The 71,812-nt window shown below is 44.6% G+C and overlaps 1 protein-coding gene across 1 annotated transcript; it reads right to left on the bottom strand.

The window, feature by feature from the left end:
- Positions 1-15,144: 15,144 nt before the first annotated feature.
- LOC118237741 (A-kinase anchor protein 12-like) lies at positions 15,145-57,837 on the bottom strand. Its single transcript, XM_035438767.1, has 3 exons — positions 57,502-57,837; positions 17,194-17,305; positions 15,145-15,182 (listed from the first exon to the last, which is right to left on the bottom strand). The coding sequence occupies exons 1-3, from the start codon at positions 57,649-57,651 to the stop codon at positions 15,145-15,147; spliced, it is 300 nt and encodes a 99-aa protein (XP_035294658.1). The 5' UTR covers positions 57,652-57,837.
- Between the last annotated feature and the right edge of the window lie 13,975 nt (positions 57,838-71,812).

Below are 71,812 nucleotides of genomic sequence, written 5' to 3'. Positions count from 1 at the left end.
CAGCAAGTCCTCTGGGTCTGGCAGGAGAAATGCAGAAGGAAAGGTCCAACAGGAGGTCACAGTAAATGCAAGCCACTTTCCTTTGCCACCGCTTCCAAGCCACCTATCACCATTCAAAGTAAAAAGAAGAGGATAATATACACCCATCATTTGGTGGGTGGTGGGTGGTGTGTGTGTGTGTGTGTGTGTGCGCGCGCGCGCTCTCTCCACTTTTGTGGGGGGGAACCCCCTGGGGACCAATCAGATACTGTCTCTCAAGCCTCAGGGCTCTCACAGTTGTGCATGGCAGCCACACCCAGGAAAGAGAATTTAGCTTGCTCTGGGAGGTATCATTTGAGCTGGCCTACGGAAAGATGGGGACTCCCCAGAATGCAGCACAAAGAGGCAACATTGTGGCTCAATGCCTGGGACTCATGGGTGTGTTCCTTACTCCCAGCACTGGAGAGGCAGAGGCAGAGGCAGATGAATCTCCATGAGTTCAAGGCCAGCCTGGTCTACAGAGTGAGTTCCAGGACAGCCAAGGCTACACAGAAAAACCCTATCTCAGAGAGAGAGAGAGGAGAGAGACACAGAGAGAGAGAGAGCCAGAGACAGAGAGAGACAGAGAGAGAGAGAACACTTTGTGACAACAGTCTTAGAAAGAAATGGAGTAGCCAAGTGTAGTGTACATGTTTGTGGTTCCATCACTGTGGACAGAAGCAGAAGATCAGTAAGTAGTTCAGGGCTAACCTCAACCACATAATTAATGAGGACAGCCTGGGCTACATGAGAACCTGTCTCAAAAACAAAAATTAAAAAAAATGAAGTACTGGGGCAAATAATCTGAGTACAACAGATATTTAGTTAAAGATACACAGAACATACATGGGGATGGCAGCACATACATGTAATGTAAGCACTTAGATGGTCCAGGTGGAAAGCTCAGGAGTTCAAGACTACCCTCAGCTACAAAGTGAGTCAGAGATGAGCCAAGCTATTAGACCATGTCTCAAAGGAGCAAACACACAAAGATACAAACAAGAGATACAAATGTGAGGTTAGACAGACAGTTTAGCCATTAAAAGAGCATTACTACTCTTGCAGAGGACCCAAGTTGGAAGTTGAGCTTCCAGCACCCATTTTGGGTGGCTTACAACCACCTGTAACTCAAACTCTAGGGGATCTGGACACACACACACTCAGAAAAACAGGAGGCTGTTGACATGTCAATGCAGAACATGGCTGTTCTTCAAGAGTTACACAGTTCAATTCCTGAATCTACATTGTAGCTCACAAACATCTGTAACTCCAGACCAAGGGGATCAGACACCATCTTTGGACCTCCTTGGGTACTGCAAACATGTGATGCACAGATATATTTATTTTTTTCCTTTTCTCTCTTTTTTTCTTCAAGACAGGGGCTCTCTGTGTAGCCTCAGCTATAGACCAGCTGTCCTCAAACTCACAGAGATCCTTCTGCCTCTGCTTCTCAAGTTCTGGGATTAAAGGTGGTATTATACATACCACCATCACTCTGCTTGCACAAACATACATTAAGGCAAACTCATATAAATAAAATAAAAGTAAAGAAAAATCTCAACAGAAAAGTTGTTTTGAATTAAAAAATAAAGAAATGAAAAGATGTTCAATATCATCATCCGTTAGAAATATGCAAATTAAAGCCACTTTACACCCACCCACCAGGATGCTAATAACCAAATGACAACAATAACAGGGAATAGAAAAAAAAAAAAAAAAAAAAAAGAACCTGCTGCTTATAGCAAGGAAAACATCGAAGCTGATTTGGAAAATGCCTGGGACTTCTCCAAAGTCTAACACAGTTGCCAGATGACCCAGCTACAGGTATACGCCCAAGAGAAATGACAACACACATCCATAGGAAAACCTGGACAGTTAGTTCATTGTGACATCGTGAACAAAGTGACAGCAGCTTTAGTGTCCATCTACTAAAACAGGGTAAACAAGTTTAGTACATAAGGAAATAGCAGTGGTTAACACGAATGAAGTATGGGGGGTTGGAGGAGTGGCTCAGAGTTTAAGAACACTGGGTTCAGTTCTCAGGCCCCATGAGGCAGCTCACAACTGTCTATAACTCCAGTTCCAGAGGATCTGGTGTCTCCCGGCCTCTGTACACACAAATACAGTGTAGATATAGATGTGTATGTAGGCCAACCACCTACACACATATAATAAAAATTAAAAAGTGGTTAAGGTAGTTACCTATAATCCCAGAATCCAGATGGCTGAGGCAGGAGGATTGCCATCTTTGAGCTTAGATGACATATCAAAAACTAGCCTAGTCAGGGCTACTTGGCAAGACTGTATCTTGGTGGTGCACACCTTTAGTCCCAGCACTCAGCAGGCAGAGGCAGGCGGATCTCTGTGAGTTTGAGACCAGCCAGGTCTACAAGAGCTAGTTCCAGGTCAGCCTCCAAAGGCACAGAGAAACCCTGTCTCGAAAAACCAAAAGACTGTATCTTAGCCCCAACCCACCATCACACACAAATTAAGAGAATAAAACTTAGATATACTTTGTCACATGAGGAAAAACTGTAGACATACATAAGACACAGCTAAAGAAAACCACAGTGAGGAGGAAGGGGGGGATCACAAATGGAAAAGGGAAATGTTTCCCATATGCCTTTGTCTTGCTGAGAAGTCTTGCTCAGAAGGCGGGCATCAATTGTGGACCTTGTTGTCCAGGGCACACCCTTCCCTGGACTGATGTTTGGAAGCACAGAAAAGTTCCCAAGATTCTTTAGGGCATAGGTATATTGTCTGGTGACTTAGCACATTTGGCCTCATTGAATGAATTGCTGTCTTGAAGATCATACAGGACAGCGCATGCCACAAGGGGCCACTGCCAGCTACACAACACAGGCTGACTTGTCCACTTTTTTTTGGTGTGTGTGTGGGGGGAGTTGTTTGTCTGTTCTGTCTTATGTAGCCCAGGCTACCCTTGAATTCTTTATCTTCCTATCTCTCTCTCCTAAGCGCTGGAAAACAAGCATCACTGCTTACACCTGGCTTTTTGGATGTTTTGGTTTGTTTCCTTTTGAGGCAGGGTCTTACTGTATATATAGACTAGGTTAGCCTCAAGTTTCAACTTTCCTGCCTTGGCTTTCCCCATGCTGGGTTTTCAGATGTGGACCTCAATAGTACACTTCAAGTCACTTCTGGAGTACTGATAAACCTAACAGAATGCAAATCCTGGGTGGCAGTGGCCATGCTGTATTGCTTAGTGATAACAGTGTGTGGGGGGGATATATGTATCATGCTATATTGATGGCTGATAATGGGGGGTGGCGTACCTCTGTACATGTTCAGCGATCATGCTAGCATGTGCATGCAGATTGTCTGAACCCAGTCTAGTTGACTCCACAGTTGGCTGATTAGATGTAGAATCTGCAGTTCCAGAGGATACACTACATATACTGAATATTAGATGGGGTTTCTCTGTGTAGCCCTGTCTGTCCTGGAACTCACTCTATAGACTGGCCTGGCCTGGAACTCAGGCTGGCCTGGAACTCAGGGATCTGCCTGTCTCTGTCTCTCCAGTGCTAGGATTAAAGGCTATTAAAGGCTACCCTGACTATTTGTAAGGATACTGACAAGTTAGTGACAGGATAGCTGGTTCTACAGGGCTCTGAGCATTCAGGTCTCTGCCCTGTGCAGCAACAGCACTAGCTAATTGAATTTTATGGTCCAGATGCATTGGACACGTTCACATAGAATGGTTATTTAAATTTGAAAAATCCAAATAAATCATCCGGAGAGCATGGAAACTTAAACCGCTTAAAAAGAATGGAGGAAAATAAGCATTAAAAATTCAATTTGAAGGAGGGGTGGAGAGATGGACCAGCAGTTGAGAGTGTATGCTGCTCCAACTCCCACATCAGGCAGCTCACAAACACTGTGACTTGCCTCTGCCTCCTGAATGCTAGGATTAAAGGTGTAAGTAAACCAAAGCCACATCTATTTATTTAGAGTAAAACCAGATGGTATATTCGGTGTAGTCCCAAATGCTATATGTGTGGCATTGTGTCTTTAAAAATTATTTGCTAGTGTGATTGTGTGTGCTCTGTGTGTTCATGTATGTGCGTGCACGCACCTGTGTGTGAGCACACCCATGTGTATGTAGAGGCCAGAGGTCAATATCTGATGTCTTCCGACATTGTTCTCCATCTTATTTTTGAGACAAGGATCTAGGAACTTTTTGTTTCAGCAAGACTAGCTGAAGTCAGCAAGTCTGGCTAGCAAGACTTCAGGATCTCTCTGTCTCTTCCTTCTCAGTGCTAGGGATCTGGTCCTCATGCTTGCATGGATAGCAAGCACATCGCTCACTGAGCTCCTCCCCATTTTTCCTCAAGTCTTAATCAAAACGAGTGGGAAGGAGGCACAATCTGAAGCTATAGACTCAGAAGAAATAATGGCGATTATATACATGACACCCATTGATTCTCTATTGCAGCAGTATCTACCTCAACAATAATGGCAGCCTTAAACCTTCTAGTAGTCACATAGGAAAGTACACACACACACACACATACACACACACACACACACACACACACACACACACACACACACACAGTCATCAGGAGTGGCACTACTTGGGAAGGATTAAGGGGTGTGGCCTTGTTGGAGCAAGTGTGATACCAGGGTTGGGATTAGAGGTTTCAAAAGAGCACACCTGGTCCAGTCTCTCTCTCTCTCTCTCTCTCTCTCTCTCTCTCTCTTTCTCTCTCTCTCTCTCTCTGGGTCAGGACATAACTCTAAGCTATTAATTCAGCACCATGTGTATTACTATGCTCCATCCTTGTCCCTTGTCATGATGCTAATAGACTAACCCTCTAAAACTGTAAGCAAGTCCCCAGTTAATTGCTTTCTTCCATAAGAGTTGCCTTGTGGGGCTGGAGAGATGGCTCAGGAGTTAAGAGCACTGGCTGCTCTCTTCCAGAGGTCCTGAGTTCAATTCCCATTAATCATATGGTGGCTCACAACCATCCACAATGGTTGCAGGCATACATGCAGGCAGAACACTACCTACATAATAAATAAATAAATCTTAGAGAGACAGACAGACAGACAGAGAGAGAGAGAGAGAGAGAGAGAGAGAGAGAGAGAGAGAGAGAGAGAGAGAGTTGCCTTGGTCACGCTGTCTCTCCACAGCAACAGAACAATGACTAAAACAGGAGGGAAATGGACTTCCCCCAGTGAGATGCCTGGATTTCTAGCTGACAGCTTATTGAATGGGAATGTATCATAGAGATTCCTTTTCCATGAACTTCAGGAGGCTGAAGTCTCCAGGAACCACATAAGGGATTAGGTCTGGATGTCGGCAGGTTAGACAGAAATGAATCCATCATGCTGACCGTGATGGAATCCTAATGTGTCTGAACACACTGAGCGGAAATTAACTTGGCGAGGGAAACACTTGTGTCGAAGATTTGACAATCATGATGAAAGTAATGCACTTCTTTAAAAGTTCATTAGCTGACTCTCTTGTTGTCTTGGACAGTGACATAAAGGACTGTAAACCCAGTACACAGGTCCCAGACAACGAGTGGCCAGTTCTCACTATTCTGATCTAGAAGTCTGGGATCAGCATGTGGTTCTGCTAAGGGTCTGGTGAGGGTCTTCTCCAGAAGGCTCTTGATTGACGTTCCCGGCATTTTGTTTGTTTATATTTGTTGTCCTGGGAATTGAATTTAGGACTACATGCATGCTGAAAAGACACTTTTAGGGTTTGGTGAGATGGCTCAGAGAGTAAAGGCACTCAATGCCAGGTTTGATGGCTTTAGTTAGATCCCTGTGACCCACTTGGTGGAAGAAGAAACCCAAGTGCTGGAAGTTACCCTCAGACCACCACATGAACACTGTGACATGCAACACACACACACACACACACACACACACACACACACACACACACACACACACACACTGTAATAGCAATCACAGTTTCTTTTTTTTTAATTGCTATATATGGGGCTGGAAAGATGGCTCAGCAGTTAAGAGCGCTAGCTGTTCTTGTAGAGGACCTGAACATGGATCCCAGCACTCACGTCGTATAGACATACATGCAGGCAAAATATCCATCATACACATGAAACATTAAAAGTAACTTTTTGAAAAGTTAAAAGGGCAGGGTGTCTCCCTGGCCTAGAACTAGAACACACCAAGTAAAGTAGACTGGCTGGCTGGCCAGAAAGTTGCAGGGGCCTTAGCCTCCTCAGCATTGGGATTATAAGCATGTTCCATGCCACATGTGGCTTTTTAAATGTAGGTTCTGGGGGGCTGTGCTTAAGTCCACAAACATGTTTCCCAACTGAACTATCTACCCAGTCCCCCCCCCCCGCTTTTTTTTTTTGAATAAGGTCTATATATCCCAGGTTAGCCTTGAACTTAAGATATAGCTGAAGGGGACCTTGAACTGTTCCTCCCGCTGTGACCTCCCAAGTCCTGGGATTCTGGGCATGAAGTGCCATGCCCAGCTTTATTCTTCTGTTTTAAAGAGATTGAGTGAGAAATAAATGTAGAAAGGAGAACTAGTAAGTAATAGTGAGATCTAGATCATTTTGGCAGGGTTCCATCCAACACATCCCTGTTGGAAATATATGTAAGTCCTGGCGTTGATCTTTTAATGCAGGGCAGCTTCTTCTCTCTGGAGATGTTAGGAGAGATGAAAGAGAAGACATGATTGATGCTTGCAAATGGTGCTGCCTGTGGAAAGGAGGTGAGGTGCTCTGCCCTGGAACTGGAAGGGTAGTGGGAGGGAGACAGACTTTCAGGCATCCTTTTATGGAGAAAGCTCCTAGAGGAGGAGGCTACAGTGGGCAGGGATCTGACACCCCATTCTCACAACTGTCTTCCTAAGGCTTCTTCTTGCTCCCAAGTTTGACTTTCTGATCTAAGAACTACAGGGATGGTGTGATAGGCTAACTGCCCCCTTTTACCTCCTGGGTACCTCATTTGGATAGAGCCCCCCCTACCCCGCTTTTTTTTTCTTCTTCTTTTCTTTTTTAGAGACAAGATCTCACACAGCCTAAATTGGCCTTGGAAAGGGCTAATGTGGCTGAGGGTAACCTTGAACTTCTGACCCCTTTATGTTATCTCCTGAGTGCTTCATTACTGGCAGGTGCCACCACATCCCAATTTAATGTGGTTCTGGGGATCGAACCCAGGGCTTTGTGCGTGCTGGATGAACATGCCAACTGAATCACATCCCTAGGTCCTGAGGAGAGAGGGCCTTTAAAAAGGCAGCTAAGTCAAGAATGGTGTCTCTAATCTAGAGAATTCAAGACTAGTCTGGGCTATAAAACAAGTTCAGGGCAAGCACAAGGAGAACATTTTTTTTGCTGCTGTTGTTTTAAGATAGGGTTTCTCTGTGAATCCTTGGCTGTCCTGGAACTCACTTTACAGAGCAGGCTGGCCTCGAACTCAGAGATACATCTGCCTCTGCCTCCCAGAGTGCTAGGATTAGAGGCGTGTGCCACCACACCCAGCTTTGAGTCTTTAAAAAAAAATGAAAAATTTAAACAGTTTAAAAATTAGGGGTGGGCTCTAACCCAAACTATCTGGTGTTGTATCCTCTTCATGAAATGAAATTTGGACTCTTAGAGACACCCAGGAATGTAGAAAGGAGGGACATGAGGGCAAGCAGAAAAGCAGTCACCTGCAGGCCAAGGAGAGGCCTCAGGAGACATCGAAACTATTCATCAGACTCCGAGAATGAGAAATGTTTATCCCTATGTCATCTGGCCTAGACCCCAGCAGTCTCTTACAGTGAAGTAATGGCCACAAGGCCCCTTTCTAAACACGACACACCCATGTTAGATACATTAAAGCAGGGGGCTGGAGAGATGGCTCACTCAAAAAACAAAACAAAACAAAACAAAAAAAAACAAAAACCGAAAACCAAAACCAACCAACCAACCAACCAACCAAACAAACAAACAAAAACAACCAAAAGCCACTTGGTGTCAAGCCTGGTGACCTGAGTTCAATCCCTGTACTCACATGGTAAGAAGAGAATACTCCGGTGAGCTCTGTATGAACACATGAAAGCACACGCGCGCGCGCGCACGCACACACACACACACACACACACACACACACACACACACACACACACACACAGAGGTAAAGATAAATTAAAACAGTCATGCATTGTGGTACACATCTTTAATCCCATCACAGTGGCAGACAGTCAGCTAACACACTCATTGTACCCCCTACAACCCTGGCAAAGAACACAACTCTAAACAGAGCAGTGGGCAGAACTGCACAAAACTATAGCAATCTATGGGAGACACTTCTAGAGTTAGCTGACTGTTATGGCTTTTGCCAACAACCTTTTCATGCATTCTTCCTTTTCAGGCCCAACCTTTCAGGAGCTCGGCAGAACACACTAGAGGTCGATGTAACACCCGGCGGCTACACTCATTTATAAAGCCCTTACCCTCATTCTCACATAGGATGACTCTGAAGCAAGCTATTATTGAATAAAGTGTCCCCTCCCAACCTTTTGTCAGTTTAAAATTAAACTTCAAATCCAGAGTATAACTTTTAGTATCAGATTATGAAAAAACCAAAGAAATAATTTTCTAGATAGTCATAATAGCATTTTAAGCACCTGCCCACGGATGCTCAGGTGTCTCCATTAGCTGATCCTCTGTGGTTTCCAGCCCAAAGGAGTAATGCAGATACCAGTCAGGCTTCAGAGATAGATGCTCACTTTACAGATGCTCATTTACAGGCTCCACAGATATAAAGGGATGCAGTCAAATGAAGGTCATATAGGTGTGTGTGTGTGTGTGTGTGTGTGTGTGTGTGTGTGTGTGTATGAGAGAGAGACAGAGAGAGACAGAGAGAGAGACAGAGACAGAGCATCAGAGAGACAGAGAGACACACAGAGAGAAATATTAAGCACGCTCATTTGAATTTGAATTTTGAGTTTTACCCCTCTGATATCAAATAATTTAGAAAGAGGATGAAGAAACAGCACAGTGGCTTGTTCCTATAATCCCAGCACTTGGGATGCTGAGACAGGAGGATTGCCTGGGCTCTTCCAACACCAACAAGGAGCAGGGAATGAGAGTTTCCAGGATTGCACACCAAAGGACTTTCATCTGAGTTCAAGGCTTACCTTGTGTTAGTGCTCTATAGTTTTCAAAACATTAACAGGGCAGAGCTTGAGAAAACACCATGCAACGTTATTGGATCTGAAACACAAAGCTTGTGGTATGGGAAGGAAGCATCCTTTTGCCTACAAAGTATCTCTAGAAACCCTTGTTCACTCATGGACAATCTGGATGGTGTTGCATGCTTCCGGGCAATATCAGATGCCAGCCATCAGAGCGCCTGAGGGCCCAGCTGGGAGCTCTGAAAGGGTTCTAGCTTTGTTACTGCATCAGAAGGGAGCATGGCCAAGACCCACAAAGCCGAGGCAATGGTAGGCATGGTGTGTGCGCCTATAGTGCCAGCACTGGCCAGGCAGAGGCAGGAAAACTATCATGAGTTTGAAGCCATCATAGGCCAGATAGAGACTCTAACAAAAACAAAGCAAAACAGATTGCAACATTTAACCACAGGAAAGGAGTTCCTTCACCACCTCCCCATCTCTGACCCTACTCTCCATCAGGGAGGAGGTGAGAGAGATATCAGATGCCAGATGTTAACAACTGGCACCAAGAGAAACTGAGGCAGAATGGAGGATAATGGGGGGTGGGGTGGCGGGCAGGCCTTCCTAAAAATATAAACAAGATTATGTCACAAGCTGAAATAGAAAAGGAATCAAAAATCAGAAAATATTTCTGAGTAGCCGCCTTTAGCCGAAAAGCAAGTGTGGGGTCATTGTTACAGGGACCAAGGGCAGGGCTTAGCTCTCCTATGCTCCAGATAAAGTTATTAAAGAAGGAAGTTACTTTGGATTCTAGAGTGATCATCTGTAAGGTAACAGGCTCACAGGGAAGACAATAATTATTCAGTGGCCACCTTTGGTCTTTCTACATCCCAAAGGCATTCGGCACCAGGAATAGGAAAGCTCAAATTCAATAAAACAAGTGACAACATAAGCACCATTATAAAAATGAATTCTCCACAATGCTGCAAATTCAGCCATTAAATACTTGAGTCATGAGTCCTCCACTTACGCCTGTAATTGAGGGATAACGTGGAAATGTAGAAAAGTGGGTAACTGTGAAATGAAGACTAGACTCTCTAGAGACCTCGGCTCTAACCAATGCCCTTGTGGGTACGGGAGGGGCGAGCTGCAGGCTCAGCAAAGTGTAATAGAAATACTACCCTGTGTGCAGCTCCTCCACCATTCTCTGATGAACAGGCCACAAACTGGTTCACCTGACTAATGCAAAGCAGATGAGCTCCAAAGTGACAAATGCCACTGCCACTGGTGTAAACGCCCTCAGCTCTGGGTGTGCAAACAGGGCAGTACTTATGTGAAAAGAAGTGTCTGAAAACAAGGACGGATCAACACTGCTGTTTTACTCACACACATGTGACCAGGAAAATGGAGAAGTGTCATTTCTGCTACATAGACTCTGCAGAGTGTAGCCCCCAGGCAAGGCACCTGCCTAGCAGGAATGGATCCCTGGGCTTCATGCTAGCACCACAGAAACACCCAGAAATTCCTGCCTTGTGAAGGATACATAGAAATATATTCAGGCCTGGGAAAGCGCTGGATCACTTGTATGAGGTCTGGGGTACTTTAGACATTTTTGTTCAGCAATTAGTTAGAGTAGCATCAACAGAAACAGGATGTTACATTTTCCTTATCTGGGCCAGGAGTGCTGGCACACACTTTTAATACAAGCACCCGGGTGTTGTAGAGTATTATTTTAAGGTGTGTTACTTCTGTTTATGCTCTGGAGCATTTGTCTAATGATTCAAAGATGTGTTTGATTAAACAAAATTCACCTGTGGTCAGGAGGCTGGGGCAGCAACTAACTGACAGAAAGTTGTAGGGAGAAGCCAGATGGAGAAAGGTTTATAAGGAGGGGCGAGAGAAAGTACGAGGACTTCTTGGGAGACAGGAAGAGGTGAGCTGGGTGAGCTGCTTGCTATTCAGCCTCACTGGGAAGCAGGATTCCATCTCAACCTTTGGATCTTGAATTCCTTAGGGGGACAGAGATTTATTTATTTATTTATTTACTTATTTATTTTTGGTTTCTTTTGAGACAGGGTTTCTCTGTGTAGCTTTGGAGCCTATCCTGGCACTAGCTCTGAAAACCAGGCTGGCCTCGAACCAGGCTGGCCATCTGCCTCTGTCTCCCTAGTGCTGGGTTTAAAGGCGTGTGCCACCAACAGCCGGCAGGGGACAAAGATTTAAATAAGTTTCCTTAGTAGCTTTGAAAGAGTCGGTGCCTAAGGGAACAGAATTCCCTCAGGCTTCATCTCTTTCCCTGATGCAGATAGAGGCAGAGTTGCAGTTGCTGAATAGGAAAGCCATGGCTTAAAAGGCAGAAACAATTCAAAAGACAAAACAAAACAAAAAACTTGGAGGCAGAGGCAGGTGGATCTCTGTGAGTTAGAGGTTAGCCTGGTCTACAGAACAAGTTCCAGGACAGCCAGGGCTACACAGGGAAACCCTGTCTCAAAAAAACAAAATAAATTTTAAAAAGGAAGGAAGGAAGGAAGGAAGGAAGGAAGGAAGGAAGGAAGGAAGGAAGGAAGGAAGAGAAAATTTCTAAGCTGGAAGGGATGAAGGGAAGAGGCAGTGAGGGAGGGCAGGCAGAAATCTTACAAGGAAAATAATGTGTAATATTCCTGAATTATCAGTATTTCTTGTTTTTGTTTTTATTTGTCTTTTTTGTTTGTATTTTGGACCTTTTTAAAAAAATTTTTATTAATTTATTTTTTACATTCAATCCAAGTTCCCCCTCCCTCCTTTCCTCCCACTCCCTTCATTCCTCCCTCCTCCCATCTGCTCCACAGAGAGGCCAAGGCCTCCCCTAGGAAGTCTACTAAGTCTGTCCCATCATCTAGTTGAGCCAGGACCAAGGCACCTCTCCACCCCACACCCCTGTGTCTAGGCTGGGCAAGGTGTCTCTCCATATAGAATGGGCTCCACTAAGTCAGTTTGTGCATTAGTGTTAGAGCTTGGACCCACTGCCAGTGCCCTCATATATTGTCCTAGTCGAACCATTGTCACCGATATTAAGGGAGTCTAGTTTGGTCTTACTCAGATTCCCCATTTGTCAGACTCACTAGCTCGGGTCAGCTGATTCTGTGGGTTTCCCCATCATGGTCTTGACTCCTTTGTTCATATTATCTCTCCTCCCTCACTTAGATTGTACTCCAGGAGCTTGGTCCATTGCTTAGTTGTGGATTTCTGCATCTGCTTCCATCTGTTTCTAGAAGGGGTTGTGGATTGTAGGCTGGGTTTCGTTTGCTTTATGTCTGGTATCCACTTATGAGTGAGTACATCCTATATTTGTCTTTCTGATTTTGGGTTATCTCACTCTCAAGACCTTGAAATACCACTGTTGGGCATTACTCAAAGGAGGCACATTCACACCACAAGGACATTTGCTCAACTATGTTCATAGCATCATTATTTGTAATACTCAGATCTTGGAAACAACCTTGATGCCCCTCAACTGAAGAGTGGATAAAGTAAATGTGGTATAACAATGGCATCCTAAACTTCACGGGCAAATGGACAGAACTGGAATTACCAGAAGAATTTCTGAATTTCAGAAAAGGCAAGCAAGTTGTGATGGGAAGCGTTTCACATTTGTCTGTCTAGAAATGTTGTTGGCCACTTCTTGAATGGTGATGGTTAATGTTAATTGACAAGTCCACAGGATCTAGAACTACCTAGGTCCCCAGGCACACCTTGGAGATGTTTTCTAAACTGGGTTAGCCTCTGTTCTGGCTTGTGAAGACTGTCTTCATTAGGCTAAGGGAGGTGCAAGAACCACTGCAGACAGCATTCCCTGGGCTTGTGCTCTCTGCTTCCTGGCTACATACAGATGCCATGTGACCAGCCTCAAGCTCTGGCTGACAACCTCTCTGCCATGGGACTGTACCTTGAACTGTGAGCCAGCATAAACCCTGTTTTAATCGCTTTTGCCAGAGTATTTTATCACAACACTGAAGTAAAATACAGAAAATTGGATTCAGAAGTGTTCTGGGACCCACTGTGTAGCCCAGGCTGGCTTTGAACCATGAAGCAATCCTTTTGCCTCAGTCTCCCAAATTCTGGGATTATAGGCAGGCATCAATTACCACACTCAGATGACATTTTTCTTTTTCTTTTTGGTGGTGCTACAAATCAAACCCAGAGCCCCAAATATGCTACCCAGGTATTATACCACTGAGCTACACCCACAACGTCATAAATATCACCTATCACTTTAGAGTAACCCTTCTTCAGTAGGAATGTCTCTTGGTGGTAACTGACTCATCAGTTTAGCTGATCCAATGCTAAATGCCACCTTTGGCCAATTCTCCCAAGGGTCAACATGGGTCCAAACTTGTTTTTATTATTAAGTGGACCATGGTAGAAAGCAAAGTCCTCCAAATCCTACAATCAAGTGTTTGCATACTCAAACTATGTTTCTGTTTACACAATTGTCATCTTTCAAGTAGATTCTGATTTCCAGAAATAACCACAAAACCCTAACCACAGGGGTCTGGAGAGACAGATCAGGGTGTAAGAGCACTTGGTGTGCAAGCAAGAGGATCTGAGTCTGAATCCCCAGGACCCGTGTGAAAACCAGGCAGGGCTGTGAGGTGCTATAACACCAGTACTGGGGGTAGAGACAGAAGATCCAGGAAGCTGGCTAGTGAAACCATGAGCTTGTGGTGTGGTGAGGGATCCAGTTACTCCAAACAAGGCAGAAAGGAAGGTTGATGCTCTCTTCTAGTCTCTGAATGCATGCATGCACATACATGAACACATGCATACACTTTTTCCTTATAGCATCTAACAGACAGTAATAGAGCTGGGGTAAAGTGCCTTGTTATCAAGCCTGGCAACCCATGTTTAATTCCTAGAAATCCCAAAGAAAGCTAAGAACCAATTCCCACAAGCTCACACACACACACACACACACACACACACACACACACACAAATAACTATATACACAAAAAAAATTAAGCACCTAACCACAGGCTTAACACTGATATCCAAAAAGAAAAGCATGAAAAAATGCTGTTGAAGAACTTAGAGCACATCTGGAGGAAAGGGAGAGAGCAAACAGTAAGTATCTAGGAAACCTGTCACAGACTCTGAGGGACACCTCGGTCTCAGGATCTAATGGGCAGTGTGTATAACTCCATCCCATAGATACAGCCTATATAACAGCTAGGCCCCATCAGAAGCCTACTCATGGACTAGCACTATTGCACAATGAATAAAGGTGCTTGCAACCAAGCCTGACAACTTAAATTCCACCAATGGATTTCACACACATGGAAGGTGAGGAATCCCTCTGGGTTCCACATATGCACTGTGGCGTATACACACACACACACACACACACACACACACACACACACACTTCCACAGGTGCACTGTGGCGTACACACACATGAACACTCACATGTATGATGGATGGAAGGATGGATGCATGGATGGATGAACATTGAGGTATGTTTGTCAAGATGGCTTAGTCCTGGTACCTCTCATCAAGCCTGACAACCTGAATTCTTTTTTTTCTTTTTCTTTTCTTTTTGGTTTTTTGAGACAGGGTTTCTCTGTGGCTTTGGAGGCTGTCCTGGAACTAGCTCTTGTAGACCAGGTTGGCCTTGAACTCAGAGAGATCTGCCTGCCTGCCTCTGCCTTCCAAGACCTGGTGTAACCTGAATTCTATCCTCGGGAGGACAAAGTCATATTTCAGTGATTCAGCTGTCCATAAAATATTCCAAACCACACTGATTATCCCTCTTATCTAATCCCTGTTTTCCTTTCTGGGCTTTCACTCAGGCCTGTCCATAGTTTTGACACTACAACACAATTTTGTCATATACAAAGTTACACTCAAGAAACACACAATCAAATCAAATTAATACTTTTTTAAAAAAAATATCATATTTTCTGTAAGCTTGTAATCTAGTTCTGGTGACATTCACAGCTATCCTAGGCCACATGTAACCGGTGGCCAGCAGATGAGGCTCATGGGAAATTTCCTCCATGCAGCTTCCATATGTACCCTGCATGGGGACAGTATAAGGGTTAATTGTCAGTTCAGGACTCTAACACGTTGGTTCAAGTCCCAGGAATATTGCCTAGCTCACGACATTGTCATGACTACTACTGATGATGATACAGCTAGATAGGCAGATGGTGACATGCTTAGAATACACAAGGCCATGAATTCTAACACTAACGTAATGTAGGAGGTGGCCACATCAAGTGTTGACACTCGCTGTTCTCAGTTATGCTAATAAACATCTCATTTCTTGCAGTGCTGTGCATCAAACCTGGGCTTTATACACTATAAACAAGTGCTCCAAATACTGAACTTCAGCCCCAGCCCTGATGCTGATATATCTGAATCCAACTTCTCTTTTGTCCCTGGGTGTTATGTCACCTTTAATCTCAGAGTGCTGCTCCACCTGAACTCTGAGCATCTCTCAACTGATTGCCTTCCTGTGTAGAATACCCATTCTTGGTGATAAAACGTTCCAGAAGCACCCGAGCCACAATGACTTCAGTGAAGTTTTTTCAAAGTCACTGGACAGCTGTAGAGTTGGCTCAGTCCGTAAAGTTCCCAGAGTTGGATACCCAGAATCCACTAAGACAGCCAGGCCACTGTGGCATGAACATGTAATCTCAGTGCTATAGAGGCAGATCCCAAGGGACTACTGGTCAACCAGCCGAGCCCATTCAAAAAGCTTCAGGCCAGTGAGAGATCCTGTCTGAAAAAACAAAGTGGCTGGCTCCTGAGCTTGTCCTCTGGCCTCCACACATACAAACATACAGCTGTACACACACAACCTTACACAGACAGACACACCAGCCACTATTTGTTTAATTGAAAATGAACCTGGAAAGGACAAAGGATTGGCCTTGGGAATTTGATTTGGGTCCACTCCAGCTGTCTGGTGAGTATTACTTGAAACTCTCACACTGGGTCAGGGAAGTACTCCATCTGTGAGACTCTGTGAGACTGTGTGTGCATTTCTAACTTTATATGGTGTCTGTGGTAATATATAAAGATCAGTGTTCCCACCAACTTCAAAGCAGCTCCCGGCTTGACGCAACGCTGTGGGGGCATAGGAGAGGAGAAACGGGTTCCATGTGTTCAAAGAATCTTATCCTGAGAGGCAATGCCCAGCTCTTTCATCTGTCTCTTATTTATATTGCACAGAGGAGTCAAGTTAGCAAATGTCAAACCCTCATTGAATATATCTTTTTAAAATTATGTTTATTTATTTATTTACATACCTCGAGTGTGCATGAGTGCTTGCAGTGTATGTCAGAGGACCACTTTCAGGAGTCAGTTCACTCCTTGTATCATGTGGGTCCCGGGCATTGAACTAAGATCGGCAGACTTGGTGGCAATCACCTTTACCTGCTGAGTAGCTCAATGAATGGAACGTGACCCCAACGCTCCTGCCCCATGGAAGCAGCACTTTGGCTAAAGATGCACCGGCCCATAGACACTTCCCCACTGCCACACTCAAGAGCTGGAAGCTATGAAGCACATCACAGTCCAGGCAAAGAGATGCCTGCACCTGTCAGGAAATCTGTGTGAACAACATAGACTTACTTCTCTAGACTGATGCTGAATTGCTACTTTAACTTTTAGTTCGGGGAGATGGTGATCCAGCAAGCATGACTCTAGTATTTCCAATGAGAATTCACATCTGACATCATACATGGATAAGGGACAATGATTTAAACAAACAAACAAACAAGCAAACAAAGAAACCAAAAAAAAAAAAAAAACCCCAAAATAAAACATTAAGTTCTAGGTAAGAATACTGAAGAAAGAGTGTGATATCAACCCTTGAGCACAGGGGCTACCCAAACGGTCAGTCAAATATCTTCTTTTGAGACCAGAAGACTATATTGTTGGCATCATCCATCACAAGGTAATACTATAATGTTTTCTGTTGGTAGCATGTGACAATTCAGTTCTGGTACACTATAAATACAATCTGCCCTCCAGCTCCTAGTGCCCTGCCAAAGCCAGCCTGGCCTGCAAGGACAGCTTACCATCTTCAATGACTTCTTCCTCCTGCCCATCCTGGTTTTCCTCTTGGACGTGGACATCTCCTTGTTCAGCTACGCCATTGACAGCAGACAGCTGGCCATTCTTCTGTAGGAGCTGTGAGGGAAGACAAAGCCATGTAAACATGAATTAAGTCCACTTATCCAAGTAAAAAGCAATGCTTCGACTTCCAGAGTATAAACTGTGAAATGGAGGAATGCAGAGAAATGGAGGCACCATGATGAAGAAGAAGAAGAAGAAGAAGAAGAAGATGTAAGTTCTATATCCATCTTCACCAACTGTATAGAATACATGATGTCCTAACACCAAAAGATTGACCCTGGTATGTGAAGTGTGCAGAAGTCTACACATTCATTCTTTTGTCCATTCGCTGGTCAAAATCCTGTTTCAAAAACTACAATGAAGAACTCAGGTGAGTCTTGTCACTCTAAGCTTACAGACTAGCATGGAAGCCAAATTTTTCTTATCCCTTTCTTTTTATTCTTCCTTGTAATGGTGGGGATCCAGGGCTCTGGTATGCTAGGGAAGAAATCCACCATCTCTGGTCATAAAAATATTATTTTCCCTCCAGGCGTTGGTGGTACCTGCCTTTAATCCCAGCACTCCGGAGGCAGAGGCAGGCAGAACTCTGTGAGTTCGAGGCCAGCTTGGTCTACAGAGTGAGTTCCAGGACAGGCTCCAGAGCTACACAGAGAAATCCTGTCTCAAAAAACAAAACAAAAAATATATATATTTCCCCTATAAAATAGTATCTCCATGACTCTGGTTTCAAAAGTCCACACCCACGCTCTTGGATGTGCTCTATTCTTCCCCTGAGCATCTCTTTCTACTAATGCCTATTCCTAAATCTGTTAAAATACCTTTTAATAAAGCCCAGCTCTTGAGCCAGAAAGATGGCTCTGTGGATAATGGCACTCACTTCCTGACATGTATGTTCACCCAAGTTTGATTTCTGGTAGAAGAAGAGAACCAACCCCCACAAGTTGTCCTTTGACCTCTACATGCCACAGCATTCATGCACACATATGTATGTTCACCAGCACACATAAATGTTAAAACTTAAAAGGAGGGATGGCACTGGAGAGATGGCTTAGGGTTAAGAATACTGACTGCTCTTACAGGGGACTGATGGGAGATGTCATTCTGTGAATATGTTTCTCTTATTGTTTAATGAATAAAGCACTGCTGGCCAATAGGGCAGCAAGATGGGGGGGGGGGACTAGGATATGAGGAGGATTCTGGGAAGTGTAGGCAGAGAGGAGTTGTCATGTGATCCCAGGAAGTGACTTGGCTGGGCAGAAACTGCCACTAGCTAACTACAGAAGTCTGTACAGAGAGGCAGGAAGTGATGTAGCTGGGCAGAATCAGAATATAAGCAGGGACAAACAGGAAATCGCTCTCTTCTCTTCTCTGCAGATATGCTGAGTCAGTCACCATGTAAGACACCAGGAGTAACAGGTCCCTGGACTTTTCTCCAGTAAGAGAAGACCATGTGGGGAATACTTAGATTAATGGAAAATGTGTTAATAATTAAGACAGAGATAGCCAATAAGAAACCCTAGCCAATGGACAAAAGTTTCATAATTATTATAGCATCCATGTGTTTCTTTGGGATAGAGAAGGGCGGTGGAACCTAGCCAGACCAAGAAAACATTCACGTTACAGGGGACCCATGTTTGCTTCCCAGCACCCACATGGGGACTCACAACCCATCTAGAACTCCAGTTGCAGGGGATCTGATGCCTTCTTCTGGCCTCCAAGGGGACAAGGCACACATGGGACACATAAATATATGCAGGCAAACATTCAAACACATAAAATAAGTACATCTATTTTTAAAATTGTAAGATCCAACTCTGCTTTTTGAAAACATTTAAAACTTAACAGATAAAACCATGTTTCTATGTGACTAGATACAGGTTAAGAAGAATACCTGAACTTTACAAATAGTAAGGCCTCCTCAGATTAGAACTGATGATTAAATTTTAGTTATTTGTATGTGTACGGGTGTTTTGCCTGCATGTTTATACAACATAAACATGCAGTGCCTGGAGACAGATGAGGACACCAGAACCTCTGGAACTGGAGATGCAGATGATTGTGACCCTCCATGTGGGTGCTGGGAATCAAGCCTGGGTCCTGTAGAAGAGCAGCCAGTGCTCTTAACTGCTGAGTCAGCTCTCCATTCTTCAAAATTGATAACTGAACACCTCATTCCTAGCGGCAGTTATACGAAGAGACACGAAGCAATCATTTGCAATGTCAAATGACAGCCACAGGAGGATCCCAGGCCACGCCGGGAGTGGGGGATTAATCAGAGAACAAGGTTCTCCTGGCAAGGGCTGTGTGAGAACTGGGGGTACAGAGAAGGGGGTGAGAGAGAGGGCTTCAAGGGGTGACAGCTGTTGTTCCCACAGCCCAGAAGACATCTGTTCTTTTTCTTTAAAAATATTGCTATGGAGCTGGAGAGATGGCTCAGAGGTTAAGAGCATTGGCTGCTCTTCTAGAGGACCCTGGTTCAATTCCTAGCACCCACATGACAGTTCACAGCTGTTTGTAACTCCAGATCCAGGGGGAATCCAGCATCCATCCTCACCGCTATATATGCAGGCAAAACACCAATGCACATAGAATAAAAAATAATTTTTTTTACATATTGCTAAATGTGGGCTGGGAAGATAGCTCCCTCTATGCTACAGAGTGTAAGCATGATGACCCAAATTTGGTCCTAATAACTCGTAAAAGGCCAGCCATCACCTGGAGTAGTCGTTCAGTCAGTAAGGTGCTTGCCTTCCCATTTAAGACCTGAGTTTGTTTGGATCCTCAGACAGTATGATAAAAAGCAGGTGTGGTGACATACGTCTGTAACCCCAGAGATGGCAAACGGGAAATGGGCACCGGTAGGTCTTTGGTGCTAATAGGCCAGCTATGCTCAAATATTTGGTGAACAACGAGAGACCCAGTCTCAAACAGAAGATGAAAAGTGACCAACATCTGGTACAGGAGGCTGTCTTCTGACCTCCACATATGTGCTATGCACACCCACACCCTGAAAGAAAGAGGAAAAGACCACGCATAGAACTCAGTGCTCCCCTTGCTGTCACTGTTCACGGGTCAATGGATGGCACAGGACAAACTGATCGTTCTCAAAGGTTCTGTGGCCTCAGGATCTGGAAGACTGGAGGTGTGCGGAACTGATTCCACCGTGCTATTATTTCCTAATGCCAGCAAAGGCCTTCACCCTCTTGCACTTTCCCCTGAAATAACATCACGTACTGACACTGAAGTCGGCTTCACAATGCCCATGCTGAGTCTGGTTATTACACGCGCTACTCAGATTACAGTTCTACTTCAAGGCTTCGATTACCAAAATATGAAAGATGGGAATTTTAAATGAAAGCTAAAGAGATAAAGGAGGGGTGCTGTCTCCACGAGGTCCATCAGCAAAAAACGCCAGCACATTTTAACTGGACAGTACTAGAACCAGGCACAGGTTGGATTGAATTGAACTAGCAATATGAAGGGTGGGGTATGGGGTCAGAATCACATGTTTAGGGGGCTACATGGCAACTCGATGAATCTTAGGCTCTATCTTGATGTGTTAGGTGTGGTGGTACAAACCTGCAATATTAGGCAGGAGGATTAGGGGTTCAAAACCACCTGGGCAACATGAGACACTGCCAAAATCAAGAGTTGACATTGAGATCACCTTAATAAATCCACTTTTAAGGCTAAAAACACTAGGTTAATTGTACACTGTAGATAAGGCTAATTGTTCTTTCTTCTTCCTCTTCCTTTAGTTGGTTGAATTTGAAAGAGGGTCTCACTGGATATTCTAGGCTGGCCTCAAACAAAAGTGATCCACCTGCCTCTGCTTCCCAAGAGCTAGGATTAAAGAGGTGAGCCATCATGCCTGCCCCTGCCTCATCACATTTACCAGCATGTACCTCAATCTTTTTAAAATCATGTGTGTGCATTTATGGGTACAGACACATAAGTGTGCGTGCCCTAAGGTCGCAGGCCCTGAATCTGGAGGTTTGGGTGATTGTGAGCAGTCCCTCCATGGGTGCTGGGAGCCAAACTCGGGTCCTTTGCAAAAGCAGTACATTCTCTTAATGAGCCTTTGAGTCACCTCTCCCAACCCAGCCTTGTTTCTCTTCACACACTGGAGAGTCCACACTGGAGGCACACACTGGAGAAGCATTTCTTCACTAAACCTGTTATCTTTCATCCATCCTATCTGTGACTCACAGGGCCACAGAAGACAGGATTTACCTCAGCTCATGCCAGGACAGGAAGGGGCAGACCCAGATGAGGTTCGGCGGTCTCCAGAGTTCAGGGAGGAAGGTAATTTTGTAAGTCAAGGTTTCCAATCAAGAAAGAAGGGAAATCTGTACCCCATTTTTCTCTCTGAGTCTTCCCTCCTTAGCTTTATCCACACATCTTGGATTTAGTATTAGACATACATTTGTTTCTTTGGAGACAAAAATTGGAATAGAAAAGACACAGCCCTCACCCCGTAAGCACGATGAGTCCCAGAAACCCAATCTGCCCACGGGATTGCGCTTCAAAAGCAAAGACGCCTCCTCTGACCAAAATCAAAACCCTAAGTGTTTTCAAGCTCATATCCTCTGGGGGGGTCAGCCAGAGGTTATCCCGGCAAAGTGTTACCACATTACAATAGAGCAACACTGGAACAGTCGAAACTCTCTAATGCTTCCAGCAACAGCCTCGCCTTCCTCTAGGAACATCCGAGAACATCCAAGATAGTTTGTAAGATGTCTGAGAGTGACTATCACGCATCTCTCTCTCCTTCCCTGTCCACAGCTTGCCCTGAGTTCTCTGTGCAGTATCAAGCCCTTTAATGAATTGCTTAAATAATGAACAAAATCCAGGAGGTCCTGCCAGCTGTCAGGAAAATGGGGCCAGAGGCAAGACTGCTGAAGGAACAACAGGAGCCATGTTCCTATCTTACATTCCCTCTGCATGGCCCACAAAGGTGGGAATAGCCCAGCATTTGTCACATCTGTAGATGAAGCAGCTTCAACTCGCCCTACCTATGACAGCAGAAATCATGTGCACAAATGACCAAATTAAAAAAACAAAAAAAAGGATGATCTATGTGTGGTGCAAGGATAGAAACATTGAGCACAGTGGACAAGTGTTTACTGAATGAAAAAAAAAAGGGAAATAAAAAGGAAGGACACAAGCTCCTAGGTATTGTTTAAAAAGCTTATTATAGATAAAAGGGAAAACATGGCCAGAGGCAGAGACATCTGGGAGAGTTCAGAGTGGACAAACGCCCCTGAGCCATGTGAGGAGATGGAGGAGGGGAAGGAGAAGAGAGAAAGTGGGGAACTGATGTGCAGCAGCCAAGAAGGCAAAAGCTAAAAACCAACAACAAAATTTTTTAAGAAGGCGGGTTACCAAAATGGCTGGATTACATAGGAAAGGGCATCTAGGGAAAGGGCAGCCCAGACTCTGGGCTGGAGAAGTTTAGGATAAGAGGCTGGGTAGGGGCTGAGGGATGCTGGGAGAACCTGGTGGCCAGGTCCACTTTGATTTGTTAAATAAACAGGCACCTCAGCCCTTTGTTCTGAGTTTGAGAGCTTACCGTTACCGCTGAGCCCCAGCTCTTCTCAGGGTTCATAACTCTGTGAGGATTCTGTAAAGCTGAATGTGAAGTTCTGCTATTCTTATTGTCTACCAGTGTCATTAGCATATTAATGCCCTCAGTCAAGCCATTCACCAAAATACTGAAGACTGAAATATAACTCAGAGTACAAAAACACTCCCATGTTTGATCACCATCACCACACACACCACACACCACACACACACACACACACACACACACACACACACACCCACACACACACACCCCTAGAATATCACCTGACACCTGTTAAGATCTAAAGTCCACTGTAAAATCTTTGCCGTGTCACTTGTTCTCAACAACTGGAATCTTCTAGCAACAATTACTTGTCAAGTGCAAGTTCCTGTTCTGTTTCCTTCCTGCTGAAGCAAGGGGGCAAGGGAGATGGAGGAAGAGAGCTGCCTTAAGTTTAATTCCTGTTGTTTTTGTTGTTTGGGGTGGCATGTTAGTTGCTTTTCTGTGGCTGTGATAAAATATCACGACTAAAAACAACTTGGGGAAGAGAGAGTTTATTTTGCCATATGGTTCCAGAAAGGATAAAAATCCTTTGTGGTATCAAGTGGCATGCATGGTGACAGAAGCAGGAAGCTTAACGGTTAAGATGTTGTACATCAAGCATTAAACAGAGAGTGATCACTGGAAATAACTACTCTTAAAGCTCTCTCCCAGCATGCACTTCTCCAGCAAGGCCACACCCCCTAAGCCTACCCAAACAGAGCTAACAACTGGGCACCACGCATTCCGACACCTGAGCCATCTCTCATTCAAACCACCACAGGGGATTTTCAATCACAGACAGTATGGGGCATAGCAGCTATAAGTAAATTCTGAGGTCAAGTTCACATTCCCCCCAGGCTCTGAAACCTCACCTCAGCTCATTTTCCCAGTTATAAATAAAGACCTAATACAGTCTTCTGTTTTTAGACTGTCTGTGATTCAGATGAATAGTATCTGGGACATTGTCATTAGAGCACACTGGGGACAGGTTGCAAGTCCTGGTTCATTTGCTCAAATGAAGACATGTGCTCTAGTTCAGTCTTTCCTGGCTTTTTTTTTTCTTTTTTTAATATGCATTGATGTTTTGCCTGAACGTATGTCTGTGTGAGGGTATCAGATCTTGGAGTTACACATAGTTGTTAGCTGCCATGTGGGTGCTGGGAATTGAACTCAGGTCCTTTGGAAGAGCAGTCAGTGCTCTTAACCACTGAGCCATCTCTCCAGCCCTTTTTTCTGGCTCTTTTATCACAATGTGGTCATCTTTTCTAAAGTGTCCTCTTGTATTGAGGAGAGTTTCAAAGATTGACCAAAATGAAGCCTGCCTTCCTTCCAATAATGTTATTGTCAACTGTTCTTCCAGAATGATGAGAAAACTAGTGTGCCTTCAGATTTTCCAGAATCAGAAGAAAAGTTTTCTTTAATGAAACTTGTCCCAACATTTGGTTACAGACAATGAAATAAACCTGCACAGCTACCTGGCCAGTAGCACAGGCCTTTCTAATCCTAATATTGGGAAGGCAGAGGCAGGAGGATTACTGTTTGAGGCCAATCTGGGCTATTATAGTAAGAATCTTTTTGTTTTTTTGGGTTTTTTTTTGTTTTTTGTTTTTTTTTAATAATTTAGGGCTTAAAAGATGGTCTAGTGGTTAAGTTGCTCCTGCCAAAGATTGGGTTGGATTCCCAGCACCTACATGGCAGCTCACAACCATCCATATAGAACTCTAGTTCTAGGGAATTCAACAGCCCCCATCTCTGCAAGCATCAGGCATACCCATGATTTACATGCACACATGCAAGCAAAAGACTCATACAAATAAAATGGAATGGAAAAACCTTTGTAATTAATCAAATAAAAACCTTAATAGTTAATAAAACTTCAATACAGGGGATTGAAAAGATGGCTCAGATGTTAAGAGCTCTTCCACAGGACCCAAGTTTGGATTCCAGCACCCACATCAGGCACCTCCTATAACTATGCTCCAGGGGATAACTTCTGGCATCCATGGGCCCGCACATGAGTGGCACACACATGTGCACCTACACACACACACACACACACACACACACACACACACACAGAGTCTTAAAAACTACTTCAATACAGTTGAAAATGTCAGATTTTTCTGTTTTAAGCAGTAGAAGAGGAACTAAGGAGCTAGCTGAGCTGGAGAAGTGCTCATACCTGAGGCCCTGAGGTCAATCCCTACTCCCTGAGTTTGATCTCCACTAGCCACATGAAAACTGTGAACATGAAGGTTCATGATGGTCATCCCGGGGCTGGAGAGGCACAACAAACACATGGATTCCTGGGGCTAGCCCCACTTAACTGGTGAGTCCCATGCCAAGGAGAAATACAGACCTTGCCTCAAACAGAAAGGTTGATGGCATGCCTGTGTAAGTCCACCGAGGTTGTCCTTTGGCCTCCATAGGCACGTTCCCACGAGTGTGAGCATGCACTCACACACAGTGAAATAGAGCCAGCGGCTCAGTGGGTGATGGCACTTGATAGTGAGAGAAAAATAAAATATAAAATATAATAATTGTTTAAAAGATAGTAAGATGGTTGAGCCCTTGGTGATGTTACAATTTCTAATACAAGGATCATGTATTTCTATTCTGTGAATTTGAGGAAAAATAACCCTCATGCTACCAGAGAGAGATGACTATGATGAGCCCTCTTAGCTAGCAAGACCTTTTAAAGACAATAAACAAGTTCAGGAGGATTATCCAGGCCCCTGAGCCTAAAGCTCTTTCCAACCACAAGAGAGTGAGGAGAGTACATCCAGTAGGTGATTCTGGTGACCTCTACAGCCAACTGGGAAGCCCTTATCTCTGTCAACTGAGATAAAACAGCCCTCATGAGCATGGTGACATCCTACCCCCCACAAACACTGATGAGAACACAAATGCCCCCAAATTCTGAGATTTCTCTATTATCAGGTTGTTTCCTTCCACTCGCTTACAGTGAGTGAGACCAGGAAACAACGGACACCCTCCTTACTGTCTGGCTTTAATTTGAAGAATTCAGAAGACAGATTTTGTACAACTCCATGACAAGCAAACATCCTAGCCCCACTGTCTGAACCCCAGACATACTTCTCCATTTAAGAGCTTCTGCTTTGCTGGGCTTTGTTGGTGGTGCACTCCTTTAATCCCAGCACTAGGGAGGCAGAGGCAGGAGATCTCTGTGATTTTGAGACTAGCCTGGAGTACAAGAGCTAGTTCCAGGACAGCCTCCAAAGCCACAGAGAAACTGTCTTGAAAAACAAGAGCTTCTGCTCTTCTGCTTCTAAGATCTCACTGAGGACCAAAGGTGTTGTCTGTCATCACCCAAATGACCACGGGAATACAAGTCTATGTAAATCACCAGGATACAAATATATGCAAATTGCCATTTACTCATTTAAATATTTGATTGCCTTAGGAAAAACATACTGTGCAGATGTAAATTTAATCTCATTATGAAAATTCTGATTTTTCTGGGAGCTGCGGAGATGGCTGAGCAGTTAAGCCCGAATATACTCTTGCAGAGAATCCATTCTGGTCCCAGCCCCTGGGTTGGGTGGCTCACAACCACTTATAACTCCAGCTCAAGAGGATCTGCTCTCCCTGGAACACACACACTTGTTTATAGACACACACACACACACACACACACACACACACACACAATTAAAAAATAAAATAAATCGCTGGGCGTTGGTGGCACACGCCTTTAATCCTAGCACTCGGGAGGCAGAGGCAGGCAGATCTCTGTGAGTTAGAGGCCAGCCTGTCTCCAGAGCGAGTGCCAGGATAGGCTCCAAAGCTACACAGAGAAACCCTGTCTCGAAAAACCAAATAAAAAAAAAAGAAAAAAAAAAGTCTGGCTGTCCTGGAACTCACTTTGTTGACCAAGCTAGCCTCAAATTCACAGAGATCTGCCTACCTCTGCCTCCTGACTGCTGGGATTCAAGATGTGTGCCTCTACTGACCAACTAAAATAAATCTTTTTTAATAAGTGAAAGTGCTCATGCTCCTAGAGAGACTACTTCTCTGTCACTATTGACAGTGTCGTGTTTACTATCTGAGGAAGGATCTGGGATGGCCTCTGTACAGAACGCAGGCTGAGGGCAAGTCACTGCCACTCACTAGTTAGTGAATTCTGTTAGTGAAGTCTGTGAATCCTCAATCTTCCTTCTCCTATAATTTTCGTTAAAATTTCTTAGCATGGTTCCAGGAGGAAGACCTGGAGACTGTCTTTATCATGAGAGCAAGTGTTACAAGATAGCCACTGAAATGACCAGTTTGCTCTCAGCAAGCACAATTCCTTTTCTAGTCAGTCAACCAAATACTACAAATACTCAGACTGTTGAACACCCTACAGGTAATTAACATAATATCAACTACGTAAACAAACCTCAAGGTGAACTCAATTAGGAACATTGTCTACAAATTAGACCTCTTAAAAAGCAGCCCCTTTCAAACTGGGATTTGTAAACAGCACCAGAGCCAGCCTGGAAGACTCTTGAGTTCCTCTCAGCTTGAAAACCCAGCTTCGCTGAATTGGGCTTGTTTACTTAAATTTAAAAGGGCCCTTAATGTGCATTCTGAGCCTCTAAGGGTGGGAAAAAAATCACTGTAGCATTTTCTAAAATGATTTGCCCAAAGAGCCCCCTGTGAGTCACAGCCGTAACATTGTTCATAAATAAGACACCACAGGCACACACAGGCATGTGTTAGTTCCCAGTTCAGTCAAGTACCACCCCCTCACACACACACACTTTAAATGATAGGAGTGTTTTGAAAGATATTAAAACATCTGGGTTCTCTGGGAAAGTATGTAAAAGAAAACACAAGAGTTCTAAATCTGGTTAGGTAGGAGATCAACCATACTGATTTCAGGCAAAGGGAATTTATAAGATCTCTGCTTGGGACAAGATAAATAAAACCGTATCATCTACCAGCAGCAGCAACCCACTGTGATGACAGTCGACTGAATTCCTTTTGCTGAGTGTCTCCCTTGTAATGTTTGGAACACCCACAACTTCAGGTCAGTGCTGTATAGATGCTCAGTGAACACAACTGTAAGGTGTGTGACCCTAAAAGTCACATCCTTGATTCTTCTCTCTGTGTGGACACTCCACATAAACTGCAGAACATGAAGGGTGATTCTTGGTCCCTGCCCCACCTCTCATGGAAAGGTGGTCATCGAACTCCTAGCTAAGAACCACCACCAAGCTGGGCATTGGTGGCTCATGCCTTGAATCCCAGCACTTGGGAAACAGAGACAGTGGATCTCTGTGAGTTTGGGGCCAGCCTGGTCTACAGAATGAGTCCCAGGACAGCCTCCAAAGCAATACAGAGAAACCCTGTGTGTGTGGGGGGGGGGGGGAGGAGTGTCGACTACCTACAATCACAAAGAGTCAAAAGAAGCTAGCAGCGTAGCACACACCTATTAATGTTGGCACTTGGGAGGCTGAATGCACTTGCTGTCAATGTTTGTGACCCAAGGTTGATGTCTGGAACCCACGTGAAGGTAGAAGGAGATAAATAGCTTCGAAGACCTCTGGCCTGCACACATAATGCTGTGACATATACACATGTACATACATGCACAGGCATACACTTGAGCGCATGCTCTAATGCCCGTGCTGGTACACACACACACACACACACACACACACACACACACACACACACCCAAAAAGAAACCCAATGACTGAGTGAATAGGTGTAATTTTTTTCTCTCTCAACTTGCCAAAAGCTAAGAAAACACAATCCCTACCTACTGTAGATCCATGGATGTTTAACTTTGATGCTGAGGCCAATAAGGGGGATGAGGGTGGTTGTGTGTTATGATTTCACGATTTTCAGAGCCTTATAGCTCAGTCTCATCGCTTTGGGCCTGTGGTGGTGTAGTGTAGTATATCTTGGTGGAAACTCAGGCAGAGAAAGCCAATTTACCTCACTGAGGGTGGGGTTGGGGAGCAGTAAAGAAAAAGACAGGAGCATCCAGTAGCCTACATCCCCTTTAACCCGCAAAAAGCTAGCTTCCTTCCCCTGGCACCACATCCTAACGGTTCTATTTCTACCATCCCCAGCAGTGGCTCAGCCTGGTGAGCAAGCTTTTGGGTGTCTGTGGAACAAATCCACTACTCTGAAACCATGACTGGCTATGTTCAATTTCCCTGCAGTTAAAGAAGTAAAAGACCAGAAAGGTCCTCAGTGCAACAAAAAGTAGCAGGGGCAATCTCAGACACAGCAGACAACAGAACAACCCGTGAAGAAAGGCTTTTTATTGAGTGTGAGGAAACTTGTGAGAGCATGGATTCCAGAGAGGCCTCAAGCACATTTGAGTGTGTGCTGGAGCATGCTCATACACACACACACACACAGGGGGGTGTGGGGAGGAGACAGAGAGAGACTCTCAAAGCAGAGCAGAGACCCAGAGATGAGAGTCACATCTGTCCTTGAGGCTGGGGGATTTAAGGGCTGATAGGTTTAAACACATCCTAATTGGGCCTTGGACTTGTCAGGCATGTCCACTAGGGAGAGTGCCTACTAGTGAGAGAAAAGGCCTGCTAGGTCTTTGCTTCAGGCTGCCAGGCTTCTGTCTCAGTTTAAAAGAATGAGGAATAGGCCCAAAGTTTGCCATCTCTGTTACCTGGTTGCAGCCCCTCTCCCTGTCCATCTACCTATCAGAGGTCTTACTCCTAGTCTCTGGGATCACAGTGACTCACTTAAAGCTTGCTGTTGGAGTGAACCGTGGTTGGAACAGGTGTCTACTTAGGGTGTGGGAGACTAAGCAGTTGAACAGTTTAAAGAATGCAAGCCCACTGGTCTCATTATTTACTTTCATAAGTTTCAAAGCGATGCCAAAGCTCCCCAAGGAGCAGAGAGGACAAGAGAGTGACAAGAGAGGAGTGTCCAGGTGTCTCATATCCCTGACACCTCTTAGTTTGGTATTGAGTTCTGGGTCTCATCCAATCAAAGAGCACACACTACAGATCTTGTGGGAGTTTGAATTAAGAATGGCATCCATAGCCTCATCTATTTGACTGCTTGGTCCCTGGTTGCTTGAACTGTTTAGGAGGAGGTGTGTGGCCTTGTTGGTTTCTCGGGGTGGGCTCGAAGGTTTCAGAAGCTCACACCAGGCCCAGATCTTTCTCTCTCTGCCTGCTGCCTGTGGATCAGTATGTAAGTTCTTAGCCGCTGCTCCAGCACCATGCCTGACCAATGCCATGTTCCCCACCATGACAGCCATGGGTTCACCCTCTAAAACTGTAAGCAATCCCCCAATTATATGCCCTCTGGTGTAAGTTGCAGTGGTCATGGTGTCTCTTCATGGCAATAGAACAGAGCTTTTTGGACTACAGTGGAGTCATGTCCTCCACTGTGAATGCCACAGGTAAAGTTCTGAGCAGCTGAACATACATACAATCTACCCAGGACAAATCAAGGGCCATCTTCCAGCATCCTAATACAAAGGTAAGAAAGTATTGCTGTGGGGTGAGCTAGTATGGGGGTGTGCACCTGTGATTCCTAGCACCCAGGACGGTGAGGCAGGAGGACTATTGAGTTCAAAGCAAGCAAACTATATAGTGAACTTGAAGCCACTATGGTTATATAGTAGGACTCTAATCATTAAAAATAAAATACAGTTGGCAAGGTGATTTAGCAACTTGAGTTTGGTCACCAAGATCGATCACATGGAAGGAAAGAATCAACTCCCAAAAGTTGTTCTCTGATTTCCACAAGCATGCTGTGGCATGTGTGGCCATCCCCAAGCACACATCAAATAAATAAAATGTAATCATAAAATTGTCTCAATCACCAATTAGGATTCGGAGACATTTTACACAATTCTGGTGACACACATTCTGGGCTTTTTTTGAACCTGGTACCCAAGAATTCCCAGCAGGTTTTATTTGGAGTAAACACTGTAGTGAAGACCTAATTCTCACTTAACTGCTACATGTACTTCACATCCAAGTACATCAAGTGGTGACTTTTCTCAAAGGACTCTGCTATTTCGTAGTAAAATTGATTACATTATGTCGATGCCTAGGAAATCTGATCATAAAATGTTTTGAAATCTATGTGCCACGAAAAACCTACTTTCATAACTTAACAAAGTTTTAGCAAGAAAAATAAATACAAAAAAAACCCACCCCCACACACTCAAACACCAGTGGCATCCCCAGTGAAGTTTAAATTTTATAAAGTTTGAAAAAACAAAAATATTTTGAGACAGGGTCTCAATATGTAACCCAGGCTGGCTTCAAATTCACAAAGATCCACCTGCCTCTGCCTCTCACATAAATGCTGGGATTAAAGGGGTGCCCCACCAACTAGTGGTGGTTGACACAAGCCTTTAATCCCAGCACTCAAGAGTCAGAGGCAGGAAGATCTTTATGAGTTCAAGGCCAACCTGATCTACAGAGTTCCAGTACAGATACGGCTACACAAAGAAACCCTGTCTTGAAAAACAAAAACAACAAAACAAAACAACAAAACAAAGTATGAAAAACTTTAAATGCAGTTTTTCATCAAAGGTATGTCTCCAAATCAAGGGACATGCCTGACATCCCAACACTTAGAAGTATATTCAAGGCCATCCTTTATTGTAGTGATTCTCAACCTCTCTCCACCCTTTAATACAGTTCCTGATGTTGTGGTGACCCCCCCTACCATAAAATTATTTCCATAGCTACCTCATGACTGTAATTTTGCTACTGTTATGAATTGTAATGTAAATATCTGTTTTCCAGTGGTCTTAGGCAACCCCCGTGAAACAGTCATTCAACCCCCTTAAGGGGTCAAGATCCATAGGTTAAGAGCCAATGCTCTATTGCCAGTTTATGCCAGCCTGGGCAGTACAAGATCCTGTGGTGGGAAGTCCCTAACACAGGCACCAGAAACCTCACCATGTGAACATAATCAAAATGCATTGTATGCATGGATGGAATTTTCAAAGAATTTCTAAAAATATTCATATTTTTAAAAGATAAAACCTTAGCCATTGAAAGATGGAGAATGTAGAAAATACAGTGTTCAATTCCCATCTACGTCTCTTGGAGGATTTTCATCATGCTGGTGGTTTCAACATAGAAAGGGGAACAGAAGTTTACTCCCAAATTAGCCCAATACAGGCAAGATGTAAGAAAATTAACATTAAAGCCACTCACCCTAAGAAAATTTAGAGGCTTTGAAACTTACCGATAGATCACTGACTTTTTCTTTTAACCCACTTAAAATGTATCGATCACACTTTGCACTTCAATTCTCCTCTATGCGTCAGGTTTTGATTGAAAAAGAAGTAACAAGGGAAATTGCTTGTGTTGTTTTCTATAGACTGCATGGAATGCATCTAAGCATGGCCTGTCTGGGATAATGTAATTTACCCAGGAGCCCACATGGGCTATCCTGTCTCCAATGCACTGAACACTTCCAGCGCAGCCACTTACAGAATAAGAAAGCAGCAAATTGTTAATTTGCAAAGAGCCGCACAAGGCTTGCTAAAAGCATCTGTGCTGGATCCTAGACTGCTTCTCGATTGATTAGCAGTCTCTGCCTTTTCTTCCTTCCGAAGCCTACTAAGTAGGAGTCTCCACAGCCCCTCTCCTTGCAGCTAAGTTGGAAGGCACTCAGCCAGAGAGGACAGGGAGGGAGGGAGCACTTGGTCAGGTGGCCTGTGCAGCTATGTTACAAGATTCCCAAGGACTTTTAAGAAAAGTTTACTTTTATGTGACAAGAAGCAAAGTGTCCTACTCACGATGGCGTGGGTTACTTAATGAAGGCATTAAATATTTAACTCTGATAATGGACCTGAAAGATGCCATTTTGGTGAATACACCTCAACGGGTTATTAGCAAAATTAAAATGATATATGGAAATGGGTTTCGCTTACACGTGTGCTTATGTTTGTACTCCATGGAACCAAGAGCCTGCTGCATATCAAAATAAAAGTGGCCTGCACCCAGTCCTGCAGCTGCCCTAGCCACAGCCAAGATTCACTAGACTGGAGGTGGGAAAAGTCTTTTATGCCAACCTGCCATCATTCTCAGGGATGCAAATAGTGGCTCCTTCTAGAACTTTTTTTTTTTTTGGGGGGGGGGGTTCTTTGAGACAGGGTTTCTCTGTGGCATTAGAGGCTGTCCTGGAACTAGCTCTTGTTGACCAGGCTGGTCTCGAACTCAGAGAACCACCTGCCTCTGCCTCCCGAGTGCTGGGATTAAAGGCGTGCACCACCAACGCCTGGCTTTATTACGCTTTAACTGTTTCCATCTTCTCTGTTTGCAGCTTCAACTGGCCAGGCAAATCAGAATGCGGGAGCTCCAAAATTAACTGAAGGGGCCTAAAAGGAGAAACTCAGAAAAGGAGAAGTGGGGAGTTACCTGTAGGGTGTGAGGGCAGGAGTGAGAGTTACCTGTTGGATAGGGATGTGAGGCAGGGAGGTTACCTGCTGGATTGAGGGAGCAGGGGTGGGGGTTACCTACTGGGCAGGAGGGGGGAATGTTACTTGCTGGTAGGGGGGCAGGTTACAAAACAGACCCACACAAATCGAGGAGTTTGGGAACCAGCACTGCCCAGGACAGGAGGCCAAATGACATCTGATTTGGGGTTTTAGCTAATTATGTGTGCATGGGGTGTGGCGGTGTGCCATGGAGCACAGGCAGAAGACAACATCAGGAGTCGGTTCACTCCTTCTACCCTGGGGACCACTAAGCCATCTTGCCAGCCATTGTTTGGTTTTCTATACAAGGCCAAGGTGCTGAATGCACCGGCCTACTACCACATGCCTGGCTGAAGGTGCAATTAAAGAAGCAAATAGGGGCTGGAAAGATGGCTCAGCAGTTGTGAGATTTGGTGGTCTTCCAGAGGACCCATGTTAGGTTCGCAGCATTCACCCTGTGGGGCTCCCAGCCACCTGTAACTGCAGCTCCACGTATCCAATGTCGTCTTTGAGCTTCAGCAGGTACTGGCACACATATGACAAAATCCACACAACACAAACATGCAGATTTTTAAAAAAGTGTTCTTGGTTTACTTTAAAAGAAAACACCTCCAGAAGATGGTCATACTATAGATGGAAGTTTCAAGCCTTTGTTCTTTCTGGACAAACACTGAATTACAGGAAATAGCTTGCTTTAAATTCATAGCATGTAAAACATATTTAAGCACAGTCAGGTGGGGTGATGCACACCTTTTGATCCAAGCAGATCTCTGTGAGTTCAAGGACAGCTTGGTCTACAGAGTGTGCTACACAGAGAAACCCTGTCTCGAATAAAACCCAAAAAGACCCTGGCAAAAGCAACCTAGGTGGTAAGGGGTTTGTTTCGGTTTTAAAGCCAGGTCACTGTCCACCAATGTCTGAAAGTCAACACAGAAACTTCAAAAAGGGAATCACAAAACATCCAGTCAAGAGCAAGTGTTGGCAAGCCAGTGTTTTAACCCCAATATTCAGGAAGCAAATGCAGGTGGATCTCAGCCAGGGCTACATAGTGAGGCTTTGTCAGAGAGACAGACAGACAGACGGGAAGGAAGGGAGAGAGAGAGAAAGAGAGAGAGAGAGAGGAATGAATATATGCCTGCCCAATTGCTGTGTCCAGTTTTGCTCTTTAACAGCTGGGGAACCCTTCCTAGGGAATGTTACCACTCACAGTGGGCTAGGTCGTCCCACATCAGTTAAAACAATCCCCACAGACATGCCCACAGCCCAACCCAATGTAGACAGACTCTCTTTAAGACTCTCCCCAGGTGATTCTTGGCTGTGTCAACTAAATTTAACCATTACAAGATCCATTTGTGCAGGGCGGTGGTGGCGCACACCTTTAGTCCCAGCACTCCGGAGGCAGAGGCAGGAGGATCTCTGTGAGTTGGAGACCACCCTGGTCTACAAGAGCTAGTTTCAGGACAGCCTCCAACGCCAGAGAAACTGTGTCTCGAAAAAAAAAAAATCCATTTGCATAATCATGAGAAAGTAGTTGAGATTAGAAAGCAGTAAGTTTGCTTGAACTGGCAAGGCTTTTTGATGGACCATTCATCTGACTTGGTTCTCCTAAACCCCACTTTGTGGATTCCCGAACTCTTCACACTATTCTTGCTATAATACAGATATGGTCTGAATATGTTCTAGAGGCTTGCTACCCAGTGTAGCCATGGTAAGTGGATGGAACCGTGGAGAAGTAAGAACCTAGAATGAGGTAGTTAGGTCACAGGGGTGATGCCTCAGGAAGTGATTCATGTGACTTTCCTTGAGTGATTTGGTTCTTGTGGAAAACAGGCTGTATTAGAGTGAGACCATCTTATTTATGCACTTAACTCCCTTCTGGATGGATGTAGCTAGCTGCCTTTGTTTCTCTACCACCCAGCAAGGTTGTCGGGGGTTCTTTGCGAAGAAGCCAGCTCCGTGCTGCTCCGAATACCAGTATTATGCAGCCACCTTTATCCCTACTTCAGGTATTATTTTTTCATTGTTTATGTTTTTCAAGACAGGGTTTCTTTGTAGCTTTGGAGCCCATCCTGGAACTCGCTCTGTAGACCAGGCTGGCCTGGAACTCACAGAGATCCACCTGCTTCTGCCACCCAAATGCTGGGATTAAAGGCATGTGCCTCCACTGCCCAGCAAAAATAATTTTTAAATAGGGACATATAAAGTATGAGGGTTTTTTGTTTTTTTGTTTTCTTTTGGATGGGGTCTCTTATCTCTCAGGCTGGCCTTGAACTTGTTATATAGCTGAAGATAACCTTGAACTCCTGATCCTCCTCCTGCCTTTACTTCCCAATGCATGATGGGAACACATAGGTGTGCAACACTATGTCCAGCTTGAGCTACTTTTCAAGCAGATAATATAACACACAAGAACAAAGTGGGCAATAAATGTGCGGCTCACCAAATGAAATTACTGAATTACATATGGAATTGTTCTATGACCTAAAGAAATGTTGAAACCAAACCAATGCTAAGGCATCTGTCCTTCACCTGTCAAAGCAAACAGAACTCATGTGATGCTGGAGTAAATGCAGAATGCTCATTCATGCATCAAAACAAAAACCAGCACAGCTTGTTAAAACACTCTAGTGACTTTCCGTCCAGCCTCTAGAGGAACACACAAGCTCGGCCACGCCCCCTAGGAAATGGCATAATTGAGGTCTCAGCCTACACCTTCACTTCCCCAGCATATATGCCCTTTCTCCCCACTATGCCATGAGGCCCAGTAGCTTAGGCTAAGGAAACACCAGAAGGAAGGAACCAAGACAAAGCCACTTCCTGCAGAATAGCAAGCAGCTGCCAGTGCTCTCACTAGCAAATAAAGAGGGCCTGGTTAACACTAATGTGCTTGTTAAATCACACAGAAATATAAGAAATGAGTATTCTAGAAATGAAAGCAAATTGAGACTCTTCCAAGCTAATTACAGCTCAGAGAAATTCCATATGCTTATCGATTGATTGCCAAAATGGGCGGGGGCCTGTTATTATCTTATAAAGAAAGCATGGCTGTTACCATATTTTTGGCATCGTACTGCTAAAGATGGGATGGAGCAGAGATTAGCACAGGCCCTATGCATGGATGATACTCAAATTTGCAAAGTGTTCCACATTTTTCCATATAGTCTGTGCTGAGAGACCCAGGATGCTGAAGGCATTCAGCTTATTCTGGGACCTAAATTGTTCCTCATTTAATGAGTCAATTTGGAAGAAATTTACTGTATTAAAACTATGAAATGACCAAGTGATCCTTTCAGATAGACACTAGACTTACAGAAGCACACACCTGCTGAAGCTTAATGAATCTTTTGTATATAACTTGCATTTTGTATATAAATGTTGTATTCATACTGCATGGAGAGGGTTGTTCATTTTAGCATTTGTAATAACAAAACAATGGTATTGCGCTAAATTGCAATCAGTATATATAAAGAATATTTATGTCACTAAACAGATGGCCATTATACTTTTAGCTAGATGTTTGTGTGTTAAGTATATATGAATACACACACACACACACACACACACACACACACACACACACACACACACATATATTCTGAGCCAGAGAGAGTTCAAGATACACTAATGAGTGAAAAACAAAGGCTAAAAGAATGTACTGGGTAAATATCTGGTATGTAAAATGCTGAAAATTCAAGAGCAAATATATGTATATATTGAAAGCCTTAGCATGGCATTGAGGTACACGGGAGATACAGAGAGACATACAGACACTCAAGGTTAGCCTTAGCAACATAGCAAATTCAGGGCTACCCTGAGAGATGCAGAAGATCCCGTCCTAACAGAGAGCTGAGGTGTGGTGGCACAGGCCTTTAATTCCAGCACTCAGGAGGCAGATCTCTGAGTCTGAGTAGCCTGGTCTACATAGGGAGTTCAGGCTACATAGAGAGATGCTATCTCACAGACAAGAGAGTGGGAGGGAGGGATGGAGGGTAGAAGTAGGGAAAAGAAGAGGAAAGGAGGAAGGGAAGGTTAAAAAAAAAATCAAGTGGGCACGGAGACCCTTCTTCTTTGTAGTGGTATCTATATGCTGACAATGCATTATTTTGTAGTTTTGTTTTGTTTTTGTTTTTTTTTAAGGGGGTAGGAACACTTGCCTAACATACCTAAGGCTCCATATATAAAAAAATAAAAGCAAGTTTTCACTTTTGGTTTATGATTTACTTTCACCTGTTTTACTGTCTCTCTTCTGTTTCACTACTTAGACTGCATTTTCCCCTTAGGCCAGAGAGTTGTGTGCAAATCAACTGACCCCAGGTTAATCACCAAAAGGAACACAAAGGTCTACCCCATTGAACCTCGCCCAGGTTCTTCAGGATCAGAAAATACATGAGATTCATTCTTTATCTGCCCCTTAAAAAGATAATGTCTGCTAAGACAGTAGCTGAGAATATAATCTACAACACTTGAACACTGAGTGCCTGCGGGACAGGAAGGAGGGTCAGGGTGGGACTTGGGAAGCCACTGAGGCAGCATGGGTGGGATGTGGTTCATGAGCAAATCTCCAGCTAATTACTTTTATACAAGAAATGTTTGAAAGGGATAAGGCAAGCTTTTTGTTGCTTATTTTTGAGGCAGGGTCTCACATAGCCCAGGCTTGCCCAGAATTCATGATGTAGCAGGGGACCTTGAACTCCTGATTCTGCCCCTCTGCTTCCCATACAGATGTGAACCACCACACTGAGTCTGTAGATTACTGAAGATCAGAGTCAGGCCTCCATGCATGCTAGGTAAGCGCTCTATCCATTTAGCTCCAAGAAGAGGTGTATTGTGACAAGCAATACCTTTGCTTTGATTTTTGAAGCAGGATCTCACTCTGTACTCAGGCTAGCCCAGAACTCACTAGGTAACACAGGCTGGCCTAAAACCCAAGATCCTACTGCCTTTGCCTCTGGTTGCTGGGATTCCAGGCCATGTGGCACCATGCTTAGCTTGAAGGACATTTTGACCTGGTCATTCTCATCTCAGTCACTCGTCACTTCCTCCTGCTAACTTCAACGCCATTACTGCAGGGAGCCTTCCAGAAACCTCTCTACTTCTATTTATGATGTGGTGACTCTAGTAACAAACTGCTCTTGGCTTCTACATTGTAAGTCTACACATAGTTATAACAGACGCAAGCAAGGAGCTCCAAAACGGAGTGTGAAATAAAGCCATGAAATTCAAGTACTCTTTTGTGATGCATTTTCCTCTCTGAACACCAAAGAGAAGATGGGTAAATTTTATCATCTCCCTTACAGTAGAGTAAGATCTCCTTCCTTCTAGAACACAAGGATGTGCACTCATGCCTGCTCACACGCATGCACGCACACACAACCCTGAGTGCTGAGAATGGATTTAATGGAATATTAACATTTGTGCTGTTGTTTAATATCACCTGTAACCCCAGCCTTCAGAGGCTAAGGCAGGGTTCCCACTGAGAATGAACTACATCATAAGACTTTATCTTGATAAACAAGAAGAAGCCAGGCCCCTGTTAATTTCATCATTTGAAAGGTGGAAGCTAAGGATGGAGTTCAGTTGAGTATGAGGGTTAGCCAGAGACAAGTGCTCATGCAGTCCAGGGTTCTTCAGCCTCCTGCCCTTTTCTGCTAAGTGCTGGGATTCTAGTCAATGCCTTACCTGGCACAGGCTTGCTAGTAAACGAAAACATACATATTGCTTACTAAAGTCGTCCAGCCTAAGCCGCATTTGTAAGTGACAACCATTTCTTTCTGCCTCATCCATCAACTGTCCATTCTCTCTCTATTATATATGGAAGCTGGTAGTAAAGAACCTATCTTAATTATGTCTGTTTGTTTATTTATTTAGTGTGTGTGCATGTGCCATGACAGGGTCAGAGAACAATTTGCAAGAACTAGTTCTCTCTTTCCAGGCTGTGGGGTAAGAGGACTGAACTCAGGTCAGGGTCAGGCTTGGAAACATACCCCTTTCTAGCTGAGCTATCTCCCAGGCCCAGGACCCATCTACCTTTAAATTGACACAAAAGTACCCACAACCCTCATGTTGTGGTGACCCCCAACCATAAAAGCATTTTCATTACTACTTCATAACTATAATTTTGCTACTGTTGTGAATCATAATGTAAGTATCTGTGTTTTCAGATAGTCTTAGATGACCTCTGTGAAAGGGTCTTTTGACCCCCAGGTTAAGAACTGATGCCCCTAGAAACAGAAGGAGCCTTTTTTTTCTTCTTTTTTTTTGGTTTTTTTAGACAGGGTTTCATTGTATATCCCTGGCAGTCTGAAACTAGCTGGGAATAAAGGCGTGTACCACTACTGCCCAGCCTGTGGCTTCTTTCTAGGCTTGCTTGTTTTCTTTCAGTGACTCAGAGCAATGCTCAGACTTCCTATATCATAGTACAAAGGGGACTCTTAAAAGACAGCCCTCTTGCATTCTGATTAAATAGGTAAATCAATAAAAGGAAAAAAAGACATCAATGAGCTCCCTTCATCTTTCACAAAAGCATGTGACTGTACTATGACAATCAATGACTTCCTTGGGGAACAATGGGAAATACATGGTAAGTTTCCTGGAGTCTGGCTTTCCCAGTGTACACTTGAGCTATCCTGAGTTCCGATGGCTTCTCTTCCAAGCTGAGCTGTTAAGTCTCTGCCCACGGGGAGATCTCCCATCCATTCAGTCGCTGAGAGGAGTCCAGAACTAAAGGATCTGAATCCCTCCAGGGCTAGAATAGCCACCATCCTTTCCCTGTGAGTGGCTGGTTTAGCAGAGAGTTTAATAAGCCATGCTTTCTTGGTTCCACTAAAGCACGATGCAAAACTGTAAGCAGGCACTCAATTGCTAGTGACAATGTCAATTATAAGGAAAATTCTTGGAGAATGAATATAAAATTTTGACTCATTTCTGACTCCAACAAAACATCTGCAACAATGGTTATTGGCATCAGCACTGTGAGTTAAAAAATTCCCATAGGGGCGGTGGGGATGACTTACTCCATAGGTAATGTGCTTGCTGTGTATTCATGAAGCCCTGAGTTCGAATCCCCAGCACCTACAGGAAAGCTGAGCACAGGGTGCATGTCTGTAACCCCACCAATGGATGGGATGGATGGAGACAGGAGGACCCCTACATATGCATGTATATAAATGTGCACTCACATACATGCAAACAAACATACTTACCAATCATGATAAAAGGAAGGAAGGAAGGAAGGAAGGAAGGAAGGAAGGAAGGAAGGAAGGAAGGAAGGAAAGAAGGAAGGAAAGAAGGAAGGAAAGAAAAAGAAAGGGCTGGGGAGATCCAGACAATATAGCAACATGCCCAGTGCTGGGAAATAGAGACAGGAGGATCCCTGGGGTTTGTGGACCAGCCAATCAGGCCAATCAGCGAGCTCCAGGTTCAGTAAGAGTCTTGTCTACAAAATTAAGGGGATAAGCTGGCAATACGGCTCACAAGTTAAGAGCTTGTAATGCCTCTGGTCTCCAAGAGCACCAGTGCTCACATGCACACACCCACACACATGTACACATAATTCAAACATTAACAACTATTTTTTTTAAATGGTGATTGACTGAGTCAGATACCCCATGTTGATCTCTGGCTTCTATGTGAATGTGCATCGCCCCACCACAGACACCACACTGTACATGCACATGTGAACACACTTACCAAGAATTATGTAAGAAGAAAAAGCAAAACTGAAGCTGGTGTGATGGGACATGCCTGTAATACCGCAGCAAAGAGGATGAAATTCATGGCCAGCCCCAGCTAAATGGCTGGACCCTGTCTCACAAAAAAAAATTATATATAAAAATTAAAATGACTGACAACTGTACTTGGTAAGAAGCGTCTTTAACTCATAAAAAACCTCACACCCACCTCACTGACCTCCTCAACCATGAATACAATTCTCTGCAGAGCAACATTCCAATCTGGAAACCGTCCTATCTAAATACCAAGTCAAGGGATAAAGAGTGTGGCTCGGTGCTGGAGACTTAGGAGGTTCTGAAAAAATAAACTCAAGACTGTAAGACCAGGAAAGTATATGTCTTATTGTCAATGATGTAATCCAGCCCGGCATTTGTTGGACACACACTGATGTTAGATATCATCTTTAGCTAGACCTAGTAGGGTGCACGCATCATCCCAGCAGTTGGGAAGATGAGGAGATGAGGAGGAGGAGGATTGCAAATTGGAGCTCACCCTGAAATTACATAGCCCAACACTGTCTCAAAGAAACAAAAAGTGAAGCCGGGCGATGGTGGCGAACGACTTTAGTCCCAGCACTTGGGAGGCAGAGGCAGGTGGATCTCTGTGAGTTCGAGAACAACCTGGTCTTCAAGAGCTAGTTCCAGGACAGCCTCCAAAGCCATAGAGAGACCCTGTCTCAAAAAATAAAAAAAATTTAAAAAAAGAAACAAAAAGTGAAAACAAACAGGGGGAGAAGGTGGGTAAGGTAAGGTGTTTGCTGCCAAGTCTACCAGCCTGAGTTCAATCCCTGGAACCCTCGGACTGGAAAGAAGAGACTCACACACAATAATAAGTTAATGAGGAGGAGGAATAGAGTAGCTAACACTGCCCAATCAGGAGAGCTTGCCTAACATGAGTGAAGCCCTTTCAGTCCCCAGAGCTGCATACAAGTATGATCCCAGGACTTGGGAGATAGAGACAGTAGGGCAAGAAGTTCATCTTCTGTCCTCCACAAAGCAAGTGTAAACCCAACCTGGGCTACATGAATAACTTTCCTAAAAGCTGGGGTTATTTTCTTGTCTAGTAATCAAACTATAAAGCTTTTGGTGATTCTTCTCTAGTAATCAAACTATAAAGCTTTCGGTGATCAGACTCAAGGCAGAAATACACCAGGGTCCTTGCAAGCTCTTATCTGAAGCTGAAATAAACCAGCTGGTCCGCTCCCAGCAAAGGAACCAAGGCTTTGGAGATCTTCCTTCTTCATGACCATAAAAAGCAACAAGCGGTTGACATTTCCCTGTACTGGAGTTTGCCAGCGGAGGAATTTGCAACTCCATTCAAGCAGGCAGACTGACCTTCCCTTGCTCTTCCTTCCAGTTCACACACAGGCACAGAATCTCTAGCATCCACTGCATGATCAGGGGAGGGTTTGAGGAACATAGTAATTTAGTTGTTTTTTTTTTTAAACTCCACAGTAGTCCAATTGTCTCGGAAAACACGGTCAAGGGAGAGTGCGCAGGCTTAAGGCAGCTTGAAACAGGACCTTTGGCTCCGCTTGAAATTAAGTCTACAAACAGTTGTTATTTCAGCCTGAAAGTCAAGTGAAACCTGCAGCAAGTTTACTGGAGTCTTTGAACAATAAGGTCGACCTAAAGGGCATGGGATCTGGAATTTTCGAAAGCATTCCTTTCATTGGCTCAGTTTTCTGCTTTATCTCCTATGGGCCCCTCCCTGTCCACTATCTCCACATCTGAATGCAGTTAAGGAGATAAGAAAAAGAGGCTTGGCAGGGTGCTCCTAGCGTATAAACTCAGCACTAGGGAGGCTGAAACAGGAGGATCAAGACCCAGCAGGGAAAGCCTGTTCAAAACAGGCATAGGGTCTAGGTTTGATCCCCAGCACCACAAAAAATAAACTTAAGGCATTAATGATAAAAATAAACGGTAGAGGAGCAAGATGCCTAAGTGGCTAAAGGCGATTGCCACGCACACTTGGCAGCCTGAGTTCAATCCCCAGAACCCACAGAAAGGCAAAAGAACAGACTCTGGTACTAGCTAAGGAAACCTGGGAGAAATGACTGAGGTGACTATTAACATATCAAAACAAATGCGGGCTAGCTCTCCCAGCATGCCTTGGTACTGTGGCTCCTCCCAGTTCTCCCAGCAACACTCAGTACCTGTGGCTCCTCCCAGCACTTCTCGCCCCGCCCTCTACGGTAAGTCAGGGGCTGGGCTTGCTCTTCCCTTCTCTTAGCTTCCCCTTCGGGTAAAACATACGCGATTTTGGCCACTTGGCGACTTGTTCCCCTCGCCTGCTCTCTCCTTTCTTGTCCCCTCCCTCCCCCATACACACCCATGGCCCAGTTCACTTTGGAGCATTCCATATACCTCTAGCTGTTTTCTCCCTCATACCCACAACAGACCTCCTCAACCATACATCTTGGAGCAGTCATGTCCACATTTTTTCATTCAGATTCCATGAAGTTGCCCCCTAACTCCCACACTTACTAGGGCATCTCCCACTCACTCACACACATCGCATATGCACCACATTCTTTTGTTCTGTTTTTTGAACCAGGGTCTCACTGTGTAGCCCTGGCTGGCAAAGAACTTGCTTTGTAGGCCAGGTTGGCCTCAAACGTGGAGACCCTCCCACCTCTGTGTCCCAAGTGCTGGGTTTAGAGGTGTACCCACAGTGCCTGGCAATAAATAAAAATTTTAATAGTAATATATGAACTTTCAATCCTCCTGCCTCAGCTTCCTTGGTGTTTGAATACAGCACCCCACAAAGCCTGAAGAAAACTTTTACATGAAGTGGAATCCACCCTCCCCTCCTCCACTCAAAGAGGAAATATACGTAACATTTCAAAATTCTTCCAGTTTCAGATTCAGAGCTGAGAGTAGGACATGGAGGGAGAGCCTGCAATCCCAGCAACCGGGAGGTCGAGGCAGTAGGAGTGTGAGTCCAGTGTGAGCTACCCAGGGAGACCTTGTCTCCCAAATTGTGTGTGTGTGTGTGTGTGTGTGTGTGTGTGTGTGTGTGTGTGTGTGTGTGTGTGTGTGTGTGAACATACCACAGTATTCCTTCAGAGGCCAGAGCAGGGAAGTCAGTTAGTTCTCTCCTTCCACCATGTGGATCCTTTAGAACGAACTCAGGTCATGAGGATGGTGGCAAGTGTATTAACCCACGGATGCCACCTCATTGGCTCCACCCTCAAATTTAGAAAACATATGAAGTTCTGTAGTTGAAAGAAAGAAAACAGTGCTAACCCAACTTATTTTTTTCCTCTTCAGACGCAGTCTCATGTATTCCAGGCTGGCCTAGAAACCGGAGATGTAACTAAGGATAACTTTGAACTTTTGATTCTACCTGGACCTCTTAGCACCATTATTACAGGTGTGTGCCACCACACTTGGTGTTAAGGATTGAACCCAGGGCTTCACCAATACTAGGCAGGTACTCTCCCCACTCTTGTCCCTATCCCATTTTTTTCTGGACAACGACTTGCTCAAGGTGACCACAGCCTGGCTCCTTCTGACCTCTTGACTAAGCTGTGTCTCTCTCATTCTTCCAAGCTGCACCATTGAGTGTGCTTCCTGCAGACCACTGCATCTGAACCCTATGATGCTATGTCCTATCACATTGGACCTTTAGCACTAATGCACAGTTCTGGGCAAAGTGCAGTTTCCCTGCGCTCAAGTCCTCCAAAGACTCTGGGTACCACAGTCATCTGTAATTCTACTGGAACTCAAGTTGAGTTCCCAGCAGTAACCAACATTTCCAGAAAGGATCCTCAGTTCATTTCATTTGTTTGTTTTCAGATAAGGTCTCCTGTGACCCACGGTAGCTTACTCTATACAGAAGATGACCTTGAATTTCTGTTCCTTCTGCCTCCACCTCCAAGTGCTTAGACAACAGAACCATGCTATAGATTGAACCCAGGGCCATGTGTGGTGGGTAAATACTGTACCAACTGAGCTGTATCCCCAACACCCCAAATCCCCAAGTCTGACTCTTCTTGCTAAACGTACTTAGCCCTCTCTTTTTTTCCCCCTCCCCTCCTCTCACCTATTACTTTTTTTTTTGGTGGGGGGTGCGGGTGGTGGTGGGGAGGTGGGTGGTGGTGGTGGTGGTGGTTTCAAGACAGGGTTTCTCTGTGGCTTTGGAGGCTGTCCTGGAACTAGTTCTTGTAGACCAAGCTGGTCTCGAACTCAGAGATCCACCTACCTCTGCCTCCCAATTGCTGGGACTAAAGGCGTGCGCCACCACCGCCCAGCTCATCTATTACTTTTAATACTTTATTTTAATATATGTGTGTAGCGTGTGTCTATGAGAGCGTATGCCATGTGTGTGTGGGTTCCCAAAGAGGCCAGAAGAAGAGATCAGATTCCCTGGAGCTGGAGTTATGGGCAATTCTGAGTCTCGGCTGTGGGTACTGGGAACCAGACTCAGGTCGGTCCTCTGCAAGAGCAGGAGGTGCTCTTAAGCACAAAGCGATCTCTCCAGCCCCTGCCTATTAGTCTATTTCAGGATCACGCAGTTAAAAAAAAAAAAAAAAAGTATCAGTCCCACATACGATTTTTCTTGCAGATGCAAGCTTGAGCAATGAATCTGGAACGTTGAATCCAGCTCTCCAGAGGCCGGGAAGTTCATTCTGTTACCGAATTTGCTTAAGACTGAAGCATTCTGGGAAAGGAATCAGCTGGGTTCCAGGGCTCAGAGACTGCCCAAGAAAGCTTACTCTGGCCAATGTAATACTTTAAACCATGACCTACTTCCCTGAATACTGAAGCATTCTTTACATTCCTCCATGTCTTGAGGGACCCGATGTGAAATCTGTCACTGTTACAGTCTAGATACTACCACTGGGTCTCAGTCACCACAAAATCTCCACATAGAGCAACAACTAAAAAAAAAAAAAAAGTAGATTTTAAGCATTCTTAGTACTAAAAGAATTACTAGTTTTCATGATGATAAAAGCAAACAAGTTTAACTTTATTATAAACAAAACAGAAGACTTAACTAAGATTACTGAATTTTTCAAGTAAATTTTAACCCTTGAGGTTTTTCAATAAAGGGTGTGTGTGTGTGTGTGTGTGTGTGTGTGTGTGTGTGTGTGTGTAAATTGATCAATCTGGGTTTTATTCCCATTACAGTCCAGTATTTTTTGCTTCAATTTTCTATACGTGCTTGTGTCAAGACTGGGAGAAATTGTTATAATAAGAAAGAATTTAACAAAAATTTCTAACATTCCCTATGGCTTGAGTGGCTTATTTTCTACAACACACAGCAGAGAGATTACAAATTTTCATTTAAATATCCGCAGTTATAACATATTGGAGCTCAACTCTAAATACTGATTTGCTTGTCCATGTTATTTCTGAAGCAATTAAAAAATCCATCATGAGAGAAGGCTCAGTGGTTAAGAGCAACAATGGCTCTTCCATAGTACCAAGGGGTTCGGTTCCCATCGCCCACATGGTGGCTCAAATCTGTCTGTAACTACAGTTCCTGGGGACCCAATACCCTTACACAGGCACTCACACTGGCAAAACACCAATGCACATAAAAATAAAAAATAAAACATTTTTAAATATTTTTAAAAATTCATTGTAAAAAGTGGATTATAATCTGACTCCATGGTGCCCACCAGTATTCCCACCTCTTGGGAAACTTGAGGCAGGAGCTCAAGGCCTTCCTGGGCTGTAAAGTAAGACTTTGCTTCAAAAATGGAAACAAGCAAGAAGTGGCCAGTTCTCAGTGATCTAGAGACCACCTTGTCCCCACCTCGCCTGCCATTAACCCTGCAGTGTCTAACCAATCACAATTCAGAGCAGGGATAGCACTCACTGAACTTTCTGCAGAATTTAGTTAGTGCTCACACCTCCCCCAGTGCAGCAGAGTAATTCCAAACAATAAGAGTTTTTAAAAGGCGTACTTCTGACTGGGTTTAAATGATCACTAAGAGCCACACATATAAAATCTAGCAACCATTAAAGCCAAGGATAATGGTACACGTCTGTAAGTACTGCTGAGGCTGGAGGATTGAGGGTTTATCTAAAAAATTAATGAAGCTGGGAATAGGGGTGCATGCCTTTAATCCCAGCACTTGGGAAGCAGAGATAGGATGACCCCTGTGAGTACAAGGCCAGTCGGTTCTACATAGTGAGTTTCAGGACAGCCAGAGCTACAGTTAAGATCCTGTCTCAAAATAATAACAACAATAATAAAACGAATAAATTTTAAAATAAAATAAAAATAAAAAGTTAAGAACTACAGAGCGAACAGCACTTCTGTCTATTGCAATGACAACATATACTTCATGACACGATGAAGAAGCACCTGTTCATGTATGTATGTGAATGGGTGCAGGTGCAAATGTATGTATGGAGGCCAGGCCTTCCTCAATTGCTCATCTTTTTTTTTTTTTTTTTTTTTTTTTTTTTTTTTTTTTTTTTTTGAGGCAGGGTTTCTCTGTGTAGCTTTGGAGCCTGTCCTAGAACTCACTCTGTAGACCAGGCTGGCCTCGAACTCACAGCCTGCCTCTTCCTCCCGAGTGCTGGGATTAAAGGCATGCGCCACCAATGACCGGCAATTGCTCATCTTTTAGAAAGCTTTGTGTATGTGTTTGAGACAAGGGTTCTCTATGTAACCATCTTGGCTGCCCTGGAACTCACTCTGTAGACCAGACCAGCCTCAAACTCAGAGCTCCACTTGTCTCTGCCTCCCCAGTGCTAGGTTTAAAGGGTGTGCCACAACACCCAGCTCTTTTAAAAGGCTTATTAGGTGCATCTGTGTGTGTGTGTGTGTGTGTGTGTGTGTGTGTGTGTGTGTACATACACCCATGGCATGGTGCACATGTGGCAGTCAAAGGATATCTTGGAGTCAGTTCTCTACTTCTACCATGTGGGGTTTGAGAGATCAAACTCAGGCCAGGCTTGGCAGCCAGTGTCTTAACAAATCAAGCAATCTTGCTGCCTCAAACTTTTACTTACTATTGTTATTATTTGTTTGTTGAGACAGGGTCTCATTGTGTAGCCAGCCCGCCCTGGTCTGGAACTGGTTATATAGACCAGGCTGACCCTAAACTCTCAGAGATCTGTTTCTACTGGGATTAAAGGCATATGCCCCAACTTATTGCTCAAGCCAGGGTCTTTCCTGAAACCTGGAGCTCGCTCACCCATTTGGCTGAAGAGGTTAGTCAGCAAGCTCCTCTTGTCTCTCTCACCCCAGTGGTGGGACTGTGGATACATATCATCTCATGGATTCTGGGGATACGGCTCAGGCCATCCTCATGCTTGTATGGCAAGCACACTACCGATGGAGCCATCTCACCAACCTTCCCTTTTTTTGTCATCCCTCCCCTTAGGAGACAGGCTTACTATGTAGCTCAGGCTAGCCTTGAACTTGTTCATCTGCCGCCTCAGCCCTGCTGAGATTACAGGTGTGGGCCATCATGTGCGGCTTAAAGTACACTTTAAATAAGGGCTACCAGTATCAAGGAGTGTCCAGCCAATATGATGGCACACACTTCTAATTTTTGGGAGTCCGAATCAAGATTGTCATATGTTAAGGTCAACCTGGGCTACACAGTAAGTTTTAGGACATCTTGGAGAACAGAATGAAACTGTGCTTAAAATAAAAAGAGTAGCGGGGTGGTGGTGGTGCACACCTTTAATCCCAACACTCAGGAGAGGCAGAGTTCGAAGCCAGCTTGGTCTCCAGAGTGAATTCCAGGACAGCTAGGACTACACAGAGAAATCCTGTTCTAAAAAACAAATTAATAAAATAATAAAAAGAGTGACAAGCTGCGAAATGGCTTCAAGGGAAGCACTTTCCAAGTAAGCCTGAGTTAGGTTCTGGGACTGTAACCCCCTAACACTCCCTGTGAGATGGGTGGTGGGAAATGAGAGAATTGGCTGGAAGCTCCTGGGCCAGCTAGAACACACAGCACAACAGAAACACAATAGACTTTCTCAAACAAGGTGGAAGCAGAGAACCAACTCCTCAAAGTTGTCCTCTGGCCATACACAAGCCATAGCACACACAAACTGCCTCCCTCCCCCGCTAGCAACAATAATAAACAACAGGACATTTTTTTAAAGAGTGATGAATTGACAGCTGTGATCTTCTCAGTGAGCAGCCACAGGCTCAGGTACACAAACCAAGAGTGCAAACTAGCCGCCTTGACCTCAGCACAAACCAAAAAGCCGACACCAAACATTGGCATCACTCAAAAGAAACACACTCTTTGAAAGAAAAGATGAGTCATTCCTGAGACACCTCCTCTTCTACCTGCAAACAGAAGGGGTGCGGTCGACCCTCAGGGACCTCCATTTCCTGATGGAGAAGATTTGATAAGGTAAGTGGTGTTCTGGCAGCTGGCCAACTCCCTGCCTTTAGTTTTATCTTCCATTTCCGTCCAGTTTTCCTCCCCTCTCTATCTCTTGTTAGCCACCACCTTCAGGTTCCACAGCATTGTCCCCTCCTACTGATGACCTCAGTGCCCCACCACTTCCAGTCTCCCACAGAGATGTGTGTGGCTGAGTGTAGATGCCTCTTGTGATGTGTTGGCCATTACTTAGTTTGCTGAAGCCGGCACCTATTTATTTGTATATTCGTGACAGGCACTGGTTACATAGCCTCAACTGGACTCAAACTCAAATCCTCCTGCCTCAGCCTCTTGGGGGTATGCCCTCCTATAAACCCTTCTTTTGAGCCCCAAATTACTGCTGTCACATGATGTCCTAGCTTCATTTCTGTTGCTGTGGCAAGATGCTTTGACAAAAAGGAGCTGAGCAGAGAATGGATTATTTGATCTCTGTCCCAGGTTACAGCCCATCACTGAGGGAAAGTCAAGACAGAAGGAGTTTGAAGCAGCTATATCCACAGACAAGAGCAAAGAGAAACACATGCCTGCAGCTCAGCTAACTCTGCTATTACTGAGTCCGGGGCTTCAAACCAAGGAATTGTACCCCTCACCTTCAGGTTGGATCTTTGCCCATCAATCAAGACAACCCTCCAGATATGCCCAGAAGCCCACCTGCTCTAGATGACCCCTCCTTGACGCTCTTGAGTTAACAGGTAAAAGTGTCTCCCCTCGGGCTGCAGAGATGGCTCAGAGGTTAAGAGCACAGTCTGCTCTTCCAGAGGTCCTGAGTTCAATTCCCAGCACCTACATGGTGGCTCACAACCATCTATAATGAGATCTGGTGCCCTCTTCTTGCCTGTAGGCATACATGCAGGCAGAACACTATACATGATAAATAAATTCACATGTGGCCCAAGACGGGTAGGAGGCTAAGCCAGAAGCATCACTTGAACCTGGCTAGAATGCACAGGGGACATTCTGTTTTGTTCTGAGACAAGATTTCACCTAACTTGGTTTGTAATCTAATCTGACTCCACCAGACATAGTTTGTATAGCAACACCTGACGTGGCCATGGCTTGAGTGCACCAGACTCCGCCCAGCGTGGCTCATTCGGAGGAACCTAAACCCACAGCATACTACGTAGGAGGATAATTTCCTCTATTTTCTTCTCTAGATATCTGACACCTTCCTCTCCACCCACACAAGTTCCAACCTTAGCAGTGAGTCTGAGTTGTCATCTAAGCCTAAACACTGGGAATAGGAGAGGCGGTGCCAGCTCCTCTCCTCCCATAAGGCCACAGTACCCACATGGAGCCATCAGAATCTGAGACAACCTTTCATGGATCCAGGCCCTGGTCCTGGGAGCCTAGGCTATGGAAAGACTCAATCTCAAACACACACACACACACACACACACACACACACACACACACACACACCCTACCATCCCAGCACTTGTGAGGTAGAAAAAGAAGGCTCAGGAGTCCAAGGACAGACCTGGATGCATATTGATTTCAAGGATGACAATCTGGCCTTTGAGATAAAATCCTATCTCTAAAACAAAGAAAAAGAAAAGCATTAATGAATACAAAACGAGAACAATCACAGGTTCAGACCTTTCAGCCTCTAGCCAGCACGCATCAACAGGAAAATGGCCCAAGATCCAGTGAGTCACATAACAGCAATAGAGTAAGGACAGGGGCAGAAAAGACGGCTCAACTCTTAAGAGCTGCTCTTCCATAGGACCCAGGTTCAGTTCCCAACACCCCCATGGTGGCTCACAGACATCTGTAACTCCAGTTCTACAGGACCTGGTGCCCTTTTCTGATCTCCATGGGCACCAGGAACACTTGTCATACGCATACCATACCTTCAGACAAACACACATATGAAAGAAAAATGAATCCCTGATGGGCAGTAGTGACACACTTCTGTGAGTCAAAGTCAGGCTGGACTACAGAGAAAGTTCCAGCTAGGTCTATTACACTGAGAAACCCTGCTCGGAAAAATAAATAAATAAATAAATAATCCTGTGTATAAACACAAGACACTCAATACTTCAATACATTAACTGTCCTTCTCCTAGCTCTCTGTTTACTTTCTACTATAGTATTTTTCAATGTTTAGGGTAAGAGAACTACACATTGGGTTCAAGGATTTCAGCAGACATAGGTATTAACTATTTTCTCAAGATGCTAAATGCCACATACTCCAATCCCACACTTCACAAAGGACTGCCTACACAGAACTACACAGGTCAATGATGAGAATAATATCCCATGATCCTTTTCTTTCACAGATATTCTGTTCCCTAAACCCTGAATATATTTTAAAACTTACAGAAGACAATGAAAACAGGCAGTGTCCTTAGCTACCATCCCAGGCCTCAACACGGTTGTACTATTTCTTTTGTGTTGATTATCCTAAAATTCACAGGAAGCTAGGGATTTTAACAGAGGGCCCAAGGGATCTGGGCCAAGTGGAGTGACTCCTGCAAAGAAGTTCCAGGCCACTGAGCTGAAACCAAATTATCTGACCTGCAAGATATCAAAAGATAAAGAGATAGGCAATGGCCAAGTCCAGGTTTGTGAGATGGTGCTCATCTGTAGTTGTCCCACCACTCAAGAGGCTGAGGCAAAAGATTGCCTGTTTTGAGTCTGGGTTACACTGAGACCCTGCCTTTAAAACAAACAAACAAACAAACAAACAAACAAGCAAACAAATCCAAACCTAGCAGGACAGTTTGAGTTGTCTAAGTGTGTCCCCTCTCCATGCATCTTTACAAGATAAGGAACTTTCGGTTTCGTCTCAGGTTTCCTCAGCCCTTTTTCTTCTTTTTAGTCATCTTCAATCCAGCTCATCTGGCCAAAGATTCCATTTTATGAGAGGATTCCAATTCTAGAAGCACATACAGAGCCTACTAATACGGAGCCCAATCCTGCATGCCTATAACCCCAGCTGCTAGGAGCTGAGGTAAGAGCCACTTCAGCCCCAGGACAGGATACCAGCCTAGGCAAGAGTGAGAACCTTGTCTCGTGCATACACAGTGGGGCTGATGGAGATCTTAAACTAAATATATTACACATTTGTATATTTAAAAATCATGTGTGCTTATGCTCAATTGAGGCTATGCAGACACCAGAAGAGGACAACAGGTGGCCAGCTCTGTTACTTTCTGCCTTAGTCCCTTGGGACAGGTCTGTCTAAGCAAGTAGCACTCAGCTGTGAGCTAGACAGGGCAGCAGCGAGCTGGCACTGGGCTTACAGGCACAGGTTGCAACACCCAGCTTTTAATGTGAGTGCCGGAAGACCCAAACACAGGTCTTCACACTCGGACGACAAGTACTCTCATAGCTCAGACTGACCTCAAACTATAAAGCCAAATAATTTCATCTTCTGGAAATCCTCAATGACTTGAAGTCTCACACCTCTATCGCCAATGTTTTTGTTTGTGTGGTTGTTTGTTTAGGGCTTTGAGGCAGTTTCACTCTATATCCCAGGCTAACCTGGAACTCAATACATTGCCCAGGCTGGTCTTGAACTTGCTGTCCTCTGCTTCAGCCTCTCAAGGGCTGTGATAACAAAGCTTGCTGAGTTTGGTCTCTGATTTAGTAAGAGAACAGCACCTCTCATCGTGGGGAAAATCTGCTCGAATATAGGTAACACACATGCAAAAACTCCGCTTTCCTCAGGAGTGGAGGAAGGCTGAATCAGAGGTTCAAGGACAGCATCCTCTATATAGTGAGCTTGGGGCCAGCCTGGACTACATCACACACACACACACACACACACACACACACCATATACAAGTAAATATGTAATCACTTATTTAAAAACAAAGGTTAATTCAGAGACATTCTGATTTCCAAACTTGGCCCTCAATTTGGCTCCAGAAATCAAAATCTACCAGAGCAATGGAAGTCCATTAGTCATCTATGGTCTGTCAGCAACTGAATAAATAAAAACTTGCAGAGACCAGACCTCATAAATACACAGCTGAGGAAATGAGAAGCCAACTACCCTACTGTCCCTAGGAGCAACCATGAAGTCTATTTTTTTGTTTTGTTTTGTTTTTTGTTTGTTTTTTGAGACAGAGTTTCTCTGTGGCTTTGGAGGCTGTCCTGGAACTAGCTCTTGTAGACCAGACTGGTCTCAAACTCACAGAGCTCCACCAGCCTTTGCCTCCCAAGTGCTGGGATTAAAGGCGTGCACCACCGGCGCCCAGGTGCAACCATGAAGTCTTAAACCAGGCAAGTGACCGAGCCATTTATTTCCTCTTAGAATTTGCATATGAATACAGACTATGGGACTCCCTGCATCATAGATAAAACCAAGATACAGTGCATTCAAATGTTAAACTTGAGTAATCAAAAGTTTAACTCTCTTGGGCTGAGTTCAACCCCAAAACAAGAGGAGGAGGAGGAAGCTACAGCTCAGTGAGAGTACTTACTGTCAGAGGACCAGATGGATCCCAGCACCCACACCTGGGAGCAAACAACTCCAGTGCATCTGAAGCCCACTTCAGGCCTGCATGGGACGGACACGGACACACGGACGGATGGACACACACACACACACATACACACACACACACACACACACACACACACACACACACACACTATGTAATCATTTCTTTAAAAACAAGTTCAGGGTGGTGTCAGAACACACTTTTAATTCTAGTACTCAGGAGGCTGAGGCAGGTAGATCTTTGAGTTCAAGGCCAGCCTGGTCTACAAAGCCAGGTCCAGGGCAGCTAGGGCTATCCAGAGAAACAAGTTTAACTCTCTATTTGACCTCATGGCAGAGTTCAATCAGGAAGTTGCCTTTGGAGACTCTTAGGACTAACTGGCAACTAGGGATGGGAACGGTTGATCGTTGTTAGTGTACATCTCGAGCATCCTGCCCAAAGCTAGTTTACTTTCTAGCATCCAATAAAGAATAAAATTTGGGCTATACACAGATGCCATAAGGAAAACCATTTCTTTATATGTTGATCTAAAATTTATATATATATATATATATATATATTATATATATATATATATAATAAAGTAAACTGAACAGAGTGGTGGCTCCCAGCTGTCATTTCAGTCCCAGGAGGAAGATCAAGTTCAAGGCCAGCCTGAGCTGTATAGCTGAGTTCTAGGACAGCTTGGGCTACAGAATGACTCCTTGTCTAAAAAACAAAACAAACAAAACCCAAACTAACTGATTTAAAAATATGTAACACATATGATATAAATGTTTGACATTAAATAAAGAAAAAATCTGATAATAATCTTTAATGATTTCATTATGTAAAAGAGAAAACTTCCCTAAATGTCTACACATCCATCAAGATTATGTTCATGATACAACCCAAAATTAACTCAGTGTATGCTTCATCTGAACAACAACAACAACAAAAAAGCAAGGTTTCATGTAGCCCAGACTGGCTTCAAAGACAAGTCACATCTATCTTACTGCCTCAGCCTTCTGAGTGCTGGGATTGCAAATGTGATCCTCCACACCCAGCCATGCCACTCTATTTCTAAAGAACAAATCCAAGACTTTAGGTCTGAGTTTCTTCCTAAATCATTTGCTCCATCTAATTAGCAAGCAGACTGGTCTAAGTCACTTTCTGATGTATATGAAGCTAATCACAACGAGGCTAAAAGTGGAGAAGCGGACAGCTGACATTCACCAATGAAAACCCAAGGGCCAATATCCCTTCCTTCCCTCCATCAGCTCTTGCCAGGTCTCTACACTTCATGCCAGGTCCCATGCCCCACACGGGACAGTTTGTTAGCAAAACCAGATAAGCCCCTTGCCTTGTAGAGCATGCAGACAAGTGAAGTCCATTAGTTAAAAAGCTCCTAAACCCACAAATATAGGCTCCGAAGGGAACGGACCAAGGGGTTAGGGAGCCAAGAGGCAGATGGAACCTGTCCGCTTAGGAGGTCAGGGACTGGAGCTTAAGATAGAGAGTAAGGGTAGAATTTGGGGATGCTGAATCGTTTTTAATTCTGAGATCCTATTGAAAGTCTCGGTTTTCTAAACTTGAGTATATTCCAACAAGCACATGCAAGTGGATCGATCCATCTCCAAATTGATAACTGGGAAACTGGCCAACAAATTAATGATGCTGTTCATGCCACTTAAGTCATCTTTTAAAAGAGACTACTTGGATGTTTCAAGATGGTGGTTGACTAAGATGGAGAAGGGGGATGAAGGTTTCAGGAGGGTATGGAAGGTGGAGAAGGAAGGAATATTTTTAAGTATACAAATGCAATTTTTTCAGAAGGGGATAAAGTCCATATTTCAGTGTAAGCAGACAATAAAACTATAGTCATCATATAAAAACCCAGGTAAGGAATGTCTCCTGTCTCCAAATTTTTAGCAATTATACCTTAAAATTACTGTATTCAAAACCAGAACTGTGTTGACTGCAGTTGTCATCAAAGCCTGGCATGGGGTAATGAGATGGTCGCTGGGGGAGGTGCTTGCTTCTTAAGGCTGGCGTCATGAGTTCAAGCCCCACAACACACATAAAGGTAGAGGGAGAGCCAACTTCACAGAGCTGTTGTCTGACCTTCACACATTCGCACATGGCACATTTACCCCTCCCCTACACACAGAGATCACGCACACACCTGCACTCTTTCTCTCATAAGTCATTCATTCTTTAAAAAGACAGTTACCAAACATTAAAATGTAATTGAGGCATCCAAAGGATGGAGACCTTACTGCAGAAGGTGAGGTGTCTTTTGAAAACCTACATATACCAGGCAGTGAGGACGTTGGATTTTACAAATAGTGATGAGTTAAAAAGTGGAGATAGAAACTGTTAATAGCAGCCACTCAGCGAACATATACTATGCTAGGACAACTAAAGAGGTCAAGGCGATCAGGTGTCAACCTCTGTGAGATTTACCTGGATCTCAATGTTTTGTTTTACACAGAAAGGTGTTTACACTTCCGGATACTTTCATACCGGTCCTCACTACTCTTTATCCCCAAATTCAGCAATTGGTTGATTTTTCTGTAAGTTGTTTGGTCGTTCACAGGTTTCTGTAAGAATACCATAAATCCACCTGGAGTGAAGTCTTGCTCACCACCACGTGCTGGTAAACAGCTAAAAGGCAATCCCGCCAGCCGGGCGTGGCTGCGAAGTCATTTAAAAGGCTGGGGCAGGTGGATTGCCACTAGTAGGGCTAGGTAGTGAGTTCCAAGCCAGCCTAGGTTAGAGTGAGACCCTGTCTCAAAACAAACAAGCAAATTAATTAGCAACCCCGAACAACAACAAAAGAAAAAAGAACTGAATAAAACGCAATAATACGAATAAGACACAAAGGTAGAGGCTGTGGTGTTCCGGATTAAATAGTCCCATCTCGAGCCAAGCAGGCCTGTAAAATGCAGTATTTCTAGAGCTTTTCAGTAGACAGAGTGCAAGGAACGCTCGCTTAAGCCTTTGCCTACATCGGTGGAGAACTTCTAACTCCAATGTTTGTTTATCCAGCTGAGTCCGCAGGCAGCAAACTGTGAGAAAGGGAGACAGGATGCCAGGAGCTTTGCCCAGCCCTCCATTGGTGCTTCTGCTCGGGTTCTCTCTGTCTGGAAGACAGACTCACTGCATCAGCTAGGCGGTGTCCCAGGCGCTGCGGCAGGACTCTGGGTACCAAACCCGGTGGCCCGGGTGGAAGCTGATGTCAAGGTAAATACTGGGTGGGGAACCTAGGACCCAGGTTTGCAATGCTCCAAAGCACGTTCCGACTTTTCCTCTTTGGGACCCGGGATCTGGGTGGGTTGAGGTGCCTTCAAATGCCCGGCCATGATCAGTTCTTACGGATGCTCCACCGGCCATCCCCCGGGCTTCCAGCCCACCGGAAGAGAGGGGAAAGGCTGGAAAGCGGCGGGCAGAGGTAGATTTGATGGCTGCGGAAGGGCTAGGTCGCCGCCCTTTGGGACCCACGACAAAGATGCCAGCCCCGCCCCGGTGCGAAAGACCCCGAGAGCCTGCAAAGGGCTGCGCTCGAGTTTGCAGGCGGGCTGCACCGGCGGGAAGTTGTAGCAGGCGGAAATCGCCAGGACGCCCCATCTCCATCCCGCCCCACCCGGGCAGGTGGCCGCAGCATACCTTGGTGGCGGGGTCCGCGTCGGCGGGTTCTCCTCCTGCTCCCGGCTCTTCCGCTGCGGGCCCGTGGCCACTGAGCTCCAGCTCGCCTGGCGTGTCGCTCCCCGCCGGCTGCTCGGGGCTCCGCTGCTCGGTAGAACTGCCTGCGCCCATGGCTCAGTGGCTCTCCTACTCCCTCTGGCTAGCCGCCTTCCTGGGACCGTGGGGACGCCGAGGGGCTAGGGGACGTGCTCCCAGGACTACAGGGTCTAGGGACGAGAAGCGCCGGCTCTCTGCGATCCTGCTGAGAACGCGCCGGGACTGCGAATGAAGGGGACGCGCTCGTGGCAAACTCCTTAAAAGAAAAAAAAAAAAAAAGCCACCTCGTAGCCTCCTCCCCCCTCCTTGTTTTTCCCTCCCTTCATCACATGAGCACAGCCCAGACACGCCTTGCAGCATCTCCCCCTAGGCTGCTAGGACCAAAGGCTCCGCCACCAGGTTCCCAGCAGCCCACCCCACCCCCAGGGTTCCTCAGGTCCCTAAAGGGGACAAGAGCTTTGGGGTCTGTCCCGGGGCTGAAGAAGGTTCAGGGACAGCAAGAAAGAAGTGGGGGAGGGAGCAAACGCTTTGTTTTTTGTTTTTTAATTCAATGATTGATACCCCAAGGTTGGAGTTTCTGCAGCCCTGGGATTTGCATCTGGCCAGGCGCGAACCCAAATCCCCATTTGCTTTTCTTCAGATTGTGTTTGACTTTAAGCATTTGTTCCAGCCTTCTCTCCTTTAGCAGGAGAAAGGAAGCGCTCCTGGGCTGCTCCTGAGCTTGGCCATATTAGGTCGGCTCACGTGGCAGGAGCTGGGAAACCCAAAGGTTGGTGTAGTCAGGCCACTGCTGAGGTGGGCCCAGCGTCCCCATGATCCCAGCTAGTGATGTCAGCTGATGCCATCAGCAGAACTCACCGCCCTCTTTCCCCAGGGAACGCGGGGAAACGAAGCTGTTACTGGAAATGTGCCTGCCCTCTGAGCGTCTGATGCTGAAGGTTACACACCCAGGCCTCTTGTCTCGGCTAACGCTGAAACACCACGGTGGTATGTTCAGTCGCCATTGGTGTTCTCAAACCACGGAGATTCGAATACCAGAGAAAAGGGGGCTTGCCTGTTTTCTTCCTCCACTTGATTCGATAATCATTATATTAACGTCTCAGCCAATAAGTCTTTGACTTAAATTAAAATGTTGTTGGATTACACCGCACTAAGCATGAGAGTAGTAGGGAGGAAAACAAAATAGGTGAGCTGGGGGTTGTGTTCATGCTTGTAATACTGATACCTGAGTGGCAGAGGCAAGAGGGTCTGCCAGCTTGAGCCTGAGGCGCCCCGAGCTCCAGTCCAGCCTGGGAGCCACAAGCCTGAGACCTTGTGCTGAAAGAATTAAGGAATTAAGGACTTAAAACACAATAAGAGCATTGAGCTTCAATGCCAGGTAAGTATTTCACCCCCAGATTTTATACTAATCAGTTGTCAATGGAAACATTAACTTAGTTATATGACATCTGGTCCTTATTCGTTGTCATATAAGAACATATTGTGAACCACTCATTAGTTTTTCAGGATAGAATTTGTTTTCTTGGAACTGGAGAGATGGCTCAGTGGCTAAGAGCACTGACTGCTCTTCCAAAGGATCTCAGTTCAGTTCCCAGCACCCACAATAACAGCTCACAACTGTCTGTAACTCCAGTTCCGAGGGATTCGACACCCTCACAACAGACATGCAAGCAGGCAAAACACAAAATAAAAATAAATAAATGATCAAAAAATTTGTTTTCTCAATCATTTTATTTTTGTGGCCAATTTCTCTGGAGTTTATTCATTCAGAAACAGACCTTCAAGCTATTTGTTTTTAGCTATTTGGAAGCATATCACCTATTCTCAACTTATTTTATGTTACGGCGTTTTGCTTGTTGGGACAGAATCTCTCACAGTATAGTCCAGGATAGCCATGTGCTCTCTAGCTAGCCCCAGTCTCTGGAGAGAAGACTGTGTAGGTTTGAGAAACCACACCCTGCTTCGATTTAAATTTTGACTGTTTGGAGAACATTAGCATCTCCCCTCCCCCATTCCCATAGAGTGCTGGGGAGTGGAATCTGAGGCCTCGGGGCTCTAGCACTGAGCTGTGTGTCTGGCCCAAACATGAGCATCCTCATTCAGTATCAGGTACTGTTCAAAAAACATTGCCCATATCATCACATACACTCCTCACAACAACCTGATGGCATACATCCCTCTGTCCTCATTTTACCAATGCAGAAAGGGGCGGGGATTGTGCAAAGAAACCAAATTTTGTGCACCCAAGGTTTCACAGCTGGTAGATGGATGAGCAAGGCATCCCATGGGCAGGTGACTCCAAAGCCCATGCTCAACCACCACTCTCCATACCCTTCTGCAAGACACTTTCATTATTCGATCCCTTTCTCTCAAGGACGTTAGTGAAAAGAGACATTTTGGTCTCAGGATGGTAGGAACTTGAAAATGTTGTTGAAGCAGTTTGAGAACCAGGCCGTGGCTCCAATGTAGAGCTCCGGATCTTGGGCATGGGTTTCTATCGCAGCACCAACATGGGGGAGGGGCTTATTTGAGAACAATAAAGTCAGCACATATGAAGATGTAGCAGGAGGTACTATTTGTACTGGCTGCTTTGATACAAACAGTATCAGCATTCCCCCATTCTGTGAGATTATATTATTCAAGTTCGTGGGAAATTCTTGACAAAGCTTTTCACATTCACTAGCCTTGAAATGTTCAGAAAAGATTACAAGGCCAAAGATTTCCAGCTAGCAGTAGACAGCCCAGCACTGAGGAATACATTGCCTGTGTCTGCCTGTATTTGTTATCCAGGCTGTAAAACTGCATTTTCTTATTTTTGAAAAGTGAAATTGAGGGGATGGGGAGATGGCTGGGTCAGATGGTGCAAATCTGAGGAGGACCAGAGGTTAGAAACTCCCCAGCATCAGCACACAAAGTCTGGTGAGGCGGACTTGTGACTGTAGTCTTGACAAGGGGGGGGGACTGTAAACAAGAGGGTCCCTGGAGACTCTTGGCCAACCTAGACAAATCAGTGAGAGACCCTGTCATAAAAAGGCAGCCTTTAATCCCAGCACTTGGGAGACAGAAGCAGGTAGATCTCATTGAGTTTGAGGCCAGCCTGGTCTACAAAGAGAGTTCCAGGACAGGCAGGACTGTTACACAGAGAACCCTGTTAGGGCTGTACTAGGGCATTTCTTTAGCTCATGTGAAGTCTTGAGTTTAATCCTCAATATGGAAGAGAGAGAGAGAGAGAGAGAGAGAGAGAGAGAGAGAGAGAGAGAGAGAGAGAGAGGCCGGGCATGGGTGGCAAATGCCTTTAATCCCAGGACTCGGGAGGCAGAGGCAGGCGGATCTCTGTGAGTTCGAGACCAGCCTGGTCTCCAGAGTGAGTGCCAGGATAGGCTCCAAAGCTACACGGAGAAACCGTGTCTTGAAAAACAAAAACAAAAAACAAAACAAAGAGAGAGAGAGAGAGAGAGAGAGAGAGAGAGAGAGAGAGAGAGGTACACATAATCTTATCTATTCTGCCTAAAACACCTCCATGGTTACTGGTATAGTAGTTATAATGGCTCATCCGGGCCTGGGCACAAACCTACAATCCCAGCACAGGGCAGGCTGATACAGGATTCCCATGAATCTGAGGCTAGCCTGGGCCACATAGTAAGTTTGGGGTAGCTTGGGCTACATAACAAAACCTTAGAGTTAGTTTTTTGTGCTTGTTTGTTTTTCAAGCCAGGGCTTCTCTGTGTAACCCTGGCTGTCCTGAAACTAGCTCTGTAGACCAGGCAGGCCTTTAACTCCCCAGTACTGGGATTAAAGGGCCACCACTGCCCAGCAAATAGAATACTCATGTATTTTAGGGCTCCAGGCATGCTAGGCAGGCACTGTAATAACTGAGTGATGTCCCCAGCCATCCAACACACATTCATCAAGGGCCAATCCTATGCCAAACACAGTTCCTGCCCTGCTTTCCAGCCAATGCTCTAATGCAAGTCTCCAAGGTTTCTTCTGTTGGGTTCAGGTAATATCTAAAGAGGTTCTCTGCTGGCCTCTGTGAAGCTGAAGACAGCTGCCCTGCTTTACACCCCTTCCTTGGAGGCGTCAGTTACACAGATTCTGTCTAGCAGCCCCCACCCCCCTACCTTCTGACACACCACAGGGCACAGGTGTCCTTCCCCACACTCTCCCATGGGACAGCCAGTGACTTGAGATGTTTCCCCGAGAGGGTTAATTCTCTCATACAAAACAATTTCAGATTTCTCAAAAACAAACATGCATTGCCTGTAGGGCAGGCTGAACTTGTACTTCTTAGGTTTGCTTCTCCAGAAAAACTGGTCACATGAGATTTCAAAGAAAATGTAGAATGCTGCTTTAACATCTTGTGTGCACCCTCACTGTTTTAAAGGAATTAGAAGCAGAAAAAGCTGGATCAACTCAATACAATGGCATTAGCCAGTAGGATGCAGGCTGAATACAGTGAACAAGAGTATGTTATACAGCTCAAAATAGTTAGAAGTTGAATGTACTCACCATAAAGAAATGATAAACTGTTCTGATATGGTCTCAGGACCAGGACTGTAGCTCAGTAGAACAGTACTTGCCTTGTATGCATGAGACCTTGAGTTCAATTCTCCAGAACTGCCTCCCCAGAGAGAGAGAGGCCTTGTGTAGCTTAGGCTGGCTGTGACTCTAAGCCTAACTTGCTATGTACCTAAGGCTAGCCCTGAACTCATCTTCCTACTTCTACCCCCCAATTGCTTATATCCATGCATCATCACACCTGTTTTTTTGCAGTGCTGGGATCAAGCCCATGGTTTCCTGCACAATAGAGGAGCATTCCCCAGCCCAGAACTGATAAAAGTTTAAGGTGAGGGGTATGCAAGTTACCCTGAGTTTGTTACTTGGACAGGTAGTCATAAATCAAAATATCACATTCTATTTCACAAACATGTAAAAAGTAGTATGTAAACATTAAAAGCTATATACATGCAAACAGGACTACTTTTCACACTTATGCTTTTCCACTCACAGTGGTTTCCAATCTTCATAGGATTGGTTATTTACAGAGAACTAATTCGGTATAACTGCCAATACTTCCTTCAAGGTGAATCTAAATAAAAACAAATGAGATAAATCAACTGTGGGATCTCATGCCTGTAATCCCAGAACTCCGCATGCTAAGGCCAGAAGATAACCAAAGTTGTAGTTCAAGGCTAGCCTGGTGACAATATGCAAGACTGTCTCAGAAGCAGAAAGGAGGAACTGGAGAGATGGCTCAGTGGGTTAAGAGTGTGCACTGCTTTTTTCAGAGAACCTGAGTGAGTTCCCTGAGCCCACACACTGACTCTCAACAGTCTGTAATGCACATGTAGGTGTGTGCAAAAGTGAGTACACACATACTAAAATAAATAAATAATAAATAAAATGTAATAAAAATTAAAAAACAAAACAAGCCAGGTTGATATCCATACTACTGAAGAAATAGTATGACTGGATAAAAGACCACGTGACAGTTCAGTCCTCCCTGTTTGCTCTCCTACCAATCTGTGTTCTGAGAAACATGCCCGTTCCTGGGGACTGATATCATTTTTACCAGCTAGTTTTGTTTCTGATGTTGTTGTTGTTGTTATTTTCCTTCAATGACTTCTTGTCACTCTTACAAGAATAAAAGCTATCAGGCTGTGGTGGCAGAGCCAGTAAGCCTAGCCTGGAGAGGATGAAGCAAGAGGAGGATCATGGCTTCCAGGCCAGCAAAGACCACAAAGCCAGTTCTTTGTCTCAAAACACTAAACAAGGGCTGGAGAAACATCTTGGCAGCTAAGTGGTTAAGAGCATTTCCTGCCCTTCTAGAAAACCTGAATTCAGTTCCCAGCTCCACCTGGGCTGCTCACAGCTACCCGGAACTCCTGCTCCAGGGGAACCTCTGGTACCTGCACTCACATGTACAAACACACACAGAGACATGTACACATAATTAAGTTTTTTTCTAGACAGGGCTCATTACGTAACTCTGGCTGGCCTAGAACTTACTAGGTAGACCAGATCTCTTGAATTTACAGAGATCCACTCACCTGTGAGTGCTGGGATTAAAGGCAGGCATCCATTATATTCAGCCTACATAATTAAAAACATTTAAAAAACTGTAACTATACTGAACTAAAAAAATAAAATAACTGAGTGTGGTAAGTCATGTTTACTTAGCATATTCAAAGCCTTAGATTTCATCCCAAACACCAAGTAACACCCCAAAGTATGCTGGTCTCACTTCTAATCCTGGCACTTGCACTCCAGAAGCAGAGGCAGGGTGGTCAGACTTGCAAAGCCATCAGTTACAAATCAAGTTCAAGGTCAGCTTGGGTGACAAGAGTCCCAGTCTTTTAAAAATAAATAAAATAATTTTTTAAAAAATCAGCTTTTTGTGGTGGCACACACTTTTAATCCCAGGAAGAGACAGACAGGCCTCTATGAGTTCAAGATTAGTCTGCTCTACTACATAGTGAGTTCCAAGGCAGCCAAGGTTACGCAGTAACGATCTCAAAAAACAAAACCGATGAATGATAAGCTAGGTTATTCCCTTGTCCGCTTTCTCTCAATATCTGATGTCGTCAGTACATTCCTGGGAGCTCAATTACATGCAAACAAAACAAAACAAAACAAAAACCACCAAAACTCCAAAGTAGAATGTAACATACATAAAGAATAAAAATTAAAATAAAAAATAAACATGTCTCCATCAAAACAAAAAACAAAAAACAAAAAACCCTCCAAAATATGTATCTTTTCAGTGCTGCTGTGCTGTTGAACTTACCTGAATTTCACTTTCTTTATTTTCATTTTATTGGTGCTGGGGACTGAATCCAGGACTTCACATATAAGAGGCAGGAACTCTGCCCCCGAGATACGTAAACCCTCAGATTTTGAATTGTATTCTTTCCCTTTCTTTTGTTCTGTGCCATTTTAATGTTCCCATTTATCAGTGGGCATGCCATGCGTTCAGAGTGAAGCTCAGAGGACAACTTCATGCATTCCATTCTGTCCTTCTACCTTTATGTGGAAGCCGGGAATTAAACTTGGGTCATCAGTCTTCAGTAGCAAGCATCCACCTCTACCTGGTGAGCCATGTTGCTTAACCAGTGAGCCATGTTGCTGGTCCTGTTCTTCAGGTTTTTGTTTGTTTGTTTTGAAACGAGGTCTCACTCAGAGCAAGGCTGACCTCAAACTCCTGTGATCCTCCTGCCTCAGCCTCTCAGCCTCTCATATGCTAGGGTTATAGGTGAGAACTTCCATGCCCAGTTTCAATTTTAGTTTCCTTTGAAGAACTTGAACCGCCAATTATTTTATCTTGAAAATTAATGGGTTTCTTTCCAACTGAAAACGTGTCATTACTGAAAATAGTATCTAGCATATGATCATAATATCCACAGAGCTGAATAAATTCCTTGAGTGGTGGCTGTCAGTTCTCTATTGGCATATTTGTACTGCACTGGAGGGCTAGAGTTAACATAAGAGGAACTGCACATATGGCTGTCATGTCCCACCCCTGCCATTTTAGCATTCAAGAGAGTCTCTGAGTTCAAGGCCAATATGATCTACATATATATTCCAGGCCAGCTAGGGCTGCATAGTGTGACCCTGTCTCAAAATGTAACAAAAACATAAGCAAAACAAAACAAAAACCCAAAATATACAAAGGTGTGGTGGTGCATGCCTGTAATTCCAGTATCCCAGAGTATCTTGAGTTCAAGCTGAGCTACATACAAAGACCTTATGAGAAAACAAACAGAAAATAGTGACCCTAACCCTTGAAGGGACCAGCTCCCTATTTCGGCAGCCATAAAGCCGAACACATGCTTGTCTGACCTTGTCTTAGTCACTAAGAGGTCAGATGCCTGCCTCATGGCAAGGAACCAATCAGAAGTTATCTGGTGGCGCTATGCTTTACAGCTCTGGGTGTGCTTTACGGACAAGTGAACAGCAATGATGCACAGAGCATAGCAACCACCCTGGGAGGGCTTATTGGCCATATCAACCAGTTGACCAATCAACACAGGGCAAACCCTCCAAGCCTTTACTGGGATGTTTTGTTTTGGGTCAGGGTCTCAAGTTCCACTGAAACTCATCATGCAGCTAAATATCTCCCTGAACTTTGACCCTCTTGACTCCATCTCCCAAGTGCTGGGATGACAGCCACTTTATCTCCAAGATCAAAAGACACATGTCTTTGGTATATCTTTAAATTGCTAAAAACTTAAAAAGTAACTGTAAAACAATTTGTCCCAGGAACAGTAAACCCTTACAATGTGCCCAAGTGATTTTTGACAGGGAAAAAGCAGTTCAGTGCAGGATAAAAGGCAGACTTTAACTAATACTGCTGGGGCAACAGCCGGGTTTGGCAACTCAGGATTATAAGCAAACTGTAAGTCAGTTTGGTCTATAAAATGAGGTGTGTGGGGGGATATTCTGCACATTCAACAATAAAAGGCAACAATTTTTGTTTGGTTGGTTGGTTTTGGTTTTTCAAGACAGGGTTTCTCTGTGGCTTTGGAGGCTGTCCTGGAACTAGCTCTTGTAGACCAGGCTGGTCTTGAACTCACAGAGATCCACCTGCCTCTGCCTCCTGAGTGCTGGGATTAAAGGCTTGCACCACTACCACCCAGCAGAAACAAATATTTTTATACACAATAACCAGAGAATTTGCTAAAACAAAACCACCAACACCCAAAAATTGTATACTATATGTTCTATGACAGCTTTGAGATGATAAATTATAGAAATGAAGAGATTGGTGGTGGCCAAGAGGGTGAGGAATGTAGGTGTGGCTCTAAGACAACAGTGAGAAGGTCTTGTGGGTTGAGAACACTTTGTACCTTGGCTGTAAAGCCTCTGGCTGGGATGCTTCACAGTTTTGGTAAAATGTTGCCATTGATGGATCTAGGTAAAGGGTATGTTACACCTCTTGGTGTTATTCTCTTAATTGCATGACAATCTGCAGTGAACTCAAGATGGAAAAGCTCTCTCTATATATACTGCTATGCATGGGTGTGTGTGAACACTGCATATGTGTGTAAACACTACCTGGGGTTGTAGGGCAGGATTGCCAGCAGGGACAATGCACTGAGTGTTGAATTCCATATCCAGCCTTGAACGGGAATATGAATCAAAATAAGACTAGTAAGATGTCAGCAGAAAGTTAACAGGTTGGTCTTTGTTTTGCTTGTAAACTGTTAATCTCAAACTATCAGATTCCACGCAATACAAACACAATACTTTTCCTGCCTGGCTGTGCAATCCCATCTGTCACTCCCCGGCTTGGTGTCATCATGGCCACCATCAGACACACCTGCAATCTCCATGGCCAATATCGTTTTCATGTTCTTCTGCTTGGAAAGGCCACAAAGGGATGAGATAAAACCAAAGTGAAAGCAGATGTGGCCATGTAAATGCCTGTAATCCCAGCACAGAGGTGGCTAAGGCAGGGGATCACTACAAGTTTGAGGCCAGCCTGGTCTATGTAGGGAGCTCCTGGCCAGCCTAGGCTGTACTGTGAGACACTGTCTTAAAAATAGATAATAAATTTTGGAAGTAAAGAAATCATGGGCTGCCTCTTTGAGATCAGCTGATATTCCACACCCAGAACAGTTTCTTCTAGTTCTTTCTGTAAGGCTAACACCCCCGTCTATTGTGCTAATGAGAATCTCAGTTCTTTCTGAAGTTGTAACATTTCAGTTTACATTCCTTCTTTCTCTCTCTCCCTTGGCTCATATATTACATCATGAGAAGTGATGGTCAGATTTGAAGCCTTTTATTGATCCCTGCCCTGTCCTCGCCTTGGGCTTCTTTTCTCTGTAGGTTCTTCTGGGGCCTGAGGATCTCTGGGGGAAACATGAGGTTGGCCTTGGGAACTGATAGGAGAAAGCAGCATCTTTCCAGAACTTTGGCCATTCTTGACCTTTCTGGGTCCTGAACCCTCACCTACCCTGTGAATGGTACTGGGGTTTACCGAGGATTACACCAGGACCTAGCACATACAATCTGTACAAGGCATCCTCCTTTTTACAGTGAGCTGGGTCCTCCTACATCAACTAACAATTAAGAAAACACTCCATAGATATGCTTACAAGCAGTCTGATGGGGACAAGTCTTCAACTGAGGTTCCCTCTTTCCAGGTGATCCTTAGTGTGTAAGTCCACAAAAGCATAAGTAAAGGAGCCACTCCAGACCACAAGTCTCTTGCTTTAAAAAAAAAAAAATGTCGATGGGAGTTGTCCTTCTGTATATATGTTTCTCTTATTGGATGATGAATAAAACACTGATTGGCTGATTGACCAAGTAGGAAGTATAGGCAGGGCTAGGAGACAAGGAGAATTCTGGGAAACATAGGCAGACAAAATTGCATGTAGAGTCTGGGAAGAGAGGACACACCAGTAAGCCAAGACCTCGTAGAAATACACAGATTGATAGAAATGGGTTAATAATTAAGACAGAGCTAGACAATAAGAAGCCCAAGTCACTGGCCAATGGTTTTATAACTAATATAGGGTCTGTGCGTTCATTTGGGGCTGAAGGGTGGCAGAATGAGCTGGGATAAAGAACTTTCACAACATTTTGTTTTGGCTGTGAAATAGGAAAACAAAACACTGTGATTTCACTGGCCACTTCGACTCAAAAATAATTAGGTATGGAGCCAGGGTTATATAGTGAGTGAGACTCTGTCTCAAATATATATATGTAATATGCTTGCATATACATTTGTAGTACACACACAGATATATATATATATCTGTGTGTGTGTAATATATTTGTGTATATATATTGAGCCAGATGGCTCAGCAAATAAATGTTCCTGCACCAAGTCAAAGGTCTTCAGTTAAATCACTGGGCCCACAGGTTCACAGCAATTCTCAACCTGTGGGTCGTGACCCCTTTAGGGAGTCATATATTAGATATCCTGCATATCAGATATTTATATTTCAATTCATAACATCAGCAAAATTATAGTTATGAAGTAGTAATGAAACCATTTTATAGTTGGAGGTCACCACAGTATAAGGAACTGTATTAAAGGGTCACATCATTAGGAAGGTTGAGAACTATAGGGTTAGAAGGTGATCATCAACTTACAAAACTTGTCCTCTGACTCTACAGAACCCCATACCACACCATGCTCATGCCCCCTACAGAATAAACTAAAAATGGAATTAAAAACAATGCATTTAGCTGGGCATTGGTGGTGCACACCTTTGATCCCAGCTGTCAGAAGGCAGAGGCAGGTGGATCTCTCTAAGTTCAAGGCCAGCCTGGTCTACAGAATGATTTCTGGGACAGCCAGGGCTACACAGAGAAACCCTAAAAAACAGTAGCTAAGACAAGAGGTGAGCTGACCCAATGGTTTACACCTGTAATTTCAACATTTAGGAAGTGGAGGCAGGAGGATCAGGAATTCCAAGTCATCCTGGACCTCACAGTTAATGTAAGGCCAGCCTATGTCACAGGAGCCCTGCCTGAAACAAACAAAAACAAAACAAAACAAAACAAAACAAACAGGTCTGAGAGATGTTCCATTGGTAAAATGCTTGCTGTGTGAGCATGACGACCTAGGATTCCATTGTCAACCATCCTAGCCTAATTACCTACCGCATGTCCCAGTATGAGACCCTGCTTCAGAAAATAATGTGAGCTCAATGGAGGCATTTGATGGTTTGTAAGATTCATCTGTCTCACTCTGTAGATCAGGCTAGACCAGAATTATATAGCCCAGGCTTGCCTCAAATTTATAGCAATACTTCTATCTCTGTCTCTGAAGTGCTGAGATTAAGGTCGATGCCCAGCATGCCCTGTGGGTACCTTATCTTCTAGAGAAAGCATTGCTGAAAAAACCAGAAATCTAAGCTATTTAGTTTATTTTTACAATCTAGAAAATTATGAGATTATGTGTGGGGTCTTTTGTTTTCTCTTCTTCCTCTTTTTTTTTTTTTTTTTTTTTTTTTTTATGTGTGACTAGACTACACACCCAGGCCTGACAGCCTCCCCCACCCCCCATCTTCTTCCTACTCCTCCTCTTACTTACTCCTTCCTACTCCTACTCCTCTATGTAGCACTGACTGGCCTGGAACTCACAGAGATGTCCCTGCCTCTGCTTCCCAAATTTGGGGAGTTATGAGCCACTACACCCAGTAAAAAATATTTATCTTAAAAGTGATCTTTAAATGTGATTATTTCTTCTTTCACCATCCTGGGCCTGCCATCACTTCCCACTAACACAGGCATTCTGACACAGAGACATCTCCAGTGTTTCTATAAACTCACAACTTGGGCTGGGCGGTGGTGGTGCACGCCTTTAATCCCAGCACTCGGGAGGCATAGGCAGGCGGATCTCTATGAGTTCCAGATCAGCCTGGTCTATAAGAGCTAGTTCCAGGACAGCCTCCAAAGTCACAGAGAAACCCTGTCTCGAAAAACCAAAATAAATAAATAAATAAATAAACTCACAGCTTGAATGTAACCTCTAGGGATCCTGAGCAGGGACAGCCCAGAAAAGCCATTTCCTGGTTTCTGGTCCTCAGAAACTGTGAAACACAGTCTCTTGTTGTTTCCTCTCATTAAATGCTATGTGTTTGTGTGCCCCATGTGAATAAATCGGAATGAAAAGAGAAAAAAAAAAAAGAAAAGAAATTAAAAAAGGGAAGGGACGTGGCTGCTCTTGTGTATGGTGGAGGAGAAAGTTTAATTGTAGATTTGAGGGAGTGCATAGCGAGAGACAGGAACATCATCTGAGAAAATCCAGGGTGAACAAGACTAGACTGAGCTGGGTCATGTGACGAGAGCAGGAGGTGATAGGGGAGGGGAGCCTGGACCAAGAGAGGAGTAAAAGGATAGACCAAAGGCCGAGCAGACAGAATGGGTGGATTAGATAGAGATGAGCAGCTGGGGGAAGGGCGGACCAGCCCCTGGGCTGGAGAAGTTTAAGGTATGATAGGGGTGGGGATATGCCAACCACACCTAGTAAAAAGTCGGGACTGAAAGACACTGAGAGAACTTGGAGGCCAGGTCCGCTTTGATATGTTAATAGGCACCTCAGCCTTTTGTCCCAGATTTGAGATCTCACATCTACAAGGTGAGTTTTCAGACGCTTGAAAAAGTGGACTGTGTAGACACAGTGCTGCCTGCCTGTAATCCTAGCCCTTGGGAAGTATAGAACTGAGGATCAGAGGTTCAAGGTCAACCTAGGCTATTTAGTGTTATTGAAGTCACTCTGGGCTGTATGAGACCCTGTCTTAAAAAAACAAAACAAGAAAGGCAGGCAGATCTCTGTGAGCTCCTGGCCAGCCTGGTCTCACAGAGGTAGTTCCACGACAACCAAGGCTACACAAAGAAACTCTGTCTTGAAAAACCAAAAATTAAACATTAAAAAAAAATCAAACAAAAAGAGTGTCTGATTATTTTCAGCAAGTCCTGAATGCCAGTGGTTCAGGACTATGGCTGTTTCCAGGGTCACAGTTTGGGGAATGTTCTCTGTGGGAGGGTAGTGTATGGGGTCTCTTCCCCTTTCCCAGGGTTGCATTGAGCCTTCAGAGGAAACGACCTTCTTCAGGGACGCATAGTCACAGACTTCCGTTCGAAGCTCCTCCAGCAGATCAACTGTGATCATCTTGGGAACAGACACTGCAATGCCTGGATGGGTGTGGCTTCTCTGGAGCCTTTGTAGTAGGCTGAGGACTCTGGCCTTGGCTCTCCAGACACGGGGCTTGCTCAGCCAGGTGTGGTGGCACACCCCTTTTATCCCAGCACTGGGAAGGCAGAGGCAGGCAGATTTCTGAGTTCAAGGCCAACCTGGCCTACAAAGTTAAGTTTCAGGATAGCCAGGGCCACACAAACCCTGGGGGTGGGGGGTGGGGCAACACAGGATGGGGCCGGCCCTAATGCTCTTGGTGCCCTTATTCCTGCATAGCTAAAGTGTGTCTTCATCCATCTTTATGCAACACGTATCTGGTCATGCCAGATTCTTTGCTGGAATTCTTTAGTATGCTTTATTCTCAGAGGTCTTTACAGTCCTGACCCTTAGCTGGGTAGCTAAGCCATTGGCATGTGCATTTGCCTTCTTATGTCCTCTCTCTGCCATCTTATCCCAACTTTGCTCTGGAGCCCTCCGAATCAAAATTCAGAGCCAACATGATAGCCCTGGGACCCACTCCTGCCTTTCCCACCTCATCTCTGCACATGCAGTCAGTTTCTCTCCTGACTCTCTGACTTCCTCTTA

Source organism: Cricetulus griseus, chromosome 2, assembly GCF_003668045.3.
Source record: "Cricetulus griseus strain 17A/GY chromosome 2, alternate assembly CriGri-PICRH-1.0, whole genome shotgun sequence".
Lineage (NCBI taxonomy): Eukaryota > Metazoa > Chordata > Mammalia > Rodentia > Cricetidae > Cricetulus > Cricetulus griseus.
This window is presented reverse-complemented; position numbering and strand designations above follow the sequence as displayed.

Coding starts and splice junctions, on each gene's coding strand:
- LOC118237741 (XM_035438767.1), bottom strand. CDS start 57,651: ATGGGCGCAGGCAGTTCTACCGAGCAGCGGAGCCCCGAGCAGCCGGCG. Junction 17,306..57,501: donor ACGCGGACCCCGCCACCAAG/GTATGCTGCGGC, acceptor CTTCCCTCACAG/CTCCTACAGAAGAATGGCCA. Junction 15,183..17,193: donor GGAAGAAGTCATTGAAGATG/GTAAGCTGTCCT, acceptor GTCCCCATGCAG/GGTACATATGGAAGCTGCAT.